General features: G+C 29.2%; 3 protein-coding genes and 1 long non-coding RNA gene across 5 annotated transcripts; all 4 read right to left on the reverse strand.

The window, feature by feature from the left end:
* Positions 1-2,515: 2,515 nt before the first annotated feature.
* On the reverse strand, positions 2,516-6,917 carry LOC101488622 (protein neprosin-like). The gene is made up of 7 exons (XM_004516083.4): positions 6,706-6,917; positions 5,931-6,017; positions 5,594-5,806; positions 4,871-5,032; positions 4,441-4,494; positions 3,976-4,122; positions 2,516-2,945 (listed from the first exon to the last, which is right to left on the reverse strand). The coding sequence occupies exons 1-7, from the start codon at positions 6,910-6,912 to the stop codon at positions 2,568-2,570; spliced, it is 1,248 nt and encodes a 415-aa protein (XP_004516140.1). The 5' UTR covers positions 6,913-6,917; the 3' UTR covers positions 2,516-2,567.
* Positions 6,918-19,328: 12,411 nt separating this feature from the next.
* Positions 19,329-24,549, reverse strand: LOC140921016 (protein neprosin-like). 2 transcript variants are annotated; one of them, XM_073370696.1, is made up of 6 exons: positions 24,161-24,549; positions 23,577-23,666; positions 23,253-23,456; positions 22,975-23,139; positions 21,823-21,969; positions 19,329-19,784 (listed from the first exon to the last, which is right to left on the reverse strand). In XM_073370696.1, exons 1-6 carry the CDS (start codon positions 24,389-24,391, stop codon positions 19,695-19,697), a joined length of 927 nt encoding a protein of 308 aa, XP_073226797.1. In that variant the 5' UTR covers positions 24,392-24,549; the 3' UTR covers positions 19,329-19,694. The 2 variants fall into 2 exon arrangements, with proteins under 2 accessions (XP_073226797.1, XP_073226798.1); XM_073370697.1 differs by lacking the exon at positions 23,577-23,666 and having other exon boundaries at positions 24,161-24,548.
* Positions 24,550-24,977: 428 nt separating this feature from the next.
* On the reverse strand, positions 24,978-35,744 carry LOC101489290 (protein neprosin-like). Its single transcript, XM_004516085.1, has 4 exons — positions 35,658-35,744; positions 26,058-26,144; positions 25,722-25,934; positions 24,978-25,160 (listed from the first exon to the last, which is right to left on the reverse strand). The coding sequence occupies exons 1-4, from the start codon at positions 35,742-35,744 to the stop codon at positions 24,978-24,980; spliced, it is 570 nt and encodes a 189-aa protein (XP_004516142.1).
* A 19,194-nt stretch (positions 35,745-54,938) lies between these two features.
* LOC113784784 (uncharacterized) lies at positions 54,939-56,167 on the reverse strand. Its single transcript, XR_012163901.1, has 3 exons — positions 55,921-56,167; positions 55,299-55,343; positions 54,939-55,081 (listed from the first exon to the last, which is right to left on the reverse strand). It is a non-coding gene; the product is annotated as an uncharacterized lncRNA (long non-coding RNA).
* Between the last annotated feature and the right edge of the window lie 6,896 nt (positions 56,168-63,063).

Consider the following 63,063-nt stretch of genomic DNA (forward strand, 5'->3'; position numbering starts at 1 on the left):
AGGTCTTTTACAGTGCTTTTTAAAAAAAGCGCTGTAATAGGCTTTTAAAAAATAAAATAAGGAGGTCTTTTACAGCGCTTTTTAAAAAAAGCGCTGTAATAGGCTTTTAAAAAATAAAATATAACAGTAAATCGCTTCAGTTTCCTCTTTATTACATAAACTTCACTACACTTCAGTGTCCTTCTCCTCTTCATTATCCTTCTCATTGCGAACCCTAATGTCCTACGAACCATATTGTTAACCATCTCCATTGCAAATCATCTCCATATTTGTTACTATTCCTACGAACATTATTACATACTCTTCTCAATGAGAACCCTACTCTGTCCTACGAACCGTTCGTATTTCTGCGCATTTTCGTTGTTTCTTCTTAAACGAAACCGTAACCTTATGAACTCTACGTATTTCTTCGCACTCTTCAGGTATTTTATTCATTTATTCATTTATTTCTTATATATATATATATATATAATGTGTCTGTTAATGCTAATAATCACATTTATTTGATAGTGTTTTACAAGTTTTCCGAGCTCAAATGGGTGCTACAGTGTCGAAGCAAAAATCAAATAAATCACATGGATTCTAATAAAGGTTTGAAATGTATGGCTTTAAAATTTCATTAACAATCAATCCACAAATATTTATTGACTTATATGTTTTATTTTATAGTGCTCTCGTCAAACTAACAACATAGACTGCGGATACTGTATATTACGATTTATGAAGGAGATTGTTGTTATAATCCCAGAAAGAGATCTAATTGAAATAAAGGAATGCATATTACAACGCTTTTTTTAAAAAGCGCCGTAAAACTAATACAACAAGCAGCGCGTTTTTAGAAGAGATTTACAGCGCTTTTTTTATTTTAAAGAGCGCTGTTGTATCTTTTTACAGCGCTGGATACTACAGCGCTTAATTTTTTGAAAAAGCGCTGTAAATGGCTTAAAAAAAGCGCTGTAAAATACCATTTTTCGCGTAGTGTATAAAATGTTAATTGAAGGGTTTAACTGAAAAAAAAATTAATATTTAATTGAAAACTGAAATTACATTTATTTTAAGATAATTTATTTTTATAATATAACATTCATAGTGAGGGCGGAGTAGAGATGCAACATAATCCACACCTACGGATATCCACCCAAACCCGCTTGATTTGGATAGAGAAAACATGATTTATTTGGGTGCGAGTACAAATGCGAATTTTCCCCGAAATTAAAATTCGGGAGCGGAGATAGTTTTGTGGTGGTGATATCCACCACGCACGCACCCGCATTTGAACCCGCCCCGCAAGTAATATTGTTATAATTTTTAAATTTTATATGCATATACATATTGAATATACTTAATATTTTTTTAAATATTAAAAATTATAATCTTATTTTTAAAGAAAATATATTTAATTTTATTATTGTCTAATAATAATTATTTTATTATATTAATTATAATAAATATGATTTTTAAATTTTTATTTTATATATATGAATGGGTGCAGGTGTAACATCCCAAATTTCATAATCAACTATTTTATTAATTAAATAATATTTTAAAGAAACTAATTTGGTGTTAAAATTACTTTAGGATATATATTGATTAATTTTATAATTAGTTGTCCTTATATGTGTGAATTTCTTATGGTTTGATAATCGTATATATATTTGATTTAATGAGTAATATAAATTATAAATATTATGTTTAGTTATTTAATTTATTTTCAAAAAAAATTATAATTGTATTTTAGCAAAAGTATTTTAGAGGACAAGATTTTGAGTGAGTTTACATATAGATTTGCATTAGATATTTGTGGTGATATTTTTGTGTGCGTTAAACTATATAATAAATATGTGCATAGTTATATTTTAATTATTTAAGACTATTTACTATTTTATTTTTTTGTTTTATAAATAATTATCTTAAGATAATAATAATATTGTGATTAATTTCTTTATGTCTATATATTTTCTATGATATGATGATTTTATACATATTTATTAGGATTTAGTAACAAAATATAAATTATTTTTGTTAAATTTAATTATTTTATCATTTTAATTATTCTATAAAGATGATATATGTGGTTATTTTGTAAAATAGTATAATAATAATTGTAGTTAATATTGTGGATACGAGAGTTTTTGTTATTAATGTATTTTAAAATAGTAATTACTTAAATTACTTTTTATAAATATTAGTTTTGAAATATTGGTAATACATTAGTAATGAAATTGTGTTAACAAAAATTAGTTCTGGTAATAGTTGATTTTATTTAATAATAATAATAATAATAATAACAATAATAATATTATCTCCCTTTTGAAATATAATAATTATCGATTTTTAAAATAAAAAAATTATTTCTGTGAATTAATAATAATAAAGAGACTAAAATTGTAAATAAGCATAAATTCTTTTACATAAACAACATAGTAAACAACACACTAAAAATATACTATATTATACCGGTCTTACAACCTTCGTCAAGGAAATTTATACTATATAATTTGATATTACAAGATATATTTTTTTTATTCAAAATATTGTTTACCTCTATAATTAATATTATTGGTTTGTTAAGGACATTTGTTACTCCTGCCGGGTCCACCAAAGTAAAAGTGACTCCCCCACGCTTTACTCAACTCATATTCTATACTATAACAATTTGGGGACTGTACTAGAAGTTTAGGTTCAGGCAACGAAGTTAATCGGCGATTATCATCCAGAATCAGACAATTTCTGAAGTATGCAGCTTTTCTAAAACCCTCCTCAGGAAAATGTCCACTACCCATTTGGGTTGAAGTGTGATATCCTCCTCTCTTTCTATTCACTATTTCTCCACCAAAATGAACTTCATTTGCATAATCCTTTAAGTGGGGAACCAAAGAAGATGGCCAATATCCAATTTTGTTTCCAGCTCCAAATTCAAGCCACCAATTCCCATTATTTGGATCCTACAAATAAAAAACAATCAAAGTATAATGGGCGTTTAATTAAACTCTTTTGATTTGAGACAATGTTACTCAAATCATTAAAAGCAACATGTTAACTATGTAACATGAGAACTGAATTGGGTCAAAAAGAGGAAAATAAAGGTACCAATGTTGTGAGTGAAATATACAAAATAATAGGATTATGTTAAATAAAAAACCGAAAGAACAAAAAGAAAAAATGGTCAAGAGCTCAAAATTTAAATATATTTAATTGTAAAAGGAAAGGAAAACGGTGATTTTAAAGTGTTGTGAAGTATATGGAAGACGCACGTTAAGTTTAGTTAATGATTCAACCAAATTTCATATACTCGAGGACCTAATCAATTCATCCTTTACCTGCCATTTATTTTGCCTTTCCAAAATCAATTTTTATGCTGTGAAAATGTTTTAATTACCTTTCTTTGTTTCTTCTATAATCTATAAAATAACAAAATAAATAACATTTGCTTACCATTTATCATATATTTTTCAACATTTTCTTATTTCGATTAAAATTCGTATCGATTCCACTTGAATCATGTGTTATTCACAAAATTTGATATAATCTATATAAAATTTTAGCCAATAGAGAGAATGTAAAAATATAATAATATATTCAACATATTGAAAGTATTCCCTCAAAATAAAAAATAAATATTGACGGTAGCAACACTTACTTCAATAAGACAATATTCTGTTTAGAATGAATAAAATATAAGCAGCAAAAGTAGTAGTTAAAAAATTAATGTAATTGATTAAGAATTTAATTTAAATACGTCAATTTTTCAATTATTATTTTTATTTATATTTTATTTCATACATTGTATATTTTATTCTATAATATAACATAAGTAAATCATTTTGTAAAATATTCCTTTCTTAAAAGTGGTTTTATTGAAAATTTCATGAAAGTGAACCAATAAACCAATTATGTAACAAAGTTTAACTTCCCCGTCAATAGTAAAAATCCTCTATAATTAAGGTGAATTTGGTAATTTCAGCTGAAAATTACCTTCCAGATTGAAAAGGTAATAGATAGTTGTGGGCCATTGAACGTAGAAGCTGAAGGAATTGCTGCTCCAATTACATGTTTGCTGCTAGTTTGAACAAAAGCTGAGCATAGCAAATTGTAGCACCCCGTTTGTTTATATGAATCCGTCTGCAATTATTACTATTATCATTTTCTTTTCAATAAAGTATTTGAATTTGTGTCAAATATGTTGATTATGGTAAGAGATAGGAGTATTGCATAGTATTTTTCTCTTACAATTATTATAAATATAAAAATATATTTTCATCATAATAAATAAATTTAATTAATTTTTAGTTTGTTGGTTGAACTAAGACATAAAGATAAAAGTTGTTAGCTTTTACTAATAATGATAGTAACCAAGATTTAAAATATATATTTATTTATAATAATGACTAAAGAGAGAATATACATATCAACTTCGCTTGCTTCAATTAATTTACTTACCGTCCAATAAATAAATAATCTCGGGCTGTTGTCACCATAGAACCTCGGATAGACCTACATAAAAATTATTTGAATATAGCTTAATTGGCTAAAAATTAAAATAAGAATTAATTACATTGATGGAAATTAAAGGTAAGTGGTTGAAACCAAATTGAATGCATTTAAGAAATTTTTGAAAGACCAATTAAAAAATGTTGACTAAAATACAGTACTATTAATGTAATATTTTTCGGTAAAACAATTAATGCAAAATTTTATATCTTCAATAATCATTAAATTATGATGTGAATAAAAATGTTGACTTAAATTCTCACTATCTTAAAAGTTTTATATAAATGATTTAAAATCTTTATACTAATAATGTTTACCAATAAATAAATAAGGATTGTGAAAAAGTAAGATAAAGTAATTAATGAAAGTAATAACATGCCTGCCAACCAGCTTCAAGGGTGGTTAGATCTTCTCCATATGAACCATTGACAATCCAAATTTGAGCCAAACTAAATTCGTCTGGAATTTCCACTTGTGGGGACCACACGTTTATGGAAGCCGTTGCTCCATATAATTTACCGTACACAAACCCAATTGCATGCTGCAATAAGAAGAACCTTTGTTATTTCATTTTCAATATATTTAGTATAAGGTATAGACAACAATTAAGTATAATTCAGTACCAACAATTTTGAAGATCATATAAGAAACATACACTCTTTTTATAGGTGAAAATGAAACAACAATTTAAACAAGAACTAGAAAATTATGTGACCATTTGAAATTGAAGAATGCCTCAGTTTCATATGATATTGCTTAAAAGATAGAAATTGTTTATTATGCTTTTATGATATTGTTTTATTTTGGTTCATATTTTGAGTATAAGGAGGATTGATACTATTTATGTTCAGTTTCATATTGATAATATAAAATAAAAAAAGAAAAATCATTTGAAATTCTCTTATAGTCTGAATTTAATAATTATTACAAAAGTATATGATGAAAAATTGAATTCTTAATTACCATGTACTTGCTTGACCAATCTCCATTATCGTTTTATGGTTAATTAATTGTTTGTTTATATATACATTACTTTTACCATAAAAAATGAAAAACAAGAAACCGAGAGAAAAAACTCTATTTATATATATTGCTTGCATACCTCGTGTCCATTATTTGCATTGGAGTCACTTCTAAAATTATGTAATTTTCTTCCAAATGTGTCAATAGATTCAGCTCTTAACAAGTCTTGTTCAGTTGTTCTTCTAATTGGAATTGTTCCTTCGGGGCATGATTCACCGGACAAGGTCCACAATTGAACGATATCACTCATATTACCTTTCTCATATTTATTTATCGGGCTTTCGGGAGGATCCTGTATATATAAGTATTCATGAATAATTCTTGATTATAAAGTTGAAATATAAAAGCTTCATTTGCTTCAAAAAATATATTTTTTTCAATTTTTTCTTAATTCAATTGAAAAATATAAGAAATACCAATATTTTATGTCCTTTCAATAAAGGATGATCAAAAGCGGGTTGTTCATAGGATCTAACACAATCTATGATATCACCATCAGGACTCTGTAAAAATAAACACAAAATAAACACAAACGTAAATTACATAAACAAAAATACAAGCATATAAGTTAGCTCCATAACTTAAATTGTTTGGATCGATGAAGTAATCAAAGAAAATTATAAACAACTCCAATGCTTCAATTAAGTAATTGCTTATTTAAATTTGTGTTATTTTTATAATAATAAAAAGTTTTAGGGTAAAAGTAAAAATATCAATAAAAAAGGAGCTCACCAGAAATTTTAAAAATAGAAGAATTTGACTTTGAATTCTACGAAAATTCTCTTATAAAATCTCTTCATTGTCAAATTATTTTATTGGGAAATTATAAATTTTAAAAGTTTTGGGATAAAAGTTTTGTTCAATATAATTAAAAGCAATCCAAAATGAGAATCTTAAAAAATGGGTCAAATTGAAAATTCAAAATATTGAGGAACCAATTTGCAAAATATGAAGAAATAGGGACCAATATGATATTTATGGACCAACATGATATTTATGGACCAATTAGCAGTTTTTTTTTTTTAAATATAGAAACTAATTATAAAATTTGAAAATAATTAGGAACTAATGAGTAAATTGTTCCAACATATAGTAATTCTAAGGACCAATTTAAGATTCACAAAAGAATTTAAAACTCATAGTTTTTACATGTTATTTGAAAATGCTTAAATTTAATTTTGAAAAACATACATGAATTGTCTTAACAGCGGGTTTGTTGATCTGCTTAAGACGATTTGCTATTGTCTCCTTCAACTGTTGAATTTTTTTTTCTTGTAAAAAAGTTTGATTGACTAATTGATGACCGTTCGTGTTTAATGAATAAATAGGACAAATCAAATAAACAAAGAAAATAAAATGTATGAGGAGGAAAATGATCGGAGAGCTAAAAATCTCCATGTTTGGTTTCTATGCGTGTGTTTGTCCAAAGAAATTTTTGATTACTGTTATATATAATCACTGACTATGAAAATTAAAATAAAATGTTTAATATTTTTTTGACTCAAAACATATTTAATATATTAAAATTTTAGAATCACTTAATATTTTCTTTCTAAAGTAATAATTAAAAATAAAATATTCCAGTCAAAAAAATCTAATTAATGCTTTTTAATTAATAACATATTTTTTCTTAAATGTAGTATTAATAATATTTATTTTAACGTAATATGTGAGAATAGTTTCATTGGATATGGTCAACTAGTCAAGTACCAAATTAATTAAGACGAGGATTTCTTCATTAATTTAATTACTCACGGTAATATATGATATTAAATAAAAATATAACTGAAAAATTAATTAAAATAATATTTATTTTAAAATAATTTATTTTTATTGAAATAACATTTTTTGTGAGACAGATGAATTTAAAGTCCCTTTCGATGAAACCAGCACATTTCTTTTTCCCGAATAGGGCCATATATTGACTGGCAAAACAACACATGTTGGTAATTAAATCAATATAGTTAATAAAATTAATGTTGTATATATTAGTGCATAGACTTGTGTCATGGACGAGATTAATTTCTTTTTTTTTAGTGAGAAAAAGTTTGAATACTTTCACCGAATTTTTTATATATTATTTAATATGTACATAGTGATTTTATTGATTATGCTTGATGCTGAAACACTACCAATGATAAATAATATCATATAATTCAATTGTTCGCATTATGAATTAAACTAATTCAGAATTCTATATATATTATTCAACTAAAATTTATCTAAATTCGAAAATAACTTGTCTTCTACCTTAAATTGGTATAGGAGATGAAAACAAATTTAATGTATCTATTCATATGCATTATTCTAGATCATATCAAAAACCAACTTAACTTTTAATATCAGATGTTGATTTAAAAGGTGAAGGTATAGAAATACCAAATTATTGATTTATTCATATATGTGTAGCAACAATATCAATGCAACAATGTAGAAATTAAGACCAAATTATTGATTTATTAAATCGAAAAGTAACGAAGAAATAAAGGATACTAATCAGTCAAAAGAAAAACTTAACAAGTTATTATACAATTAAAGTATCATGAAAAAATTTGAAAATGAGTAGAGGAACACTTTGAATCAACCATACTTTGCAAAATATGTATAAAGAATAGCTCATCTAATTAGGAAGATTTCCTGCATATAAGGGATGAGTGAATTGGCAAAAACAAAAGTTTCTCATAAGTTTAGATCTCCACTTTTTTTTTCTTTCAAAGTGTAAAAGACGTTGAAAGAAAATTAATATAGATATTTCTAACTTGCAGCTTTTTAACCAATTACATGAGACCAAAAGTCTAGTTTCTTGTGGATTTTAAAGAACCCTTGGATATCAATGTATTTGTAAAAAAAATTTACTAATGGACCACACGTAGCAAGGAATTTATGAGCACACCATATATTTGAATAACGGATCTAAAGTTTTGTCCGAATAAATTTAGGGTTGTGATTTATGCAGCTATATTTTATTTAAATGGTTGTGTTTTGATGATTCTTCAATTTTTAATAGGTTACATATTTCTTTAGTTCTTGCAATTATAATTATTTTTTATTTTGATTCTTATAAATTTTTTTATATGTTTTGTATCCCTAGAAATATAATTTTATTTTATAATAGCCCTTTCATCCAAATTCCCTTACAAATTTAACACCATTAAATATAAATTAAAATTAAAACATAATTTTTTTAATCAAAAAAATAATCTCCAATATAACTAAATTATAATATCTTTTAAACTTAAATTAACCCCACATGTTTCATTCTTCTTCTCTAAAACACCCTAAAATTAATCGCAAATATTTCATTCTTCTCCCCCCCAAATGGTTCATTTTTCTTCCCTAAAAAACTATAATCCTACATAAATTAGGATAGAAAACGTGAAATATAAGCTAGCGATTGGAAATTAGTTCAAAACGATGAACTGATTGTTTCCGTTATCAATGAATTGAATTCTGATTCATCAATCATCACATCAAATCATTTTTCAATTCCAACTAGCATTCTTAATTCGATTTCCAATAGTTCCGGTTCCACCAAGAATCTGATCAAGAAATTAAAAAATCAGGCCAACCAAGAAATCCCCAAAGTTTCACCTTCAAACAATTATAATAGAAGGTAAAAACTAAAAAATTGTTGAACCAACAATTTCAAAAGAAACCAACCGATATTATCTTAATATCTTCCCTATATTTGATAATATAATAAATATGGCTATCTTGCAATTAACCTATCATTGTTGATGCTCCAAACTTGAACCAAAAATTTCAAAAGAAACCATTTTGAAGTTCTTAATTTTAGGTTTAAAAATGTTATAATTTAATTATACTGGTTTATTTTTAGGTTAAAAACAATTATATTTTAATTATATTTAGGTTTAACGGTGTTACAATTTTTGTAAGGAAGTTGGATAGAAGAACTATTTTAAAATAAAATTATATTTGTAGGGATGTGAACTAAACAAAAAAGTTTACGAGGACCAAAATTAAAAACGGTTATAATTGCAAGGACCAAATACCTATTTAAACCTTTTTAATATTTAAAAATGTTCTCGAATTAGAAAAGACTTTTGAAAAATCTCATTTTATCATGCATAATATTAGATACATGTTATGAATATGTTGAAACATCACGCGAGATACATCAAAAACTTTTCTTAAGTAATTTTTAACTTAATAAACCAACTCATATGTTTTCAAATGGATTTATAGATGTCATGAAATCAATCCAGGATATGAGACAATTAAATCGATTCACGTGATCATGTGTGAATCGATGCAATTTCAAAGAGTTTGGTAAATCAATTTACAACTCTGTGATGAATCAACTTACGTAGTTCAATTTCAAATCTTGAGTATTTGAATCGACTCATGTACTTGTGAATCGATATTGAATCAGTTTTTTTTTTTTTTATAATTACAAATAAAATATTTTGATTGTGTTCCATTGTATTTTTACTAACAACAAATTATATATCTTTTTAAATCTTGCATCGCATTCAAATGATTAATCCCAAAATTCTCTACATAACTTTTCTCTCTCTTTCGTCATTCTAACCACATTTTTTTCTTATACTAATTTGATAGAATATATTTTCTTATTAGTTTAATGATATATATTGTTGTGCACGACGTTAAGTGATGGATTCCACTAACTCAACGAATTATTTTTCAATTAATCCCTTCTAATTATAACCCATGCAATAAAATATTTTACCTTTCACTTAAAATGAAATCTTTTGCAAGTCGAGAAGAAGAAGAAGAAAAAAAAAAGAGGAAATTAGATTAGGGAGAGGGAGAGTCGAGAAAGAGAAAGAATAAGAGTGGGGGAGAGGTGGGTTTAAACATTTCCCACCATCAAGGATCAAGGTCAACTTGGAAATTCCACCATCATCTATTCTTAAAATAATCACCAATATAGATAACTCTAACTCTAAAATCTCTCTAGAATGTGTTGTTAATTTTAAATTGATTTGTATGTTGGGATATGTAAATTTCTTTATTTCTCTTATAATCTTGCAAGTTAGGGTAACGTTTTGATTCTTGTGCCCTATATAGGAAATAATGAGTATGAATTTAAGTAAAATATTTGATGCTTCCGTGTGACTTTATATATATATATATATCTTGTTCATATTTTATTTAATGATAGATGCAAAATGTGTTGGGTCATGAGGGGGAGGCAATGAGTTTAGAAGACTTTCGATACAAGGAGTCAGTTCTGTTAGTAACCATCAACTCCTATACCTTTGTAAGCTACGATTATAATCTAGAAGATCATCCATTTTGGAACAAGAGCAATCACAAAAGTGAGTTGAACACCACATCATAACTCAAAACCTTAAGGAAATGGGTTTATGGGTCCTCTAACTTATATATCGCACAACTATCAACTATCACTTTTTTAAACAATATGACACATCTATATCACACTTGCTACATCACATAACTCACCCTAATAACCCTGTAAACACTTCTAACACACTTTTTTAAACAATATGAGACTTCTAACTCACACTTGTTTAAAAGTAATATATTAGTAATACAAATTGATATTCTAACATACAAATTGATATAAGTAATCATATTCTAACAATACAAATTGAAAAACATTAGTAATTGTTCTCAAACAAATATATTCCCCCTTTTGTCATCAAATAAAAAGAGTTGATTAGAAAAAGCACAACAAAGTAGATAAGCAAAAAAAAAAAAAAATACAAACAGAGAAAAAAATATAGGTGAACTAAAGATTGAGCTTTGTTAGGCTAGCTAAGATTAAGCCTAACGTATTCTAAATGTTCTCCTAATTCTTAGTTGTTTTGTACATAAAAGCCTTAGTTTTAGCTCTTAGTCGATCAAAATCTTCCTTTTAGACAAATTGAGAAGGATCAAACACATGGGAAAATCGAGTGGCATAATGATCCTCAGAGGCAAAAATTTTAGATCCTAAAGCAACAATAGCACGAACATCTGACAAAGGTATCTCAACCTTTGGAATGATCATAGGAAACTGCAATGGTGCTAAAGGAGCAACCACTAGTTATTCCAAATGAACATAACTAGAGAGAGATGGATCTTCACTTTATGTACCTTCTAATGTAGTTGTCAATAGTTTTCTAGATCAATTGCTATGAGCTTTCTGAAGCTACAAGACCCAAATATAGAGGATCTCAGTTTTTTGTCTGAAATAAGAAGAGTTATGATAAGCTAAACGCACTTTATACTCCATGTTGTCCCTCATCTAATTAGGGATACAAGATAAGATTTTGTTCCACTAATTAAAACTTTGTTAGGATCCAAACTCTGAGCATTCTTATTACGAATCATGGTGATTTTGGCAGTGAGAGAATTAATGAATGAATCATATTTTGGGAAACCAAAGGAAATGGATGTAATGACGTGGCCTAGATCTAGAAGGATGGAAGTGGCTAATTCAAGTTGAGATGGAGGTGAGGTAAGAGAAGGATAGTCATTAGTAATTGTTCTCAAACAAATATATTCCCCCTTTCGCGAATTGCAGAAAATGATGTTGCCTCTGTTTTGCAGAATTTCAAGCTTAAGTGTGATTGTATATTGTTGATTACTTAGCACTTGAATTTCTTACTGAGAATTGGGATAATGGCCTTCTATTTATAGGCTGTAGATGTACTTGAATGAAGGTATAAGAGCTGTTGGAGAGACTTTGCTTTTTTGACTGAAACATTATTTTTAGAATAAAAATAATACTTCTTTGAAATAGCTTTTTGACTTTTAATGGTTTAGCATTTAAAACATTTTTGTCCTTTCTTTGACGTTTCTTTATTGATCTTGGATGGTACATTATCTGTCTTGAGTCTTGAGTGTAGCTAGAGAAGGTTGGAGAAGAATTGCAGATCAAAACAGAGAGAAACAAAGTTGTTGTCTCTGTGCAGAAAAACGGAGAATGATTAACGTTCTTGGTTTGTCAGTTTGAACTTTCTTGAGCTTCAATAATCATTCTGGAGTTCCCGTTTTAAACGTTCTGTATTTCCTTTGTTATTGTCTTGTCATATGCCCAGATTGATCGAACTTTCTTGACATTTGATTTTTGGAGTTTGCAGACTGTCATGATTTTTGTCTGTCTTTGAGTCCTTTGATCTTTGAGACCAAATAGCCTTGAGTCTGGATGATTCCTACTTGTTCCTTGCCATGTACTGATTAGATATGAACAAATTTCCAGGGCAGACTCTTTGTTAAAGAGGTAGAAAAAGTTTGATCAACATGCTGTGATGAACTTTTTTGAAGCTGGAGATCTTTATCTGTTTTAATGTTCTTGTTGTTGTTTTCTTTCCTTTGCTTGATTATGTTCTTAATTAAATTCACTCAAAAGCACAATTTAAATTAATATAACATTTAGAATCATAATTAATATTCTTAATTAACTTTTTGTTTGTTTTCATCAAAATATTAAATTGAGATTTTGTCTCAACAAAGCATTCTCAATAATCATGCCCTCATCTTGATATTTTATAATGGCAGCGATGGTTTGTTGAGTAATTTTGATGGGAAGCCCTAACATCGTACTTGAAACTTCTCCATCTTTGTTAGCATCAGCAAATCTCTAAAACTCCTTAAGTAGAATGACCAAAACAACAAATTGATCTAGGTTAACTCAAACCAACCAACACCAACAAAATATTTAATAAAATTGAACACGTTTTTAACGAGGTTTGTGAAATCTTTGACTAGGAGATTAGATTCTCACCTAGGAATGTACAACTTCGACTAGTGTTTTTCCTTTCTAACTTGGTTCCAGAATAGTCAGCATCACATAAGCTTACTAACTGTACTCAGATGATGACTTATAATACATACAAAGATTACTAGTACCTTTTAGTTGCCTAGAAGCATATGCTACCACCTTCCCATCTTGCATAAGTATTCCACCTAATCTTGAACCACACGTGTCACAATAAACTACAAAGTGTTCACTCGGGTCAAGTAACACTAAGATCGGTGCAAAAGTCAATCTTTTCTTAAGCTATTGGAAACTATTCTCACAATGGGTATCCCACACAAACAATTCCGCTTTTTGGATCAACTTAGTTAAAGGTAAAGCCAACTTGGAGAATCCTTCTATGAACCTACAATAATAATATGTCAATCCTAGGAAACTCATAATCTCAGTCACTGACTTAAGTACTTTCCATTTTAATACGCTCTCTACCTTGGCAGGATCAACAGCTATTCCACCTCATGAAATTACATGTCCTAGGAAACTTACTTGCTTTTACCAAAATTCACACTTAGACAACTTGCCAAATAATTGTTTCTCCTTAAGGGTTTGCAAGACTATCCTTAAATGTGCGCCATGCTCTTCCTTAGTATTAGAGTACACTAAGATATCATCTATAAACACAACCACAAATAAGTCTAGGTAAGGATGAAATATTTGATTCATGTGATCCATAAACATTGTTGGTGCATTAGTCACACCAAAAGGATTAACCAAATACTCATAATGGCCATAAAGGGTTCTAAAGACGGTTTTTGGGACGTCAGAAGACTTCACTCGAATTTGATGGTAACCTTATCTCAAGTCTATCTTACTAAACATGCAGGATCCTCTCAATTGGTCCATAAGGTCATCTATCCTAGGTAGTTGGTACTTATTCTTGATTGTCACTTTCTTAAATTAGCGGTAATCCACACACAACCTCATAAAGCCATCCTTCTTCTTAACCAACAATAGAGGTGCACCCCATTGTGACACACTAGACCTTATAAATCGTTTATCTAAAAGCTCTTCCAACTTCTTATTAAGTTTAGACAATTCTAAGGGAGACATCCTATACAGTGCCATGGATATGGGTCCAATACCTGGTACAAGGTCAATGCTAAACTCAATCTCACGCTCTAGTGATAAACTATTGACATCTTCATCGAATATTGCAAGGAATTCACACACAACAGGAACTTCTCGTATTACCGCTTTTTATTCAAATTCCAATGAGGCTAGGATCGTGTATAATTGGGCATCTTCTTTCAAGAGTGCCTTCACTTGGTTGGTGGATATATTGTTAGGCTTCTCCTTCTCTTCTGGCTCCATGAATTCAATGGTCTTACTAAAAAAATCTACGCGGATACGGTTGGTAGATAGTCAATACCAAGAATCATATCAACTTGACGCAAAGGTAAACACATTAAGTCAACTCGGAAGTCCCTTCCACACACATGGATAGAAATGGTGAGACAAACACTAAAGGTATTAACAGAATTACTAATTGGGGTATTCACAATCAAATCATACTACAAACGAGACACAAGTAGTCCTAAACGTCTAACACAATTAAGAGACACAGAAGAATGAGTGACACCACAGTCAAATAACAAAAATAAAGGAATATCACTTATGAGACACGTACCTTGGATCAAGTTGTCTTTCTCAGATGCTCCTGCACCATTGAGGGCAAGTACTCTTCCATTGGATTTAGGTCGGCTAGTTTGGGAACTCTGGTTTCCATTTTGTGGAGTCTTCTTTGGGTAAGGACATGTGGTGCTGATGTGGTCCTATTATTGACAATTAAAATAAGTAATTTCAGCATCTCTACATTCATATGCCATGTAACCTTGCTTACCACACATGTGACATCGGATAGAAGTAGCTGGATCACCATTATTACCACTGTTGTTGTTGGAGACTTGACTCTTGTTGTTGTTATTCACATTACTAACTCCTCGTCTATTGGGGTTTCCTCTACCACCTCCATGACTATAACTGTTTCTATTTCGTTTTCCGTTACCACTACTATTTCCTTTTTCAGCTGAAAAACTGTTTTGTTGATAATTCAGACGACTTCCAGATTTACTAAGAGGGAAAAAGTAAGGTTTTTCTCTATTATGATGAATAGGCCTACTGTCCTTCATGGTTCTAGTGTTTCTTTAATATGCCTTTTCAGCACGACTATCATCATCATCATAAATACTACTCTTATTCACTAGGGTAGGAAAGTCACAGATCTCTTGCATTCCAACCTGCTTCTTGATCTCTGACCTAACTCCCATTTCAAACTTGATGCACTTAGACTTTTCTCCTACCTCTCCAACATATAGTGGATAGTACCTGGATAACTCCTCAAACTTAATGGCATACTCCGCTACTGACATATTCCATTGTTTCAATTTTCCAAATTCTATTTCCTTTCTATTGTGGATGTCTTTAAGGAAATACTTGACTAGAACATGTTTTTGAATATAACTCAAGTAATTGCAGTCTCTACATTATCTAAACGTTGATGCGTGTTATCGCACCAATGTTCAGCTTCTTCTGTCAACATAATGTTCCCAAATGCACTTTTTGACCTTCGGGTCATGCCACTTCTCTAAAAAAATTCTCAACCACTTTTGAGCTCCATCAGGATTATAGTGACCTTCAAACGATGGAGGGTTAGCCTTATGAAATCGATCCATCACCATGAACTCATTTATTTGCACATTTCCTTGACCACCACTATAGGTAGTAGCTTGAGCAACATCCTAAGAAGCTATTTGTGCAGCTTGAGTAATAGCTTGCGCATAGGCTTGTGCAGTAGCTTGAGATTCAGCCAAAGCCTGGAGGTCCTGTAGTGTAAGTCCAACCATGGACTCTAGAGCCTCAACAATCGCAACGTAATTTCTTCCACTAGCCATCACTACCTACATCAATTAGATAGGCCAATCGAATATAGTGAGACACTTATGGAGAAAGGAAATAAATTAGTTCTACACTACTGACATAATAACGACTGTAGAAATAACACACAAATTACAGAGCACACAACAAAACATAGCAAACACATAACACATTTACGGTCTGATTGAACTGACCAACACTGATACCACTAATGTGACATGTTAAATGATTACATGATACCCTTTACCTTAAAAAAATGTTTGAAAGTTTATATATCTTTTATTTGAAACTTTTACTCTCCTATGTTGTTGTGCTTTGTCTCTCTCGTCTGCTTCCTCTAACTCTGTAATGTCCAAGCAAGCGACTTCCACTTCTCTATCTCGTTCTATTCTCTCCAACTTAAAATGCTAAAAACCAATAGACAACCAAACAAGTAGAAATAGATCTAACCTAAGATAGATGATACCAAATTTTTTATTTTGAATCTCTATTTTTGCAATTTGTTTTCTTTTAGATCTTTTCTAAGATCTAACCCATTTCAAACCATCCTTGAACCCGCAACTTGCAACCTGTTTGACCCGAAGATCGATCAAATTACAACAAAAAAAAAATGGGTGGAAGAAGGGTTTCTATATTCTGACCCTTTGTCCACCACAAAACACCTTTTTTGAAACTCTCTTCATCTCTCAAATCCAACTTCAAACCCTTAACTTCATCTCCATCTTTGAGCTACTTTCAGACATCCATTCTCAAAACTCTCAACTAAAAACTTGCTTGCTCCATTGTTGGAGAGGAAGTTAAAGAGCAAAAGATTACAATTTTAGGTAATCTTTCTTATTTCTCAGCCATGATGGGTATAGTAAAAGAGTGATTATTTTCTATGTTTAAGCTTCAATCTTGTTTGTTTACCGCCACTATAATTGAAAAACTTTGGTTAAGGAGCAAAATGAAGTTTGGATTTTTGCTCAAGTGTTTTATATAAAATGAAATTAAGGTGGTTTGTAGTTTGAATAACAAGAAATTTAATCAGACTTTCAAATATTTTTACAGAGACTGAGAGAAGCGTGTTATTGTAAAAAAATGATTTTTGATGTTTTTAAGTTACGTAATAAGTTATTTTTAAATAAATGAGTTTGGTTTAGAAGATTTATGAAAAGAGATAAGTACTAAAAATCTGTAGATTATGTGTATGTGAAATTTTGGACTTCAATGATATTTGATTTATTAATTCGTTGTGATCAAGTGTTAAAATTAATGTTTAGGTAATTAAGTCTTTGAGTTTAAAAAAAAAAAATCGAAACTATTGATACCGTACTAGTTGAAAGTTGATTTTGGACTTTGAATAGTTATATCTTAGTATTGAAAATTTTAGAAAACAGAATAGAAACATAATGTTGATGGCAAATTTTAAAAAAAGGTTTTCAAACAAAGTAGTGTATATTGAAACTTGATTTATTTCTGATTGGATTATTCCAAACTAACTTGTGCTAGGAAATCTTACATTATTTTAGAAGTTGAAAAAGTCTTCTTTGATTTTTATGGTGATGAAAATTAAATTGGATTTGATTAAAATTTTAAACTGGGTACGTTTGTTTGTCGACGGTTGTTATGATTTGGTTTTCCTCAAACGAGTTAGAATTTGGTGTTTGTGTGAATTTTTAAGATGTTTAAAAATAAATGTCCTCTGTAATGTCCAAGCAAGCGACTTCCACTTCTCTATCTCGTTCTATTCTCTCCAACTTAAAATGCTAAAAACCAATAGACAACCAAACAAGTAGAAATAGATCTAACCTAAGATAGATGATACCAAATTTTTTATTTTGAATCTCTATTTTTGCAATTTGTTTTCTTTTAGATCTTTTCTAAGATCTAACCCATTTCAAACCATCCTTGAACCCGCAACTTGCAACCTGTTTGACCCGAAGATCGATCAAATTACAACAACAAAAAAATGGGTGGAAGAAGGGTTTCTATATTCTGACCCGTTGTCCTCTTTGATTATAAATGTCCTCTTTGTTACGAATATTTGTAGTGTTTACATGATCTAAAAATGTTGAAGTTGATGGAAATAATTCTTTTAATTCAAAAGAGTTTAGTTGATAAAACTAATACTTTAAAAAGTGTTTTTTGGTTTTGTGAAAGAATTTAGAGTTTTGATTTTAAAGCTTTTTTTTTTTAATATTCTAAATTGAGAAGAAATGTGTTAAAACCTTACCAAAATATTTATGCACTGAAATATGATCTCATGAGAAATCAAGAATAAGAGTTTGAAAAGAAAGTTTATGAAAAAATAAATTATTTTCTAGCCGGAAAGAAGTGGATTGGATTTTTTGAAAAATGTTATTTACAAAAATTTTAAGTTATTAATTAATAGCATTTATTTGAAAAGAAAATGTTGGAAACGTTGAGTTTTTGCTGTTTAAAAACGTCAGTTTGAAACAAATTAAAGTGTGTGGCTTTATAAGATATATATATATATATAAAAGTGTGTGGCTTCTTGGATCATTTGTTGTTTGTTAGTGTTGTTCAAAATCTTTGAATTAAAAATTTCTTGTTATAAGTTGTCTTTAACTTAATAGTTAAGACTTTGTTCAAAAAGTTGTAATCTATGACTCTGATTTTAAAGTGGTTTAAAATTTTGTTTGGGTAAATTTTGACTTATAAAAAATAGTATTTATTTGTTTTTCAAAATTTAATAAAAAAGAAAGTATTGAATCTTGAGACTTTATTTTAGTGAATATTACTTTTCCATTTAAAAGTTTTGAACCACAAATATTTAATCTAATACAAGGTTATGTATTAAGTTAGTGAAATAAATAGGAAACGGATATTTTTATAACAGTGGCTAAAATGGGTAAAATTTTGTTTGGGTTTGGAATCTCATTTTAACTTAATGAAATTTACGTGAGTAAAAGTCAATAGGAGTGTGATTGATGCTAGAATTGGTGATTTGTATAATTGATATGGATGTTTGTTCATAACTACTAACATGTGTGTTCTATTAAGTGTTTCCAAATTTAAATGTTGATTTTCTCTCTTTATTTATTATATAATTATTGTTATTAGGATTAGAAAAACAAACTTATGCAACTTTTATTTGAGATTATATTATATGGTCAAACTCTTACTAATGAGCCAACACTTCATGGAAAAAAAATAAATAAATCAATAAGCGACCCCAACCAAAAAATGCCAAAAAGGTATTTTTTATTTTTATTTTCAAATTAATATTGTTCACTTTTATAATACCTTTATAATCTCTACTTAATATTATATGTTTCATTAAAGACATTTGTAATTCCTGCCAGGTCCACCATAGTAAAAACTATTTCGGCCTTTATACATACCTGCTTCTAAATCATAACAATTTGGGAACGATATTAAGGTCTTAGGATCAGATAATGGAACCAAGGTGTTATTTAAATCTAAAACTTGTATATCTCTAAAGAATGCAGCTTTTGCAAAACCTTCATAAGGAAAATGTCCACTACCCATTCTGGTCGAAGTGTGAGACCCTGTTGACCTTCTATTAGATATTATTCCTCCAAATTGAATTTCATCCGCAAGATAGTATAACTGAGGATGACCAATACCCAACAACGGTTCCATAATCATAAGTAAGCCACCAATTCCTAGTTGTTGGATCCTACAAAAATAATAATCAAAGTTAACCTTCAATTAAACTTTTTGTGTTGTGACAAAGTTACTCAAAGATATCAAAAACAAGAAAATAAAGGTGTCAATGTGTGGAGTGAAATATGCAAAATATTAGGATTTTGTTAAATAAAAAAAAATGAAGGGATAAAAAAGAAGGTGAGAGGTGAAGATTAGAATATATTTACTAGAAAAAAGCACATGAGAGCGGTGTTTATTAATGTAGTTAGAAATATATGATTGAAAAAAATGATGTATAACAAGAGATGATAAATAAAATGTAAAGATAATAAATAAATAAAATATGATAAATGATGTGGTGAGAGAGAAAAGAACAAAAAAAAAACATTGGATCTGTAAGTTGAATCTTCGCCAATTTTATTGATGAGAAACAAATATAAAATTTTTGTAAGTTTTCTTTTAGTCTAAATTTTTTTCTATTTTATTTTGAATGCCATTTTTTCATCTTAAATTTAAAAAAAATAAAGTAAAGAAAAAATGAAATTAGAAAAAGAATCTCGAAAGAGGTGAATTATAAGGGGTTATAATTAACACTGTGTTAATTAGCCAAATAACATCACCCAAGTTACTTAAGACTTGTTTTGTCTTACCTATGGGAAATGAGCTATCATAATTTAAAGTTTGGTTGAGTGAATGATTGTTCCAACAAATTTTCAAACTTCAATATTTAATCGGTTTATTACCTTCTAAAACTCATTAACTATTTATATCAAATTCACTAAATCTGAAATACTATAAAGAAAATTGTGCACTATAGTGTTTCCCCTCCCCTTTTATCTATCATTTATTTTTATTTTTCAAAATAAATTATTATGGTTTGAAAATGTTTAAATAAACTTGCCATTGCTTCTAAAATTCTATAAAATAAATAAATAAATAAATAATTTTGGCAGCTGTTTAATATACTTTTTAACATATTCTCTTTTTATTAAATTCCATCAAATTTATATGAAACTCACTTAATTTAGTAGATTTTATATGAATTTCAACAAATAAAGAATGCATAAGAATATGTATGGTAGTGAGTGTGTTAATGACATTTTTCAAAATAAATAATGTCAACAACACATTCTATAAATCCACTCTCTAACAAAATAATGGAGTTCCTCTTGCCCTCACAATTGATCATCTTTTCAATTTTTATTTCCCCTTTTGTTTTAGACTCAATATAGAGTTCCTCATTTCAGTATTTTATTGAATATACATATTTTTATTGAAAAGTATAAAAGCAACAATATATCAAATATTTCAAGATTACAAAAGGCTTTGATATCAATCTCATAAAAAATTTTAAAATATAAATTAATCGATGTGAGATTTAACTACTCACACTTAAATCTAATAATTATTTATCCTATAATACAACATAAGCTAGTCATTGTGCATAGTATTCTTTAAAAGAATTCTAGTGAAAATTTCATGAAAGTCAACTATTAATTTGATTTTGTAACAAAGTTTAACTTCTTTGTCATGAAGAAAAATTATCTATCAGTAATATAAAGTTAGTTCGGTGGCTGAGATGGAGAAATTAGATACTTGAATAATAAGAAGATCATGAGTTCGATCTCCGCTATCAATAAAATATTATTAATATATTGACCGATAAAAAAATATAAATCATCTATTTTTGTTGTTAGTATTCTCTCCGAATTTCTAGAGACTAGTTAATTTGCTTATTGGAGTTAAAAAAAACTAATGTAAGTTATTTTTAAATTTACCAGTTCTCAATCATGTTAGTCCCTCAAAGACAATCTTATAGACTAAAATAATCAATGTCAATGAAATATTTTCAATTTCAAAAACAATTTTAATTAATTTTTTAAAAAAAGTTATCAACCAAATTGACTCATCTCTACAATTTTTGAAGGCAATATTGATTATTCACACATTACTATTGAAAAACAAAAGCAGTAAAAAGAAAAAAAGAGAAACATGGAAAAATATATATCTATCAAATTGTCCATAATCTTTTAATTAAGGTCAATTTGGTAGTCTGAGCAGATAATTACCTTCCAAATCTTCAAGATAATGCCAAATTGTGGTCCTTTATAAGTAGAAGTTGGAGCAATTGCTCCTCCTATTACAACATCTTTGTTAGTTTGAACGAAGCTCGAACACAATAAATTGTAGCATTCAGTCTTTCCATATCCATCGGTCTGCAATTATTAAAATAAGTGTTTTATTATAATACTTTTAGTGTCCTACATTCATGGTCTATTTGCAAAATAAATTTTTCTAAAATAATTGAGATTTTCAATTTTTAAAATGATGTTAATATTATCTTTTAATAATACTCTCGAATTAATAATATATACTTTACTCTCAATTCAGAATATCGTATTTTTTGTGGAAATAATAAATATATCAATATATGATAAAATTAATTTAATAAAATAATAAAATTAATTTAATAAAAGTAGCATTTCTCTATATCTTTCATTTATATATATATTTTTTAATTTATGTAAAATAATCAAATATATTAATTATTGTAAAGTAAAAAAGTACTACTTAAAAAAATTTTAAAATTTTCACAGTAATTTATTTTTTAAAATTTATTTAAAACATAAATCCATTAAATTTACTATATTATTATTTTCTTAATATCAAGAATCCAACAACATGCATTAAATGTTACATAAAAAAACTAAATAATTCAATTGTCGTTCGTTGACTTATAGTGACATGCGGTTACCTTAATTTGAGATTTTTTTTTTTACTAAAAAGAGTTTACTTTTCTACCTTATTTACTTCAATTAATTTACTTACTGTCCAATACATAGATAATCTTGGGAGGTTGTCCCCGTGGAGTAAAGGCTCCACTTGCAAAAGAAAATTACTTGATTTAGTTTGATAGGCTAAAAATTAAAATACAAAATTAAGTACATTGATGAAAATGAGAGGGAGATGGTTGACACCAAATTGAATTCATCTAAGAAGTTTTTGAAAAATTAATTGATTTTAATATAAAATGATTATGGTTAACATTAATGTACATTTTGTATATCTTCAATAATGATAAAATTATGACATCAATAAAAATGTTGAATTGAATTAATTCTCATTATCTTAAAAGTCTTTTACCAAAAAAAAAATTGTACAGAAGAAAATGAATGAATGATTTGATTAAGATGAAGTAATTAATGAGAGTAATAACATGCCTGCCAACCAACTTCAATGGTGTTGCTCTCTTGACCAGTATCACCAGCAGCGACCCAAATTTTAGAGGCACTTACTTCATTTTTAGTTTCCAGACGTGGAGCCCACAGATTAATGGCAGCCGTTGCTCCAAAGAACTCACCAGCACTCACATATTGTACTGCATACTGTGTAATGTGGAGCAATAAGAAGTAATATGCTAACATTTACAATTAAAAACAACAAAAATAAAAGTTTATGTGAAGTTCTTTGTTTACTCCTTATTCTTGCGATTGCTTACCTCAAATTTTTCATCGTTGCTTTCAAAACCACTTGTTTTTTTCCCAAATTTACTAATAGAACTAGCTCTTAACAAATCTTTTTCTTTTGTTCTAATAATTGGAATGGTTCCATCAGGACATGATTCTCCTGATAAATGCCACAATTGAGAATTGTGATTAAAACTATCATCTTGATAATCCCCTTTTGGTATTTCTGGAATATCCTGTATATAAAAATATTTGTGAAAAATTTTAAATTCTAAATATGAATTATAAAAGCTTTATTAGCTTCAAAATATAGTTTTAAATTTTCCTTGATTCAATTAACAAAAAATAAGAAATACCATTTGTTTATATTCTTCTTTCAATAAGGGATTGTCAAAAGCCGGTTGATTATGAAACATAACACAATCTATGATATTACCATCAGGACTCTGCAAAAAATAGCATAAACACATATAACTTAGGCTCTATTAAAAATATTATATATAAAAGATGATGATGTGTAATATGATTCAAGTAAAGAGAGGAGGTGTTGGTGCAAGCATGGAGTACCCACCAAATCAGTTTGCTTTATTTTTTATTTATTAAAATTTAAAATTCTTTTATTTATTTACTAAATTAATATTAAGGAAAATTGGTCATTTTTCCTTGTTTTTTTCTTTCAAAAGAGATCGTAAATGGAAAACTGAAAATCAGAACAATATATATAGTAGTTTTCATTTTTCAAAATAATTGATAAATATTAAAAAACAAATACACAACATAACTTTGTCAAAGTTAAGTTAAATATGAGATAAATATAAAAAATATGAAACAAATATTTATTATTTATATATAATAAAATCAGTGAACACAAGACAACTATTTGACAACTATTTCATCCATGCACAATTTTAAAAAAAAATTATAATTAATTTTTACATACCTGAATCGTCTTGACAGCAGGCTTGTTGATTTGTTGAAGACGGGTAGCTATTGCCTTCTTCAACTTGTGAAACTTTTGCTCTTGTAGAAAAGTTTGGTTGACCAATTGATAGCTACTAATTTTTGAAGAATAAACAGGACATACCAAAGAAACAAGGAGAAGAAAATGTAAGAAGAGGAAAATAATTGGAGAGCTGAAATTCATGTTTTGTTTTGTAAGTGTGGGGCGCATTATATGAATTTTTTAATTGATCATGTTTGCTCCAGTTATATGAATTTTTTAATTACATGTTTGCTGCTAGTTTGAACAAAAGCTGAGCATAGCAAATTGCAGCACCCCGTTTGTTTATATGAATCCGTCTGCAATTATTATATGGTAAGAGATAGGAGTATTGCATAGTATTTTTCTCTTACAATTATTATAAATATAAAAATATATTTTCATCATAATAAGAATTAGTTGGCTATAGGTTAAAATAAGAATATAGCTTAATTGGCTAAAAGTTAAAATAAGAATTAATTACATTGATGGAAATTAGAGGTAAGTGGTTGAAACCAAATTGAATGCATTTAAGAGATTTTTGAAAGACCAATTAAAAAATGTTGACTAAAATACAGTACTATTAATGTAATATTTTTCGGTAAAACAATTAATGCAAAATTTTATATCTTCAATAATCATTAAATTATGATGTGAATAAAAATGTTGACTTAAATTCTCACTATCTTAAAAGTTTTATATAAATGATTTAAAATCTTTATACTAATAATGTTTACCAATAAATAAATAAGGATTGTGAAAAAGTAAGATAAAGTAATTAATGAAAGTAATAACATGCCTGCCAACCAGCTTCAAGGGTGGTTAGATCTTCTCCATATGAACCATTGACAATCCAAATTTGAGCCAAACTAAATTCGTCTGGAATTTCCACTTGTGGGGACCACACGTTTATGGAAGCCGTTGCTCCATATAATTTACCGTACACAAACCCAATTGCATGCTGCAATAAGAAGAACCTTTGTTATTTCATTTTCAATATATTTAGTATAAGGTATAGACAACAATTAAGTATAATTCAGTACCAACAATTTTGAAGATCATATAAGAAACATACACTCTTTTTATAGGTGAAAATGAAACAACAATTTAAACAAGAACTAGAAAATTATGTGACCATTTGAAATTGAAGAATGCCTCAGTTTCATATGATATTGCTTAAAAGATAGAAATTGTTTATTATGCTTTTATGATATTGTTTTATTTTGGTTCATATTTTGAGTATAAGGAGGATTGATACTATTTATGTTCAGTTTCATATTGATAATATAAAGTAAAAAAAGAAAAATCATTTGAAATTCTCTTATAGTCTGAATTTAATAATTATTACAAAAGTATATGATGAAAAATTGAATTCTTAATTACCACGTACTTGCTTGACCAATCTCCATTATCGTTTTATGGTTAATTAATTGTTTGTTTATATATACATTACTTTTACCATAAAAAATGAAAAACAAGAAACCGAGAGAAAAAACTCTATTTATATATATTGCTTGCATACCTCGTGTCCATTATTTGCATTGGAGTCACTTCTAAAATTATGTAATTTTCTTCCAAATGTGTCAATAGATTCAGCTCTTAACAAGTCTTGTTCAGTTGTTCTTCTAATTGGAATTGTTCCTTCAGGGCATGATTCACCAGACAAAATCCACAATTGAATGATATCACTCATATTACCTTTCTCATATTTATTTATTGGGCTTTCGGGAGGATCCTGTATATATAAGTATTCATGAATAATTCTTGATTATAAAGTTGAAATATAAAAGCTTCATTAGTTTTAAAATATATATTTTTTCAATTTTTTCTTAATTCAATTGAAAAATATAAGAAATACCAATATTTTATGTCCTTTCAATAAAGGATGATCAAAAGCGGGTTGTTCATAGAATCTAACACAATCTATGATATCACCGCCAGGACTCTGTAAAAATAAACACAAACGTAATAAATTACATAAACACAAATACAAGCATATAAGTTAGGCTCCATAACTTAAATTGTTTGGATCGATGAAGTAATCAAAGAAAATTATAAACAACTCCAATGCTTCAATTAAGTAATTGCTTATTTAAATTTGTGTTATTTTTATAATAATAAAAAAAATTTAGGGTAAAAGTAAAAATATCAATAAAAAAGGAGCACACCAGAAATTTTAAAAATTAGACCAAAGTTAAAATTTTGATGGACCAATTTGCAAAGTTTTGGAAATTATAGGGACCTATTTGCCAAAAAGTGTAAATTTATAGGGACTCTCTATGATAGTCTCAATAAATAGGGACTAACTTGTGATTTTTGAAGAATTATATGGATTATTTTTAAGATTCATATTTTATAAGATTAAGTAATTTCAAATTTTTAATTTTTAGGTAGTATTTGAAATTTCATAAATTTAATTTTAACAAATATGGTAATTTTTATAGAAGAATTTGAATTCGAATTCTACGAAAATTCTCTTATAAAATCTCTTCATTGTCAAATTATTTTATTGGGAAATTATAAATTTTAAAAGTTTTGGGATAAAAGTTTTGTTCAATATAATTAAAAGCAATCCAAAATGAGAATTTTAAAAAATGGGTCAAATTGAAAATTCAAAATATTGAGGAACCAATTTGCAAAATATGAAGAAATAGGGACCAATATGATATTTATGGACCAATTTTAGCAGTTTTTTTTTTTAAATATAGAAACTAATTATAAAATTTGAAAATAATTAGGAACTAATGAGTAAATTGTTCCAACGTATAGTAATTATAAGGACCAATTTAAGATTCAACAAAAGAATTTAAAACTCATAGTTTTTACACGCTATTTGAAATTGCTTAAATTTAGCTTTGAAAAACATACATGAATTGTCTTAAACACACTACTAGAAATTTCGCCTATAGTGACCGATTTAGAGACCGAATATTTTCAGTCACACTAGCGACCGAAATAGAGACCGTAACTTTAAATTTATGAACTAAATATTTTTTCGTCACTAAATCGATCGCTAATGAAATTTAGAGACTGAAATTTAGTCACAAAATGCAGTCACAAAATCGGTCACAAAATTCGGTCACTAAACCGGTTACTAAATTCGGTCACTAAATCGGTCACTAAATTCGGTCACTAAATCGGTCACTAAATTCGGTCGCTAAATCGGTCACTAAATTCGGTCGCTAAATCGGTCACTAAATTCGGTCGCTGATTTGGTCGCAACAGCTAACGACTAGCGTTTTACCAACTGATTTAAATTGGTCACTAATTCGGTCGCTAATGGATTTAGTGACCGATTTTCTCCATTTAGTGACCGAAAATGTGGTCTCTAAAAGCGTTTTTTCTAGTAGTGACAGCATGTTTGTTGATCTGCTTATGACGATTTGCTATTGTCTCCTTCAACTCTTGAATTTTTTTTTTCTTGTAAAAAAGTTTGATTGACTAATTGATGTGTTTAATGAATAAATAGGACAAATCAAATAAACAAGGAAAAGAAAATGTATGAGGAGGAAAATGATCGGAGAGCTAAAAATCTCCATGTTTGGTTTCTATGCGTGTGTTTGTCCAAAGAAATTTTTGATTACTATTATATATATAATCATTGACTATGAAAAATAAAATAAAATGTTTAATATTTTTTTGAATCAAAACATATTTAATATATTAAAATTTTAGAATTACTTAATATTTTGGCTTAATTGCACTTTTGGTCCCCCTATTATAGGTGAAAATTGAAAGTAATCCCCCCATTTTGTTTCTCCCCAGTTTTAGTCCCCCAAACAGAATTTGAGTCCAAATCATGATGAGTTGTCATTTTTTTAATGACGTGTCAATAAAAAGCTGATGTGGCAGACGCTTACGTGGAATAAACTTATTATTATATTATTTTTGATTAAAAAATATAATTTATATTTTTAAAAATCCTTATTATAATTGTGACAATATTTTTAAAAATACAATTTAATTGTTAAAATTAAATTAAAAGAAAAACAGCCCCAATTCAAAAACCCCTCATCCCCCTTCTTCAAACTCCCATCCAAAATCCTGTATTAACTTGGATTTTAACATGTCGAATTGCAGCTTTGTTCAGATGGGGTGTGGCCTTACAACAGAGATCTCGATTAAAACAGCCCCAATTCAAAAACCCCTCATCCCCCTTCTTCAAACTCCCATCCAAAATCCTGTATTAACTTGGATTTTAACATGTCGAATTGCAGCTTTGTTCAGATGGGGTGTGGCCTTACAACAGAGATCTCGATTAAAACCCGGAAGTAGTAAGGAGAAATTGAAGTTACTGTAGCAGGCTAAAAGGCTGTATGAAGATGCCCTTGATATGGACTCGAATAATATGCAAGTGAAAGACGCCCTATCATTGTGTGTCTCTGAGCTTAACTATAGGCAATTTTAGTCAATTCATGGAAACGGTTATCATGAAGAATCAGTTTGCTTTCAATTCCTGGGTTGCACTATGTTATCTGCCATGGATCTTGAAGAAGGGGGAGGAGGGGTTTTTGAATTGGGACTGTTTTTCTTTTAATTTAATTTTAACAATTAAATTGTATTTTTAAAAATATTGTCACAATTATAATAAGGATTTTTAAAAATATAAATTATATTTTTTAATCAGAAATAATATAATAATAAGTTTATTCTACGTAAGCGTCTGCCACATCAGTTTTTTATTGACACGTCATTAAAAAAATGACAACTCATCATGATTTGGACTCAAATTCTGTTTGGGGGACTAAAACTGGGGAGAAACAAAATGGGGGACTACTTTCAATTTTCACCTATAATAGGGGACCAAAAGTGCAATTAAGCCTAATATTTTCTTTCTAAAGTAATAATTAAAAATAAAATATTCCAGTCAAAAAAATCTAATTAATGCTTTTTAGTTAATAACATATTTTTTCTTAAATGTAGTATTAATAATATTTATTTTAACGTAATATGTGAGAATAGTTTCATTGGATATGGTCAACTAGTCAAGTACCAAATTAATTAAGACGAGGATTCCTTCATTAATTTAATTACTCACGGTAATATATGATATTAAATAAAAATATAACTGAAAAATTAATTAAAATAATATTTATTTTAAAATAATTTATTTTTATTGAAATAACATTTTTTGTGAGACAGATGAATTTAAAGTCCCTTTCGATGAAAGCAGCACATTTCTTTTTCCCGAATAGGGCCATATATTGACTGGCAAAACAACACATGTTGGTAATTAAATCAATATAGTTAATAAAATTAATGTTGTATATATTAGTGCATAGACTTGTGTCATGGACGAGATTAATTTCTTTTTTTTTTAGTGAGAAAAGTTTGAATACTTTCACCGAATTTTTTATATATTATTTAATATGTACATAGTGATTTTATTGATTATGCTTGATGCTGAAACACTACCAATGATAAATGATATCATATAATTCAATTGTTCGCATTATGAATTAAACTAATTCAGAATTCTATATATATTATTCCACTAAAATTTATCTAAATTCGAAAATAACTTGTCTTCTACCTTAAATTGGTATAGGAGATGAAAACAAATTTAATGTATCTATTCATATGCATTATTCTAGATCATATCAAAAACCAACTTAACTTTTAATATCAGATGTTGATTTAAAAGGTGAAGGTATAGAAATACCAAATTATTGATTTATTCATATATGTGTAGCAACAATATCAATGCAACAATGTAGAAATTAAGACCAAATTATTGATTTATTAAATCGAAAAGTAACGAAGAAATAAAGGATACTAATCAGTCAAAAGAAAAACTTAACAAGTTATTATACAATTAAAGTATCATGAAAAAATTTGAAAATGAGTAGAGGAACACTTTGAATCAACCATACTTTGCAAAATATGTATAAAGAATAGCTCATCTAATTAGGAAGATTTCCTGCATATAAGGGATGAGTGAATTAGCAAAAACAAAAGTTTCTCATAAGTTTAGATCTCCACTTTTTTTTTTTTCTTTCAAAGTGTAAAAGACGTTGAAAGAAAATTAATATAGATATTTCTAACTTGCAGCTTTTTAACCAATTACATGAGACCAAAAGTCTAGTTTCTTGTGGATTTTAAAGAACCCTTGGATATCAATGTATTTGTAAAAAAAAATTATTAATGGACCACACGTAGCAAGGAATTTATGAGCACACTATATATTTGAATAACGGATCTAAAGTTTTGTCCGAATAAATTTAGGGTTGTGATTTATGCAGCTATATTTTATTTAAATGGTTGTGTTTTGATGATTCTTCAATTTTTAATACGTTAGATATATCTTTAGTTCTTGCAATTATAATTATTTTTTATTTTGATTCTTGTAAATTTTTTTATATGTTTTGCATCCCTACAAATATAATTTTATTTTATAATAGCCCTTTCATCCAAATTCCCTTACAAATTTAACACCATTAAATATAAATATAATTAAAATTAAAATATAATTTTTTTTAACCAAAAAAATAATCTTCAATATAACTAAATTATAATATCTTTTAACCTTAAATTAACCTCACATGTTTCATTCTTCTTCCCTAAAAAACTTTAAAATTAATCGCAAATATTTCATTCTTCTTCCCCCAAATGGTTCATTTTTCTTCCCTAAAAAACTATAATCCTACATAAATTAGGATAGAAAACGTGAAATAGAAGCTAGCGATTGGAAATTAGTTCAAAACGATGAACTGATTGTTTCCGTTATCAATGAATTGAATTCTGATTCATCAATCATCACATCAAATCATTTTTCAATTCCAACTAGCATTCTTAATTCGATTTCCAATAGTTCCGGTTCCACCAAGAATCTGGTCAAGAAATTAAAAATCCAGGCCAACCAAGAAATCCCCAAAGTTTCACCTTCAAACAATTATAATAGAAGGTAAAAACTAAAAAATTGTTGAACCAACAATTTCAAAAGAAACCAACCGATATTATCTTAATATCTTCCCTATATTTGATAATATAATAAATATGGCTATCTTGCAATTAACCTATCATTGTTGATGCTCCAAACTTGAACCAAAAATTTCAAAAGAAACCATTTTGAAGTTCTTAATTTTAGGTTTAAAAAGGTTATAATTTAATTATACTGGTTTATTTTTAGGTTAAAAACAATTATATTTTAATTATATTTAGGTTTAACGGTGTTACAATTTTTGTAAGGAAGTTGGATAGAAGAACTATTTTAAAATAAAATTATATTTGTAGGGATGTGAACTAAACAAAAAAGTTTACGAGGACCAAAATTAAAAACGGTTATAATTGCAAGGACCAAATACCTATTTAAACCTTTTTAATATTTAAAAATGTTCTCGAATTAGAAAAGACTTTTGAAAAATCTCATTTTATCATGCATAATATTAGATACATGTTATGAATATGTTGAAACATCACGCGAGATACATCAAAAACTTTTCTTAAGTAATTTTTAACTTAATAAACCAACTCATATGTTTTCAAATGGATTTATAGATGTCATGAAATCAATCCAGGATATGAGACAATTAAATCGATTCACGTGATCATGTGTGAATCGATGCAATTTCAAAGAGTTTGGTAAATCAATTTACAACTCTGTGATGAATCAACTTACGTAGTTCAATTTCAAATCTTGAGTATTTGAATCGACTCATGTACTTGTGAATCGATATTGAATCAGTTTTTTTTTTTATAATTACAAATAAAATATTTTGATTGTGTTCCATTGTATTTTTACTAACAACAAGTTATATATCTTTTTAAATCTTGCATCGCATTCAAATGATTAATCCCAAAATTCTCTACATAACTTTTCTCTCTCTTTCGTCATTCTAACCACATCTTTTTCTTATACTAATTTGATAGAATATATTTTCTTATTAGTTTAATGATATATATTGTTGTGCACGACGTTAAGTGATGGATTCCACTAACTCAACGAATTATTTTTCAATTAATCCCTTCTAATTATAACCCATGCAATAAAATATTTTACCTTTCACTTAAAATGAAATCTTTTGCAAGTCGAGAAGAAGAAGAAGAAAAAAAAAAGAGGAAATTAGATTAGGGAGAGGGAGAGTCGAGAAAGAGAAAGAATAAGAGTGGGGGAGAGGTGGGTTTAAACATTTCCCACCATCAAGGATCAAGGTCAATTTGGAAATTCCACCATCATCAATTCTTAAGATAATCATCAATATAGATAACTCTAACTCTAAAATCTCTCTAGAATGTGTTGGTAATTTTAAATTGATTTGTATGTTGGGATATGTAAATTTCTTTATTTCTTTTATAATCTTGCAAGTTAGGGTAACGTTTTGATTCTTGTGCCCTATATAGGAAATAATGAGTATGAATTTAAGTAAAATATTTGATGCTTCCGTGTGACTTTATATATATATATATATCTTGTTCATATTTTATTTAATGATAGATGCAAAATGTGTTGGGTCATGAGGGGGAGGCAATGAGTTTAGAAGACTTTCGATACAAGGAGTCAGTTCTGTTAGTAACCATCAACTCCTATACCTTTGTAAGCTACAATTATAGTCTAGAAGATCATCTATTTTGGAACAAGAGCAATCACAAAAGTGAGTTGAACACGACATCATAAGTCAAAACCTTAAGGAAATGGGTTTATGGGTCCTCTAACTTATAGAACGCGCAACTATCACTCTTTTAAACAATATGAGACATCTATATCACACTTGCTACATCACATAACTCACCCTAATAACCCTGTAAACACTTCTAACACACTTTTTTAAACAACATGAGACTTCTAACTCACACTTGTTTAAAAGTAATATATTAGTAATACAAATTGATATTCTAACGTACAAATTGATATAAGTAATCATATTCTAACAATACAAATTGAAAAACATTAGTAATTGTTCTCAAACAAATATATTCCCCCTTTTGTCATCAAATAAAAAGAGTTGATTGGAAAAAGCACAACAAAGTAGACGAGCAAAAAAAAAAAAAAAACAAACAGAGAAAAAAAATATAGGTGAACTAAAGATTGAGCTTTGTTAGGCTAGCTAAGATCAAGCCTAACGCATTCTAAATGTTCTCCTAATTCTTAGTTGTTTTGTACATAAAAGCCTTAGTTTTAGCTCTTAGTCGATCAAAATCTTCCTTTTAGACAAACTGAGAAGGATCAAACACATGGGAAAATCGAGTGGCATAATGATCCTCAGAGGCAAAAAATTTAGATCCTAAAGCAACAATAGCATGAACATCTGGCAAAGGTATCTCAACCTTTGGAATGATCATAGGAAACTACAATGATGCTAAATGAGCAACCACTAGTTATTCCAAATGAACATAACTAGATAGAGATGGATCTTCACTTTATGTACCTTCTAATGTAGTTGTCAATAGTTTTCTAGATCAATTGCTATGAGCTTTCTGAAGCTACAAGACCCAAATATAGAGGATCTCAGTTTTTTGTCTGAAATAAGAAGAGTTCTGATAGGCTAAACGCACTTTATACTCCTTGTTGTCCCTCATCCAATTAGGGATACAAGATAAGATTTTGTTCCACTAATTAAAACTTTGTTAGGATCCAAACTCTGAGCATTCTTATTTCGAATCATGGTGATTTTGGCAGTGAGAGAATTAATGAATGAATCATGTTTTGGGAAACCAAAGGAAATGGATGTAATGACGTGGCCTAGATGTAGAAGGATGGATGTGGCTAATTCAAGTTGAGGTGGAGGTGAGGTAAGAGAAGGATAGTCATATAAATATGTTTTAGAGACTGTGGCAATAACTATTTTAGCTGCTATCTCAGCGGCTTGGTGAGTATGATTGACAAGCATATAGGTGAGGGAGGGTCAAAGGTAGGTGTGGAAAGGGTAGGTGTAATTGGATTGGTAGTATGGGTAGGTATTTTTGGAGGTTAGTATGAGTAGAGTATGATTTTATGGGTTGAAAATTGTGTTAAGAGGGTATGAATGTGATATGTATCTAAGGGTTGCAAAATGTTCTACTAGGGTTTCCTCAAATATTCCTTCTAAGGTATTTGTATCAGAGTTAGAGTTAGTAGCTGAGAGTTTGGGTTTTGGTAGAAGATGTGGAGGGTTTTTGGTTCTGGCATATCATTACCAATATTATTAAAGGAAATAGTGTGCTCAAATGTGGATGTTACTTTGTGTTTCTTCCTCGAAATAAGGTTTGCTTATTCCTAATTGGAACTTGCATCTTTTTCCCCGTCCTCTATGACACCCATGGTAGTTGTTTTGACTACTCTTTTCCTTTTCTTCTCAAACACATGAGATATGTGATGCAGATTGGAGCCATCTATTCTCCATAGTGATACATCTGAAGGTATTCCAAAACAACCATTTTATTATCTTCTTCGAAAATTGGAGCATTCGAGTCTCTAACCAGAAAAATTGTGTTTGGAGACCTACTTGGTTGACCAGATATTTTTCTAACTTCACCACTTGGCCTTATACAGTCCTTGGTAGAGACGAGTCACATCTTGATGATATTAGAAATGTTGAGCACTAGTGCAGAAGATGATACTAGGTGTTCTTTTTGAACATCTCCGCCTAATTCATCTAAATTATGAATGAGAGGAGTCCTCATTAGCATAATAGTGATGAGTCGATGGTAGGGAATTATTTTGATCTTTCATTAACTAGAGTTGATAATACATGACCTTGTGTGTCTATTATCAGGTTGGAAAGATTTGTCTTGATCTTCTTGGAAATGTTCCACATCAAAGCCTTGTGATCTTTACTGGCATGGTCTACAGATCTATTTTTAGGTACCACAAACCCAATCAGAATCTTGAAAAGTACCATATATTTGGGTTTTAAATCAATTAGCTTGGAGTTGATTTTAGGATCTTATAATTGCTTCTTGTAGATTTTGAAGGAGCAAATCATTGATTCATAAGCATTCTCAATAATCATGCCCTCATCTTGATATTTTATAATGGCAGCGATGGTTTGTTGAGTGATTTTGATGGGAAGCCCTAACATCGTACTTGAAACTTCTCCATCTTTGTTAGCATCAGCAAATCTCTAAAACTCCTTAAGTAGAATGACCAAAACAACAAATTGATCTAGGTTAACTCAAACCAACCAACACCAACAAAATCTTTAATAAAATTGAACACGTTTTTAACGAGGTTTGTGAAATCTTTGACTAGGAGATTAGATTCTCACCAAAGAATGTACAACTTCGACTAGTGTTTTTCCTTTCTAACTTGGTTCCAGAATAGTCAGCATCACATAAGCATACTAACTTGTACTCAAATGATGACTTATAATACATACAAAGATTACTAGTACTTTTTAGATATCAAAAGATCCTCTTAATAACTGTTAGTGGGATTCTTTATGATCATATTGTAATCTCATAGACACACACACACACACAACAAAATATCAGGTCTAAATGCCGTTAAGTAAAGAAGAGAGTCAATCATCCCTCTGTATACTTTATGATTCATCTTTTTACCTGATTCATCCTCATCAGGAGAACCTGTTGGATGTGTAGGTGTAGAAATAAGCTTACATTCATCCATTTTAAATTTCTGAAGTGGTTATCTTGTATGTTTGGTCGGATTAATGAATACATCATCTAGGCTTTGATGAACTTGGATTCCATGAAAGAATTTTAGTTCTCAAATTCCTTCTACATACACATAGAAAAATCTTGACAGAGCTCTCTATGAGAAGAATCAAAAATTATATCATCAATATATATTTGGACAATGAGAAGGTATTTCTTAGATGATTTTCTAAATATAACAGTGTCAACCTGGTCTAATTCAAAATTAGTTTTTAATATAAAAAATTACTTAGTCTTTCATACTAAGCTCTTGGAGCCTGTTTCAAACCATACAAATATTTCTTCAATATAAAAACATAGTTTGGAAACTCATTATCTTCAAATCCAAAAGTTTGTTTGACGTACATTTCTTAAGTGATATAACCATTTAGGAATTCTATTTTACATTCATTTGATATAAAAAGATTATGTTAGATACTGCAAATGAAAGTAAAATTGTGATTGCTGATAACCTTGCCACATGGGCAAAAGTTTCAATGTAATCAATACCTTCCTGCGGATTGTATCATTGGGCTACAAGTCTAGCTTTGTTTCTAACCACTTCACCTTTCTCATTGAGTTTATTCTTCCTGCTGATTGAATCCTTGAGCTATATGTCTAACCTTGTTTCTCATTACTTCACCTTTCTCCTTCAATTTGTTTATAAAACTCACTTGGTTCTAATGGACTTCTTTTCTTTTGTCTTGGGTACAAGATCTCATACATCATTTCTTTGGAATTGATTCAATTCTTCTTGCATGTGTACAATCATCGAATCATCTGATAAAGCTTCGTGTATTGTTGCAAGTTTGATTTCAGACAAAAGTTCAAACACAAATGTTTCTTTAAATGTAAACCTGGTCTTTAGAGGATAATTTACATTTCCTACGATCAAAGAGTATTGATGTGATTATTTGCATTTCATTCCATGTTTTTGTTCCTGATGACTTTGACTTGTAGATGATTCATTATTTCTTGTCCTTGAATTATCAAGTACATCTTAATGATTCCATATAAGCTGCTTTTGTTGATTCTTCTAATATTCCTAGTTCCTCTAATATATGTAAGTCTACGAAATCTACTTCTAGCTTTGACTTTTTATGGTCAAGTTTTTTGTCAGCAAACTTGACATGAATTGGTTCCTCAACAATAAACTTTTATTTGTTTTATACCCTATAGGCTTTAGACCTTTTAGATTATCCCAAAAAGGTGCACTTTTGAGATCGTGAATTAAACTTGCCAATATTCTCTTTGGTATTCAAAATATTGCATATGCAACCAAACTGATGAACGTATGAAATATTGGATTTTATTTCTCTTTACGATTCATAAGGAGTCTTATCAAGAATAGGTCTAATAAATATTATATTCCAAATATAACATTCAATGTTTAGAATGTAGTGAAAACTTTATGTGACTCATCCTTGTGTTTAAGGAGCTTTACCCATGTCCATATGAAATAGCCATCAACAATAATGAGTCCATACTTTTTACCACCGGCAATGGAAATTCTTACATCACCAAATAAATCAAGATGTAAAAGTCCAAGTGGTCTAGAAGTCGAAACAACATTTTTTTGAAGAAAAATATGATTTTTATTGTTTCTTTTCTGACATGCCTAAAAAAGAACAATTGGTTCGTATTTTAGATTTGGTAAGCCTATGACTAGCATGTTCCAAACTTTTGTGTCAAATCCGTTTTTCTTTATTCACATACAGGATAAACCTTATTTCTTATTTTTCCAAATTAGACAAGTTTCTTTTGTAAAAAATAATTTTCCTTAGACTAGTAAATAGTATTGATCCATCTATTTGACTTATTGTCTAACATGACTTTTGATTGAAGACAACATCATAGCCATTTTCCCTTAAATGACTTAGACTCAGTAGGTTGAGCATTAGTCCTTTTACAAGTAAACTATTTTTAATAGAAGGAAGATAACCATTACCTACTATGTCATGCCCTATGATCTTACCCTTCTATTTTTTTTCCAAAATCTACGAATCCTCCTTCCTTTAGGTTCAAGTTTGGAACATAGACTTATCTTCCGTCATATATTGTGAGCATCCAATGCACATGTACCATAACTATTTTTCAACTTTGTTGCTAAGAATATATGTAAGATAGATTATTTTAGTCTTATGTACCCAAATTTGGTTGGGTCCTGGTCTGTTAGCTCTGAAAGGGGTCTTGTAACGCCCCAAATTTTCGATCTGAATATTACTTAAAAATATTTATTTTCTTTTAGAAACAACTAAATTTTTTTTCTTATGGGTAGTTCATCATGTAATATATTGAAGATGCGTAAGAAAATAACTTGATATATTTTTTTCGTAAAAGAACGCAATGTAATTTACAAAAATACTATTTATTTATTCATTTGCAAAATTAATAATTCAATTGTTAGATCGATATTCATTTATAGTCTTAAATAAAATAAATTCTCTTTAAGTAAAATTCAAAAGAAACAAGGTTGACTGAAATTAATGACATTCAATTATTTATTAGCGAGTGAAATTTCACTTCCACATTTCTATTAAAAGTTAATGATGACGAATAAATAACTTTACAACTAATGACAAAAATTAATGGAGGTTACACCATTAATACAATTAAGCAATAACACCATTAATACATAATAATTTAAGCAATAAAATTAAATAATTATAGAAAAACAATAATTAATACAATTAATGGTACATAATAGGAATTGAAGTAATTAATAAAAATTCAAATTCAAGGAAGCTACACAATTAATGACACATAATAGAAATTTAAGTAAAATTCATTAATTAGGAAACCAAACAGGTAACATAATTAATGACACATATTAAAAATTTAAGTAATTCTTAAAAATTCAAATTCAATGAGGTTACATGACACATGATAGAAATTTAAGTGATTAGTAAAAATTAAAATTGGTCACACAATTAATGACGTATAATTACAATTTAAGTAATTAATAAAATTCACTAATTAGAAAATCGAACAAATAACACAAACAACTTCAGAATACATGCAACATACACCACAATGTAACGCCCCAAATTTTCGATCTGAATATTACTTAAAAATATTTATTTTCTTTTAGAAACAACTATTTTTTTTTTCCTTATGAGTAGTTCATCATGTAATAAATTAAAGATGCGTAAGAAAATAAATTGATATATTTTTTTTTCGTAAAAGAACGTAACGTAATTTACTAAAATATTATTTATTTATTCATTTGCAAAATTAATATTTCAATTGTTAGATCGATATTCATTTATGGTCCAAAATAAAATAAATTCTCTTTAAGTAAAATTCAAAAGAAAAATATTGACTAAAATTAATGACATTCAATTATTTACTAGCGAATGAAATTTCACTTCCACATTTCTATTAAAAGTTAATGATGACGAATAAATACCACAAAAATTTTAGTAATACAAAGCATTATTAAGTAAAAGTCTCATTTTCCTCCGCGCATGCAGCAATCAAACATCATTTATGCAACTGTTTGACATCATTAGTACCTAAATATTGGTGTAAGGGGTCAGTTCATCCTATAGCAAAAATTAAACCAAATAATAAATTAACAGCCATAAAATATGAATATAAAATTTTTTCGTAATAAAATATTTAAATAAATTGATTCTTTAATAGTTCTCAAAGGGGTATTAAAAATCATAAAATATATCTAAATAAATCAAGTAGCAACCGTAGAACAAATAATTATATCAAAATAAAAATAACAATAAAATGTATGCAAGTTATGCATGCTCCTAAATATATATGATCCGGATATAACCAGCCACACAGACGTCCACACAGAAGTCACCCATACCAATGGGAAAAATTAAATCAGCCACATAGGCGTCCACAAAGATGCATATGACATGTCATGAAATGATAATGATGCTCAAAATGTACATGTCACCACTCACTTAAATAATCACACAAATCATCAGCCACTTAGGCAACCACAAAGATAACAATATTTAAAACACAAATCACCAGCCACCTAGGCAACCACAAGATAATGATATTTAAAACACAAGTCACCAGCCACTTAGGCAACCACAAAGATAACAATATTTAAAACACAAATCACCAGCCACCTAGGCAACCACAAGATAATGATATTTAAAACACAAGTCACCAGCCACTTAGGCAACCACAAAGATAACAATATTTAAAACACAAATCAGAGTCACTTAGGCAACCATAAAGATAAAATATTTTAGATTAAATTTTTTAATCACATAAGACATCAAATTTATATTCTCATGGATGTTCATAGTTATAGCTCAATAACTTCAACGCATCAAATATGCACGTGAACAAATATCTCAAAATCACCACTTTCATTTTAATAATCCATAAGATTCGATTTGACTACATGTTATTGATAACCATTAAAACTTATAACACCAAGAACACAATAACAACATAAATTTCATTCCTTTCACTATAAAGTTTTCATCATTCTAAAAATGGACTATTCATTAATGCATTCAATAATCAATTTTCTCATATTATTAAAATTAAAGAAATACAAAATTCTCATCAATTTCCTCAAGACACATATATTGTTCATAAAAGTCAAGTTTTAAATTTAGAATACTCAAAAGTCAACACTTAAAATCAAATACATCATAATTATTACTAATTACATCATTATAAAAATTATAACTTTATAATTAAATACTCTAAAACACGTAAAACACTAAACATTTTCACTACAAACATATTTATCAAGGTATAATAATAAAAATATAACTCTATAATTAATTTCATCAAGATAGAGGTATTAAAAAAACAATCAAAGCATTATAGTTAATTTCCTTACGACGAAAATAAAATCAACTTTTTTCTTTTAAGACATCCAGACATCATATCAAATATCTTACGAATCGCTAATTTAATATCTATCCTAACTCAGCATGGGGAAAATCCCTTACCTTATGCGCTTTCTTTCTTAACATCTCTAAATTCGCACGAGAAATAGCTTATGAGGCAATGATGAATTCAACACCGATAGATATTGGGATTTATGACTTAGAAAATTATTTTAGGAGTGTACGAATGACAAATAGGTGTGACAACAAGAGGCATAATGGAAATGTATGAACGTAATAGCTATTTACGTTGTAATATTACGATTGAACTCTTGTCTAAAATTGAATATTCCAAAATTATGCTATCAATAATTACTATTTATTTAATTTTATTAGGTTGTTACAAAGTCAATGGAAATCATGTGTATGAGTTAATTAAGATTAACTAATAAAGTTCACCATATATTGCAAGGTGTCACACCATCTATTTTAATTAAATAAATAAATTAGAGGATGTCACATCATCCTTTTAATTTTTTTTATCTAATAGTTACAGAACCAAAAATAGCATAGATTTATTTTTGTAGACAATTAAAATAAAATTATAATTTTAGTTTAAAAGAGATGAATACATGAGATACAAAAAGGAGAATAATCATCTCTTAATTGCACAAAAAAAGAAACTCATAATTAAATTTATAATCTTCCTTTAAAAAATAAATTAAAGGTGTTAAAAATGAGTTAATGCACATTATGCCAAGAAACACCATGAATTGTCATAAAATCTTGTCACAAAGGATAGTAAAAGAATGAGTTAAGTCATTAATTTTTTTTAGGATGGACCAAAAATATTTTCAAAACACTTATATATAAAGGTTGGGTTTCACTAACTCTATAATATATCCTAAAATAAATACTTATTTGGTCGTAAATAAAACTAACAAACAATATAACTTTTATAAATTCTAATTTAATTAAATAATTCAACTATTTTATCAACCAAAATAAATCAAGCAAGACAAGAATACCAACCACACATAACAAAATAAAACAAACATATCTAACACATCAATTTCATGATTATCGAAACTAATCAAATAAAAAATGCACAATAGTCCATTTAGAAAATAATCACATCATAAATCATCCCCGTGTAATTGTCACGCCAAAATAATTAAATAAAAATAAAGGTTATAATTATTCAGGTAAAATAGAGTGTGATAAAATTTAGTTTAATTTACTTATACATAAAGTAATTATTAATTTAATAATAAATCATAACAATTACTAACAAGACACATATATAATATATATGAAAATTTTGGGGTGTTACAGGTCTTGTCTTTCCATGTTTTTGACATAGGATATATTCTTTTATTGTGACCTTTTTTTAACCAATATAAGCACGTAGTACAAGGTAAGTTACATTTAGGATTTTCCTTTGGTTTTTCAAAACCAATACCTCATTTATTGTTTCTGCTAATACCATAGATCATAGAGGCTTGTTTGCTACCATCTAGGTTGTTTGCAAGAAATTCTTGAAAAGCTTTTTCATACTTAACATCATTACAAACATCATCCTCTAAGGTTTTCGAAACATTTTCTTTCGGAGTTAGATTTTCTCTTTTTAGGTTGTCAAAATCTTTTTCAAGAGAACTCATTTATCATAGCTATAAGATCATTTTGAGATAAGGCATATAATTCTTCAATTTATTCATCAACCGTTTTATTTACAGAATTAGAGTAAGAATAAACATTTGCCATTAGAGCCATATTCACATGCTCTTTATCTTCATCAAAGTCATACCAACAAGCCATTAAACCTTTCTTCTTTGCATTGAAGTCTTTTCTAGTTTAGGAAACTCTAATTTGAAATGTCTAGGTTCTTTGTATTATAGAAGATGATTATTTTGTTTTCTGACTTTTCACCTCTTTCTCTACAATTTTGGGATCGTTTAAAATCTCTTTAGAAAAATATTTGTTTCTTTGAGATAAATGATAACTCTTCATCATATGAGTCTTAAGACTTCATTCGCTTGCAAGGACTTGGAGCTTTCTTTTTTTCCATTGGATTTAAGAGCAAATGACTTTTTGACTTCTTCTTTTGCTCACCTTCAACTAGTTCAATTTCATGGTATCTAAGTGAACTCATCAATTCTTCTAGAGATAGTTTGTTTAGGTCTTTAGCCTCTTGAATTGTTGTTACGTTTGGTCTCCAATTGCTTTTGAGGATCTTCTTGGCGTCATCAGAGGTAGTGTAACTCCTATGGAGAAATTTCAATCCAGAAGCTAGAGTTTAGAATCTAGAAAGTATTTTCTCAATGTCTTCATCTTCTTCCATCAAGAAAAAAATCATATTTCCCGATAAGTAAATTTGCCTTAGCTTCTTGTACCTGTTTATTTCCTTCTTTGTTTATGCATTTTTAGAACTATTTAAAAGTGATAACATTCATCATAAAAGTTTTTGCTATATGATGCATCTTGTGATTCTTGTGCTTCCAATATGATAACATTAACAAGCCTATTTTGTTTGATGGACAAAACCTGTGTATTGTTTCTTTTGATCAATATTGAGATCCTTTTTGGGTATTTCAACATCAACAACATCTTTTGGCGCCTCATATCCATCTTTGAGTATGTCCTAAAGTTCATGATCACATGACACATCAAACAAAACAGGCTTGTTAATGTTTCCACCGGTAACTTCATCATCAGAATTAGTCATAATAAAAAAAATCTTTACTCAAATACAATTAAGTGCTAAACTTTGCAATCGTGCTCTGATGCCAATTGTAGAATAAGAAACACAATAAAGAGGAGTTTGAATTGTATTTTATTTTATAAAGGGGGTTTCAACAAGATTATAACTAAGAAATAAAACACAACAGATACAAATGATAAGCACATAATAACTCAAGTCAATATATCCTAGTTCCCCCAAAACACATTAGCTACGTCCAATTCTTTCAAGTTGAAGGATTTAATCCAGTACTATTCACCAACGATATCACACATCCACTAAACACCTACTAGTCAACCTAATTATGTTCAAGCGTTCTCAACCTTCTAACTTAGTACAAACTAGTTGTTGAGGAATATAATCACTATTGGGCTATATTACAAACTTGCAGTGTTTTCGAGGTTTTTCTAAATAACTATCACAAAAGTGTTTTTATAAAGTTATGCTCTCAAAAAGTGATATATCTCTCAGTATTTAGAAAAGTAATAGGGTTAAGAACAAAGGTGTAGAGACTGCAATATTGTGTTTTCCATAGTATTTGTTGTTATTGTTTTGTTTAGTGAAGATTGCAAGTCCTTATAGATATGAAATATTTGTGGGTTAATTAATTTTATTATTACTCAATTTTATTTATTATTAAAAATATGGGTTAATAGTGATAAATGAGAAAGACAAAGGATTACCAAACAGTAGAATAATAAAACAAATTTTATTTCTTATGTGCTGCATCAATTTAAGAGGTGCATGAAGTGTATAAAAATTAAAATCGACAATTAAATGACAAATTGTAATACATAGAAAGTATCAAAATTTAATAGAAAAAACAAAACATAGCACCAAATTCACGAAGTGTAGTTGTCTCCTTAAGGCATGAGTTTCTTCATTCTCTTATTTTTTACTGCAAGTTGAAGTAGATGGTTATAGAAAATATTGTGTAAGAATAGCGCGACGGGAAACTAACTATGTTCGCCCAAGGGAAGATTCAAACACTTTTCTATTTTTGTCTTCCTTTTTTTTTTTTTTAAATGAGTGATATTGGAGAAGTTGCAGAAGAATGACAAAATAGAGACTCGGTAGTGATTTTCTGTGGGCGAATTAAGCACCTAAAATCAGTCTATGTTATTTCTTAATATCTTCTCTTCCTTTTTTCCTCCTCCTTTTAAGAGTCTCACAACACTCTTATTTATATTAATAAATTATATGGTTAAGTAATTTTTAGAAATATATGTCTACCATTATGACTAATTAAGTTGAATCATAAAATTTTATTTTCTTTTAAAATATTTAGTCAAAATACCTTTCTTAATAATTTATTTGTGAATATTAATAAAAGACGGACAAAATTAGGTGTCCACATCTTCTTCTAAACGAGCTAATAAGCATTTTTGTTAACTCCTTAATTTTAGAAAAAGATACAGATTGTTTTCTTTCTTTGCAGTTCCTATAACTTTTCTCCAAAATTTTCACATGTTGCTAGGTAACTTCTGTTGCTATTTATTTATTTAATTTTTTTTTTTTGAGTTATTAGTAGAGCCAATTCTGGACCTGGTTCATCTGTTCAAAGAACTAGTATGTATGATCGAATGGTTTAGACACATAAAAAGTTTTTAAGTTCAATTGCTAATGTTTGTTTAAAACTTAAAGTAATAATTTTGAAACAATGGATAGGTTATTAGCAATAGATCGTTCATAAAATGGAAAAGTAAAATGTCCTTGTATAAGATACAATTGATGAAAACCACAGAGCATGAGTGTGATGAGTGATCACTTACCACCATTTCCATTGGGATATGCTTTTCGGTTTTATCATATATATAGTGAGGTCAAGAAAGGAGAAAATAAAAAATCAAGAACATTATTAATCATGTTTTTGGAGTTGATAGAAACCATGGAAATGAAGTATCTATGACATCAAATGTAGAGATTGAAAGAGGTGAAGATGTGATGTCGAATATTACTCAAGAAAGAAATGAAGCAAAATAATTTTATTAATTAGCCAAAAATGAAAAGAAACCTCTGTATGAAAGGTGGACAAAATATTTAAGGTTGTCGTTTCGCTGAAGTTGTATCATATCAACTAATATTTAAGGTTATTGTTTTGGTGAAGTTGTATCATATCAAATGTTTGTGTGGAATAAGTGACAAGGTTATGACAACAATTTTGGAATAGTTGCAAGATGCATTTGAACAAACACAGATTCTAAATTCATTTTATGTAGCAAAGAAAAAGATCACAAACTCGGTTTGAAGTACGAAAAGTTGTATGTTCTATTGGGGAAATAGGAAAGATGAAGAGAGGAAGACTCGTAAAGTTTCTCACACATTCAAATGAAATTCAAGGGAAAATTATGGGGAGACTGAGGGGCCACTGGTAAAAGTAGTGTGAAAAAAGCACATGCAAAAGTTTTTGCTTACTTTGAATTAAAATCTCAATTTCGAAGACGTTTGAGGATATGAGATGCCATGTTGTCAATAATAACAATGATGAGGCAATAATGGTTCAACAAGTATATTTAATCGTTGTGAGTTATAAAAAAATGGTAAGGTTAAGTGTCTAACACAAGGATCGCGTTATATTATTGAATTATATTTAATTACTAAAATTGAACAAAAAATTTATGTATTGATTCAATAATTTTCAAACTAACAAGAATAATGGTGTTGAACTTTTATAATAAGAAAAATGTCATGAATGAGTTTCACTTTGAATCCATCTTTGATACCTAATTTAATCATAATTACTAATTTTTATTTTTTGACTATTACCAAGTTCTCTTTACTATTCTTGCCCTAATTACTTTGTTACAAAATCTTTAATTCTAAAGTAACCCTTAATTACTTAATAGATATACGATTAAAATTAAGCTTCAATGTACAAGAATTCTCATATTGATATTTTGCCTCTACAAACGACTCAATTGGTTCTGTGCAACTACATCTATTCTGAGACTACAAAGTCATGAATTTCTCATCTCAAGTATTTGTAAAGTCCACTTCTGCTGCAAAATACGAATCATAAAACAGTTTAAAAGTGATCAAGCAATAAAAAAAATTAATCATAGATATGAGAAAAATAATTCAATAAACTCATTTGTATAACCAAAAATCAAATAACATATTTAAGGGTTTCATCAAGTTCTACTCATCCCTAACAAAAAGGGTTTAGTTACTCATGAAAAGGAATAAAAGATAGATATTAAAAAAGAATTACAAGAAATATTCATGAGTGATTCTTGAGAAAACTCTTTCAATTATGTTAGATTTAGCCTCATGCAAGTTTCCTATGCTAGTGTACAAGTTTCCCCTCTTCAAAACAACCAAAATATCCCTAAAATCTTATAAATAAAAAAAGCGTTTTTATATGTTTATCATTGCATCGTGTGCTCCAGCACAAGCTAGGGGCGCTCCAACGTGCCTGGGACATAAACATCTTATTTAAAAGCACCGAAATTTGTCCTAGTCGCAAGTAATTGCGTTTTAGCGCACAGTACTTGAGGCATGAATCCTAATGCGTTTTTCTACTCTTTTGAGTACGGATTTGGTTATAGTCTTTTCATTAAAGTTACAGCTATAGATCATATCCTTTATTTCATTTGGTTTGACTCCATTTGGGCATATACAACTCCATATATAGTTAAAATACTCTACATACGTCATGTTGATTTCTCTCCAAAATTTAGCACTACACTAAAAATAACAAAACAAAACTATGAAAAAATATATTCGTTATCAAGAAAATGAGAACATAAATACACTATTGAATTCAAAACTATATAATCAAAAAATTATATCAAATAACTCTTAAAATTAAAAAATAATTGAAGATAACTAAGATAATGAAGGACCTACAACATTGAAAACATGCATAAGATGAAGAACTATCACAAAACACCCTAGAGCCCTAGTGATAAGGATCTCAAGAGCATGAAGATGATTCATATTTTAATAAATTAGGAAAACTTTATATATTTTACTTTGGTTTGTATTAATTCTTAGTTTGCTTTGATTTGGAATTGTAATAGTTTTACTATTGATTTAGTTTTTGTTATGTGTAAGTGAAAATACTTTTCTTACTTATATTAAGTTTATTTTAGAAAGAAAAAAAAAGATGTAAGACTAATATGAGCCTAGAGAATGATGTCACTTATGACCCATTTTAGTTTAGAGATAGACTTAGTATAAATAAGCATTTGTAACCTTATGGAAGGGCAGATTTTGGAATATTGTTTTTGTGAGGCTTTGCTCTCTAGAGTTCTTGAAAGAATTCATCCTGAACTTATCAAGGTTGTTAATCCTTGTGGCGTTCTTTTTGGCTTATCAATCCCTAGATTGTGGCGCCATTTTGTTCTTTGTTTCGTTGCTGAATAATAATATTGAGTTTTCTTTACATCAAATCCTAATACTCCAATTCTTTCAATTTTCGTGATCAGTAACCAGCGTTCATATCTCGAGTTCTATATATTGTTTTTTGGTGATTCAAAAGCCTAACTTGCGTTTCAGAACGTCATCTTTCACCTCATTTTGGAATCTGCCGAATAAGAGTTTCACAGCGCCGTTTATCACGTTCTCCAGCCATACGCGATTTTCACTCAAATTTGTAAGTTTCCGACCTAGAACGATCTTTAAAGTGAACTATGACTATTAGGATCATATCATGTGGTACCAGAGCTTGTCTCTAGGTTTGGAATTGAGGAAAAAAAAATTTTATGCATTTTTTTTTTTGTGAAACCTTAATTGCTAGTTGTGTTTCTTTTGTTTGAGTTGTAGTTCTTTGTTAACTTGTGTGTTGCTGCTACATAAAAAAAAATTATACAAAAAAAAAATTTGTTGTTAAAGGTATTGCACACTATCTGTTTGACAAGATTCCTATATATGTCATATGATCAATATATTCGCGATTTTGTATTGGATCCAGAGTATGTGAAATATTTGTATGAAAATGGATATGCAAAACAAGCTAGAAAAGTAGAGAAGCTTGCCTTGAGAGAGATGGATAAAATCAAAGAAAAGAAAGAAGAAGAGGAGAAACATTTGAGGGACAAAGGGCAAGAAATTGACGTCAACTATTTGTCTAATTGTGATAATTCTCTATTGCAAGTGCTTGAAGAAGTGTCTCCAAAAGAGAAATTTCATCCATATATTGACATTGAAAGCAAAGTGAAAGATGATGGTAAAATGGAAAGTCTCTTCAAACAAGAGAGTGAGGTGAACGAAACAATGTTAGTGCTTGAAAGTGATTATTCAAAGGTTCCACAAAAGGATGCTTCCAAGGAGATTATTGAGTCACCATTTTTTTGTGATGAAGAGAATGTCCATGTAACTCAACTTGCTTTGAAGCCTTTGCAAATACAAAGTAACATATTGTTTGCCAAAAATTTCAATCCCAAGAAGGTCAATTTGGTCATAAATATCAAATTCAAAAGGTATAAATTTATCCCCATCTTTAGAATTTCTTACCTTTACTATAAGTGTGATAAGAAGTTAATTGTTAAAGATGGAAATGCGTTTCACCGACTTATCACATTTGGTGACTTTTCTAATTTCCCGTTTGACCCCGGTGGATATGATGAGCTTGTGGTTTGTTTGGATTATTTCTTCATGTATGATATAATGGAGCTTAAATTCGTGGTCGAATTTCTTCAAGAAAGAGGGAATGATAAGGATCTCAAGAGCATGAAGATGATTCATATTTTAATAAATTAGGATAAACTTTATATATTTTAATTTGGTTTGTATTAATTCTTAGTTTGCTTTGATTTGGAATTGTAATGGTTTTATTATTGATTTAGTTTTTGTTATGTGTAAGTGAAGATACTTTACTTACTTACATTAAGTTTATTTTAGAAAAAAAAATAAGATGTAAGACTAATATGGGCCTAGAGAATGGTGTCACTTATGACCCATTTAGGTTTAGAGATAGACTTAGTATAAATAAGCATTTGTAACCTCATGGAGGGGCAGATTTTGATTATTATTTTTGTGAGGCTTTGCTCTCTAGAGTTCTTGAAAGAATTCATCTTGAACTTATCAAGGCTGTTAATCCTTGTGACGTTCTTTTTTTGGCTTATCAATCCCTAGATTGTGGCGCCATTTTGTTCTTTGTTTCGTTGCTGAATAATAATATTGAGTTTCCTTTACATCAAACCCTAATACTCCAATTCTTCCAATTTTTGTGATCAGTAACCCGTGTTCATATCTCGAGTTCTATATATTGTTTTTCGGTGTTTCAAAAGCCTAACTTGCGTTTCAGAACGTCAACTTTCACCTCGTTTTGGAATCGGCCGAATCGGAGTTTCGCAGCGCCGTTTATCGCATTCACCAGCCATACGCAATTTTCACTCAAATTTGTAAGTTTCCGACCTAGAACGATCTTTAAAGTGAACTATGACTAACACGATCATATCAAATAAGGTTACAAATGCTTATTTATACTAAGTCTATCTCTAAACTAAAATGGGTCATAAGTGACATCATTCTCTAGGCCTATATTAGTCTTACATCTTTTTTTTTCTAAAATAAACTTAATGTAAGTAAGAAAAGTATTTTCACTTACACATAACAAAAACTAAATCAATAGTAAAACTATTACAATTCCATATCAAAGCAAACTAAGAATTAATACAAACCAAAGTAAAATATATAAAGTTTTCCTAATTTATTAAAATATGAATCATCTTCATGCTCTTGAGATCCTTATCACCTAGAGATTCAGATGTTTGAAAATAATTTGATCACTCATAGTGACTTTTCTAAAGTTAATGTGATCATCCATATAATTTTAAGTTACTACATATATGTCATATAAATAAAACTCATATGGTATTGTAAAGTATACAATTTGAGGAGCATAATACAAATTGTTTTATTCTTCTCTCCTAAATCTCTTGGTCTCATTTTGATTAATTTCATCAAAAAAATGTATTTAATAGTAGGATGAGAAGTTGTATTTTATGGATAATAAAAATTTAAATTAAATGTCCTTACGTCCGGTTGGAGGTTTTGTCCATATTGTTATATTGAAAGTCTTATTCCGAGTTCGAATATAAGAATTTGGAATTGTATGTGAGTTTTAGGTGATAATTACTATCACTCTATTTACCAAAAAAAAATTAAAATTAAATTCTATGAATAAAGTTGTGGTTGAATTTTGTTACGAAGAAAATTATTTTGGAAGTGAATTAAGGGTTACTGTAGGTATTGAATTATGATGGTTACTGTTTCTTATATTAAGTAGGTTTAAATATGTTTTTTTAAATGTGTTTCGTTTTGATTTTATTCTCTGTAACTTTTTTTGTTTGACTTATACCCTTACAAATTCTAACAACTTTTAAAAAAATCCGATCTTTTTTAGTTAAAAATGGTGACATAGTTAATTTTGGATGAAGTGACACATGGGACCGTGTAATTGTTGTTGACTAAGCAATATTTAATATTTAAAATTAAAATTCATTTTATTAATTCATTTAATCATTTAATTAAAAACTTAAAACTAATTAATTAATCAATAAACCAAATAAATATTAAAAACTCTATAATTTTCATCTTCAACCCCAAATTTTTTAATAAAAACTCAACTTTCATCTTCAATCCTAATTTCTTCATCTTCAAATCATAAATTCTCATGATCCAAACTCTTCAAATTCTAATATCTCATTTTTCTTACATCACACCTATAATTCTAACTAAATATGCACTATCTCGATTTTGGAAGGGGGCTGGGGTTCGGTGCCAAATCTATGCAGGTTAGAAAAACATACAATAGAAGCACTAAATCCATCTTGTGTAACATTTTTCGGTCTTCAATTAATCATGCAAATACAATTAATCATGCAAGATTATTAAGTTTTTATTATTTAATTGATTTATTAATTAATTAATTAGTTTTAAGTTTTTATTTAAATAATTAAATGAGTTAATAAAATGAATTTTAAATATTAAATATTGTCTATTCAATAACAATTACACAGTCATCATGTGTCACTTCATCCAAAATTAGTCATGTCACTATTTTTTTTCTAAAAAATATTTATAAATGACTTTTTTAAAACTTGTTAGAATTTACAACGGTATAAATCAAACCAAAAAAACTACACGAACTAAAATCAAAACGAATCATATTTGCAAAGACCAAATACATATTTAAACTTATTAAATATTAAGTATCTATGTTTTACCTACTTGTATTTGGAAGATGACCCTTGCTTTATCGGGTTGAACGCCACCCTAAGATTTATCTTAAATCTCGGGTTTGATTTTCACGCAGAGTAAAAATTTGTCGATTTCCAACAGAGTAAAAATTGGGTGAAAAGATCGTGAGTACAATGTTAGATTGAGGGCTGTTACATAAAAGATATGGATTCACATATATCTTTTGTCATATTCTTTTTTCAGTGTTAAAAATCACTATGTGATATGGAACCGATCAGATATTATTTTATTGTTTGATCTATAAAGTGGTGTTTCTTTTGAAACTCATTGGAGTTCCTTTATGAATTTGGTGTTCCATCATCTCTGGTAGAGGCTACGTGTCCTTCGATAATTCCCATTGATCAAGATATTTAGCTTCACAATGTTTTGAACTTATGTTTCCATCAAAATCTGGGAGGATCATTTTTTTATAATATTAAGTAATTAGTAGTAACTTGGTGAATTGATGATGAAGATGTACAAAGATAATTATTAACGAATAATAATATATGATTAATAAGATAATATATTAGAATAAAATTTAATGATGATGAAATGATAACTTGAATGTCATGTTTTTTTAGTATGTTTGACATATCTATGTTTATACTATATATTTGTTGTTGATGTTAAATTAAACTGTTATGATATAAGAGTCGCAGTATGGACTAAGTGTTTTCTACAGGTAGATGTTGATAGTTTGATCTGATTTAAATGAACACAAGTTACAATATGTTGAGTGTCATTTGATGGAGATTTTATTAATAAATTGATATGTTGTAAATGAACTAATGTCGTAGTATGGAATGAGTGCCGTTTAACAATGATGTTGTTTATAATCTCCTTTACGTTTGCATATAGAGGAGATGACCACATTGTGGTCTTGTAAGATGTTAGCAGGAAGGTCTTATGTGAAAGGTGAGATCGATACTACTAGGATGCTTTACTTTTATACCGACACCTTAACGACTAGATTCTTTAATTAGTTGTTTAAAAGGTAGCTTATTTGCTTGCACTAACCTGAAGTAGTATCCATGTGTCAGAGTTAGTTGATGATTAGGTAACATTGCATCTTATGTGTACTTGCATTAGTGAATTCACTAGAATATGTGTTATATGTGCATTGTTGTTACGTGGTTGCTTATGTGTTGACATTATGTTTAATATGTGCTTGATAGTAAGTTAGTTGAATTGAGCGTTAATAATGGTGGGTAATAGACAAATCAATGTTGTGTGTTTTTGTGCGTCTGTTATTCTCATTCTATATGTTTTATATGTTTGTGTTGTGATTTTTACTATGAAGGCCAACATTTTTTTTTAGATTTGCTATGGTGTATCGATCTTCTCCGAGTTCTTGCAATATGAAGTCAAATGCTAATGATTACAGTTCTTATATTCTAGTTACATTGCCTCTGACCAAGTGATAAAGAGTTTCAACAGATTTTTGTAATTAGAAGTTTTAGAAAAGTTTAACTGAACTCTTTATAAGTTGTATGATAGGTTTGATGTAGATAAAAGTATTTAATTTTTACCAATTTTTCTTTTTATTTATGTTAGTTCCGCAAACCTAGATATTTAGTTTCACATAGTCCTTTAAACTTGTGTTTATGGATTCTTAAAGTATATTATGATGGATTTAAAATGGAATTTTAATTATTTGAAAAATTAGTTATTTCAAATTTTATTGTGATTATTGACTCAAAGATTTATAGTTATAACTACTCATATATGTACAAGTATGAATAAATTATTATTTTTATGGTATTGTAGTGAATATGTTAAGGTTATTAAATTTCATGATATTTATTATATAGAATTGAATATTAGATGATTGAATATATTTGTATTATAGTTACGTTCTTCATGGAATTTTTATAATATACATACATACATACGTGATTGTGTGAATGGATTTGTATAACCATTCATATGTTATGTCACTTCAAAAAAATTGACTTATCGTGACACACAAAGTTTGTCACTAAAATCTAAAAACTGTAGATAAAGGTCAATAATATTTTGAGTGACACTCAAATTTACTATCAACTTTGATGGGGCAGGCTGCTACACTTTGAGGATTGTCACTACATGTTCTGAAGATTGTCACTAAATATTTTTTATTTCTACTTACAATAACTGTCACTAAAAACTAGCTAAATATAAATAAAGAATGGTCTATTCCTACGGTATTGTTTGTCACTAAAAACTAGAAAAATATAAATAAAGAATTAATCTATTCTTAGATATTGTCTGTCACTAAAAATTAAATAAATATAAATAAATAATTGATCTATTCCTACGGTATTGTCTGTCACTAAAACTTATTATTATTTATTAAATTAAATTTATTTTATCTCTCTACTAATTGTAATTCTAAATTATTAATATCAGTAAATTAAATTTAAATTTTTAATTTATTTTTATTAACTAATTCCATTGAAACATACAATAAAATATAATATAATTTTACTAATTTTAATAAAACATACAATAAATAATTATTTTGCTTTAAAAGATTCAATAAACTTTTAACATAAGTCAGAATGAGTTTCTTAACATTTATTATGATAAACTGCAAACAAATTTCATGAAGAACAGTCATCATCTTCGTAAATAAAATATTTAGTAAATACTCCAAAAAGTTTTGGATATGGATATAAAAAGTAAATATTGGAATAGGAAATCCAAATCCAACCAAAACACTAAGTAAGTTGGCTTTATGCTAGACCTTAAATGACTCCTCTGAGCTCTCTAGTTTAGTTTCTGAGACATTCTGCAAATAGCAGAATTTTACAACAGAGAATCAAAACACCTTTGACAGCTTTTGTGCATCAATTACAACCATATAAGAATAGGGAGTAGAACTCAACAAGTATACCAACAGAAAAAACAAGACTTACAATTATCGAAAATTTGGCTTTTGGCTTACAACAAGACTCAACAAGTATAGGGACCTACTCCCTCAGCTTTTGGCTTCCTCACGAGTGTTCCTCAAATCAATCAAAAAATTTCCCCAATAATCGACGTGCGATCTGGATTAAAAAGGCACAAATAATTGAAACAATGCATCAAATCAGAGCACTCACATATTCATCACATAGTATCAGACTGAACATAAAATTATGTACAGATACAGACAATTTGCAATACTCCTTACAGCTGGAGGTTACCTTTGAGCCAATCTTCAGCTTCTGAGTTGGATTAATTCCGTATTCATTTGGAATTACACCATCAGCAAGTGCCTGCAAATAAGAAGGTGGTGCAGCAAGGAAAGTGAACAAATAGTACTCATCAATAAGGTTATGTAATATACAAATAAATATCATATTTTTGTGTTTCATTTCTGCAAGGGAATGCCTGACTATCTTTGTTTTTAACATACAATGTTTCACTCAAAATATTTAAGGAAAACACTGTTCATAATTTTATAAGAAATGTTTGTCTTGCACTTGTTCAATCAGTTCTAGCTGAGCAGAGATTTTCCTAACATAACATACCTGAGTAACTTTAAATAGTTCATCCAGTCCTTCTAGATTAAGATGTGCATTGTGCAAGAGATCATATCTGTAATTTGCAAGTAAAAATTAACTTCTCATAAGAAAAGAATAAAAAAAGCTACATAGTTTAAATGAACCCGTCAATTTAATTTTCAAATTTGTGAAATTGAACATTAGTTAAGTCTTTATGCATATCGGAGACACAAATATATATAAAATTTAGTTTTAAGTATTTGGTTAAGGAAGAGGACGGTCATTAAAACCTAATGAAAGAGATAACTTACTTGCATGAATCATACACGTCAGGAATTTGAGTTATGTCAAAGCGCCTGTGCAAGTAACACACCATTTGAGTGTCAGTCACCAAGTTACACACACACATAATGAAGGCATAATGGCTATACATATATGACATAGAAATAGAAATTCATAATAGCTTTGTCAATAAATTGTCACTGGAAAAAGCTAACATGAAATAGAAACTAGAAGTCAAAATAGTTAAAAGCATTTTAATAAATGGAAGGAAAGTTAGAATTCCAACTCCAAAAGAATATTTTGCCGGTTTAACATGCAAAAAGGTAAAACTAAATCATGCTATATTGCAATGGATAGGCAAGAAAAGTAACTTAGATGAGATAATTTAATAATAGATATTTTCATAGTAATAAGTTCATCGATGCATCAAACAATAGACATACAGTGTCCCTATGCAAACCATGGGGTCTGCAATAAGTTTTGACTTCACAGTATATATAGTTCGTAAAAATTCTAATGTGGCAGCCTTCCGCAATGTATGTAACTAAACCTTTCTCATGTATAATGGCCTTTGAAGTAACCTTTTTTCGCTTAAAATCCAAAACAGAATAAAACCAAACAAGATCAAATCAACAAATGGTAAATACTTACTCCTTCCGTTGATTATATAGGTCTCTTTCAAGCTTTTTCATCCGAGCAAACATTAAGACTACCACAAGGTAAGCCATAAGCTATACGATCAACATTAATATTTGTCTTCCCAAGTGCTTTTGCTTGGTCATAAGGAGGAATAACATCATATAAGCTGGTTTCGGTAAGTTTCTCATCTTCATCCTTGGCAAGAAGTCTTACTTGTTCGGTAACCTTCTTAATTAAACTTACCTATTCAAGAGATAAGCAGGGGAAATTGGGGGGGAAAAAATAGCTTTAGTTGCATACATATTACATATACAAGAATGGTTTTACATTGTATTAATAATGAAAGCTTATAAGAAGGAATTAGGAGGTAATAATTTATCATAAATACTCTATCCTATCTTGATTAAAAAACTCAGACAACAGCAAACAGGATTCCCACAAGCAGAAGCGACATGGTCGAAATACTAAGAAAATATTAGCATCATCTTGGAAAAGGAAAAGCAAATCTGTTCTAACAATCACAAAATCTACGGAAAATTGATAATTTCCAACTAAATCAACTTTTTTTCTGACAAATTGAGTCTAAGAATTCAAACTATATCATACTTTGCATTCTACTCAAGGTTGATTAACAGGGGTTCTGTTCTTTTTAAAAATGAATGTCCATCTATCCATTCACAAACCCTACAACCGTTGGGGAGTTTATTCCCACTTTGATCTATATTGAACAGCTTCGCTACATTTTAAGGCCTCTCTAGGTCTCAATTGATCAGTTTGCTAGTTTAGAAGGCTATCTTATGTATTTGCGAAGTAAGTTGGCTTTATGCTAGACCTTAAATGACTCCTCTGGATCAACCTTCTAAGAAAAACAAAAACAAAATTCCATCCAATTAAAAACCATAAATCAATGCCAATTCCTTCCAAAAAAATCTCATCAAACATCCAACAAAGGCAATCAAAGAAAGGGAAGAGAGAGAAAAATACATACCTCTTCTTCACGGTTGTAGAGAATGTCTCTAAAGTCTAATCCTTAAAACCTCACCAACAAACTGAGATTCTTCTTCAATCTCATCAGTCAAAGCCCCAGCTTCACCAAAGCTATAATTGCTAAAAAGCACTACGACAAAAATGACATTTTATAGCGCGCCTTTTATAGCGCTTATTAAATATAAGCGCTGTTGTATGATATTTTAAAAATAACGGAGAATACAACATCGCTTTTTTGACAAGCGCTGTAAAAAAAACGCTGTAAAACACTTGCGCTTTCACATAATTAAAGGACCTATTAGAGCGCTTTTTGGAAAAGCGTCGTAAAAGACTTTAAAAAAATAAAATAAGGAGGTCTTTTACAGCGCTTTTGAACAAGCGCTTTAAAAGGCTTCTAAAAAAGCGTTGTAATAGGCTTTTAAAAAATAAAATAAGGAGGTCTTTTACAGCGCTCTTTAAAAAAACGTTGTAATAGGCTTTAAAAAAAATAAAATAAGGAGATCTTTTACAATGCTCTTTAAAAAAGTGTTGTAATAGGCTTTAAAAAAATAAAATAAGGAGGTCTTTCACAGCACTCTTTAAAAAAGCGTTGTAATAAGCTTTTAAAAAATAAAATAAGGAGACCTTTTTACAGCGCTCTTTAAAAAAACGCTGTAATAGGCTTTTAAAAAATAAAATAAGGTGGTCTTTTATAACGCTCTTTTAAAAAACGTTGTAATAGGCTTTTAAAAAATAAAATAAGGAGGTCTTTTACAACGTTCTTTAAAAAAGCGTTGTGATAGGCTTTTAAAAAATAAAATAAGGAGACCTTTTACAGCGCTCTTTAAAAAAGCGCTGTAATAGGCCTTTAAAAAATAAAATAAGGTGGTCTTTTACAACGCTCTTTAAAAAAGCGCTGTAATAGGCTTTAAAAAAATAAAATAAGGTGGTCTTTTACAGCACTCTTTAAAAAAGCGCTGTAAAAGACATCCTTATTTTATTTTTTAAAAGCCTATTACAGCGCTTTTTTAAAGAGCGTTGTAAAAGACCTCCTTTTTTTTAAAAAAAGAACGCTGTAATAGGATTTTATATATAACATTAAACCCTTCAGTTTCCTCTTCATTACATAAACTTCACTACGCTTCAGTGTCCTTCTCATTGGGAACCCTACTGTCCCTACGAACCATATTGTTAACCATCTTCATTGCAAACCATCTTCATATTTGTTACAATCCCTACGAACATTATTACGTACTCTTTTCATTGCAAACTCTACTCTGTCCTACGAACCGTTCGTATTTCTGTGCATTCTCGATGTTCCTTCTTAAATGAAACTGTAACCCTACGAAACCTACGTATTTCTTCACACTCTTCAGGTATTGTATTCATTTATTTCTTACAAATATATTTATTTCTTACAAATATATATATATATATATATATATATATATAATGTGTTTGTTAATACTAATAATCACATTTATTCAATAGTGCTTTACATGTTTTCCGAGCTTAAATGGGTGTTACAGTGTTGAAGCAAAAGTCAAATAAATCACATGGATTCAAATAAATCACATGGATTCCAATAAATGGGTGTTACAATGCACAAATATTTATTGACTTATATGTTTTATTTTATAGTGCCCTCGTCAAACTAACAACATAGACTGCGGATCCTATATATTGCGATTCATGAAGGAGATTGTTGATATAATCCCAGAAAGAGATCTAACTGAAATAAAGGAATTCACCTATTACAGCGCTTTTTTTAAAAAGCGTTTTAAAACTAGTACAACAAGCAGCACGTTTTTAGAAGGGATTTACAGCGCTTTTTTATTTTAAAGAGCGCTGTTGTATCATTTTACAGCGCTGGATTCTACAACGCTTTTATTTTTGAAAAAGCGCTGTAAAATACCATTTTTCGCATAGTGAAGGTTCCCATCCATCATCAATCCATGATCAGTCACATTACTCTCTTTGCTTCCACCAGCTCCAAACTCAACACCATCACTCTTGCAACCTTCATGATCATCATCCCCATTCACAACCAATTCAACCTTATCACACCCCAAACAACGAGTCAACTTACAAGAGAACAACCTCTCAGCAATCTTATCTCTCCTCAACTTAAACTCCTTTGGAGAATCAGAAGCAGCAACCACAATTGCATACTCAATTATATCGAAAATATCTGAATTTGACGACCTAAAGTAGTTCCTCCACTGATCTAGTGACCCTGGCTTCATTTTCATTCTCAACAGCAACAAAAAATTCACAACCCCAAATCAATCCTTCAACAACTAGATCTAAATATAGAATCAAAGACTGAACACTAACCCTTATTTATGTTAACACTAACCCTTCTTCATCCTTGATGCTTCAAGTTTTTCAAAGTGTCTTTAAGATTAGAGAGTTGAATTTCTCATATTTTATAATCCACGAAATCTCATAAATTAAGAAAGGGAAATAGCATAATAGGTTTACTATATCTCAAGTGCTTCATATAAAGAACTAACAATAAGGGTAGGATGAGTACAATAAAAAAAGAGTTAGAGACTTTGCAGCCTAAAAATAATAAAAAAAAAATTAGATTAAGGCATTCTAGTTGTTCCAGCATACAATATAAACCAACTAACAATTAGGAAGTGTTTATTACTTTCACAATGCTTTGAAATCTATTTTATTCACTTGATGCTAATCAAAATCATAACCAAAGGATTTAAAATCAGAAAAGCTAGAGCTGGATTTAGAATCAGAAGAGCAGAAAACAGAAAACAAATATACATCAATGGGCTTATCAAAATAATGCAGAGATGATCGACCAAATTTTTAATAAATACCATAAAATTTGAAAACTCAATTAAGAAAATAATACGCACAAGATTGCAACCAAGTTTCATAATTTTAGTCAGTCATACTTCCTAATTAATTCATAATTTTATGTCACTTAGAATCGAATTGAATTTTTAGAGTAAACCAGAAAGCATCAATTCAATGATTTCAAGATGATTAAGAGTTACTTTTAAAGTAATGCAAAAGCAATGACTAAACTAGTGCATAAAAGCATCGATTAAGCTTAAATATAGTTAAATAATACAATCATTATAGAAAGTTATTAAGATGCAATCATGCAAAATAGGGAAATGATTACTTTTATTCTCTTTTGAGAGATAACAAGGCGAAGATGAAAATTCATACCATAATCACCAAGTCACGAAGAGGTAGAAGTGTTGCAAGTCTCGCAAGATGTAGAAACCCTAATCGATGCAGAGGTTAAGTTGCGAGAATAGGGGAAAAGTCTTGCAAGCCACGAGAAAAACCCTAATTGATGTTCACTCACCAACACTATTTTTTCCTCTTTTTCATTTAGAAATGAGGTTGAGCGAGAGAGAAGAATGGGTTCTTGCGACAAAGAAGATAGGTTCTTACGAGATAGAAGAGAGCATTATGTGAATTGATTGTTTTGCGCAAAGGAGAAACGAGAATTAGCTAATGAGATAGTTTGTGTAACGGAGAAATCGTTGAGTTTGTGTATCACAGATGAAGAAATCGTTGAGTTTGAATCTGAAATTGACGGAATCTATTGAAGATGGAATTGAAAAAGTAGGGAATTGAAGTCGGGAAAAGCTTTAATGATTTTTGAGATGAAATAGAGAATTGAAATTAAGAAGACCTTTTGAGCAAATTTAAGAAGAAATAGAATGAGAAGAAAAAAAAATGGGAAAACAATTATGAGATGTAAACAGGAAAGAAAGAGAATAAGTGAATATTTTTTTGGATGTAAATATTTTAGTTTTTTTTTAAGTTATCACATAAATAAGAATAGATGACACCGTATCGGTAGTTAAAAAAGTAACTATAGTGACAAATAAAGAGATATCACTAGGGTGAAGCATTATAGGGTTTATTTTACTTAGATAGTTCCCCATCTATGTGATGAGAAATATTTAATATAATTTACATAAAAAAAATATTTTAATAATTAATAGATATTAATGCATTAGAAAAACGAATAGACATACATGAGAGTTTCTACAAGGACACTAATAATTTTAATGAAATATAATAATTAATTAAAAAATCACAGACATTAATTAGAAAATAAAGTATTGATACTCTTCTGTACATTTAATTCTTAGTACACCTAATACTTAAATTTTGTTAATATATTATATTTATCTGTTTCAAAAAAATATAGAAAATGAATAATTTAAAATGATTTAAAAGATAGGAGTCTTACATAAATTGTTGGTTGAGTTCCGCTCATAAGGCAATTGAATCAAGTCTTAGACTTTTGAAGAAAATAATTTCCCTTTTTAGAGGGTAAGGACAAATATTTGTCACCTTATATGGTTCGTTTTTCATAGCATTTTAGGATGATATTCATGTTCTCCACGAGTTTGTCAAGATCATTTGTTTTGTCATACATATCAATTTTTCAGGGCTACTCCATTTTTGTTGGAATTGTGAGATTTCAATAGTGTAAACTATATTCATAAATACAAATTATAACATATCTAGGTTAAAAAGAACATTCGAGAACGACATACTTTTAGAATTCAAGAGATAGTTGACAGAGAGAAAATGATGAACGATGAACTACCTTCATTGCAGTCTAACGTTTTATAATTAGAATTTTAAGATTAAAGTTAATCATCTATAAAGATTAAATAGCTAAATTGTGAAGAGTAGTAACCTTTTCATTTGGTTGAATATCATGATTTAACTTATCACAATCCATTCAACAACAAAAGTCCAACATATAATTAAGTACTTAATTCAAATTATGTTGTTTTTGAAATTCGAAAACCTTTGAAAACAATTTATGCCACCGAGAGTATTACTGGGTTGAGTCACGTACTAGGTCGCTCTCTTTAAAACGTTTTGAGGCAGTGCCCAAAATTGTTCAAGGCAGACTATCAACCACGAAGTCTCCAGGATAAAACAACCCAGATACTCTGTATCAAAGTTCTAATGCACTGTAGAAAACCGTTCTAGAATTACACCCTCAATATGGCAGTCTTACGACTGACACTCGTAATATGGCACTATGACCACTCGAAAAGGAAGAAAGAGATGAAGCCGTAAGAAGGGGGAGAAGAGAGAAAAGCCTTAGATGCGGAGTGCTTTTGGTGTGATTTTCCAACTGAGGAGAACCCTCTATTTATAGAGGAAAATTGCAACTGGATCTGAGAGATCCATGGATCACCAGAACGTGCCCTCCAAGTAGTGCTCTCAGAAACGTGCGCTCCAAGACCCCAAATCGTGCGCCCCAAACTTAGGAAAATTGACTCTGACTTTTGACCGGACAGCAAGGAAACGTGAAACCAAAGATTAGGGTTTTGACCGGGCAAAATAGACGCACGAATTCAGGGATGAAGACTGGATCAGATATGACTAGGTGGAGGGCAGTTACGTAATTAAATTTTCAATTAGAGATGGAACGCAAGCAATCAGTTAATAATAATACACCACAAAGCCAGAGCCGAGTCGAGTCGGGCCGGACCGAACCGAACCGGGCAGGCCGGACGGACGGACGACAGCGGCAGCGCGCGCACGCGTGTGTGGTGGTCAATTTGCTTGCGTTCTGCCTCCTTCACAAAATTGGGGTGCCCCTTGGGGCCCATCCCAAGTTCATTACCTCCACCTTATATACCCTACTAGTGTGTGGTATCCCTCCAATGTGGGACTTCTCAATTTTTTCAATTCACAACAACAGTAGCTCTCATAAATGCCATCATTATTTCCAATGAATTTTTCAATAAAGGCATCATCATTTCCAACAATCCCCCACTTGAATTTAAAAAATAGGTTTTTGAATAGCGTCAGACGCTTCTATAAGATTGTGCATAAACAAAGGTGTCTTTCGACTTGAACCTTTGCATAGCGAGTAAGATTCAGATTCAACAAGAGTGACTCGTAGTCTTGAACTCTATCTCTGACATCAAACCCACACACAACCTTTTCATTAGGTGTATTCTAAAAAGCCCGTGCATTTAGGGCCATGCACGTGTATCCCAGTCTAGTGAACGCTCTAGGAATTCTGCCTCGAAATTCCATAGGAAGCGGCCCCCACTTCCACATTCACGTAGGTGAGTCTATCAAGAGTACTCATGTAGCTAAGTACCCCACTCCACATAGAGTATAGATCTCATTAAGAGTTTCTATTATCTCATCCTTTTATCGCTT

Source organism: Cicer arietinum, chromosome 7 (assembly GCF_000331145.2).
Source record: "Cicer arietinum cultivar CDC Frontier isolate Library 1 chromosome 7, Cicar.CDCFrontier_v2.0, whole genome shotgun sequence".
Taxonomy (NCBI): Eukaryota; Viridiplantae; Streptophyta; class Magnoliopsida; order Fabales; family Fabaceae; genus Cicer; species Cicer arietinum.

Coding starts and splice junctions, on each gene's coding strand:
- LOC101488622 (XM_004516083.4), bottom strand. CDS start 6,912: ATGGAGATTTTTAGCTCTCCGATCATTTTCCTCCTCATACATTTTATT. Junction 5,807..5,930: donor TGAAAGGACATAAAATATTG/GTATTTCTTATA, acceptor TTATATATACAG/GATCCTCCCGAAAGCCCGAT. Junction 4,495..4,870: donor CCCTTGAAGCTGGTTGGCAG/GCATGTTATTAC, acceptor ATTTTTATGTAG/GTCTATCCGAGGTTCTATGG.
- LOC140921016 (XM_073370696.1), bottom strand. CDS start 24,391: ATGCGCCCCACACTTACAAAACAAAACATGAATTTCAGCTCTCCAATT. Junction 23,457..23,576: donor AAGAAGAATATAAACAAATG/GTATTTCTTATT, acceptor TTTTATATACAG/GATATTCCAGAAATACCAAA. Junction 19,785..21,822: donor TTATCTTGAAGATTTGGAAG/GTAATTATCTGC, acceptor TTATTTTTGTAG/GATCCAACAACTAGGAATTG.
- LOC101489290 (XM_004516085.1), bottom strand. CDS start 35,744: ATGGATGAATGTAAGCTTATTTCTACACCTACACATCCAACAGGTTCT. Junction 26,145..35,657: donor GTAAAAAGATGAATCATAAA/GTATACAGAGGG, acceptor TTATTTTTACAG/AGTCCTGGCGGTGATATCAT. Junction 25,935..26,057: donor TGAAAGGACATAAAATATTG/GTATTTCTTATA, acceptor TTATATATACAG/GATCCTCCCGAAAGCCCAAT.